This window comes from Salmo salar, chromosome ssa13 (genome assembly GCF_905237065.1).
Source record: "Salmo salar chromosome ssa13, Ssal_v3.1, whole genome shotgun sequence".
NCBI classification, from domain to species: Eukaryota; Metazoa; Chordata; class Actinopteri; order Salmoniformes; family Salmonidae; genus Salmo; species Salmo salar.
Window position 1 is genome coordinate 54,305,946 of NC_059454.1, and position 64,538 is coordinate 54,370,483.

At 42.6% G+C, this 64,538-nt stretch overlaps 3 protein-coding genes and 1 pseudogene across 8 annotated transcripts; all 4 read left to right on the forward strand.

Moving 5' to 3' along the window:
* Positions 1–3,744: 3,744 nt before the first annotated feature.
* Positions 3,745–14,615, forward strand: LOC106567421 (heterogeneous nuclear ribonucleoprotein H). 6 transcript variants are annotated; one of them, XM_014136653.2, is made up of 11 exons: positions 3,745–3,883; positions 4,996–5,103; positions 5,201–5,356; positions 5,480–5,623; positions 7,116–7,254; positions 8,208–8,404; positions 9,197–9,303; positions 9,415–9,550; positions 9,700–9,780; positions 9,928–10,023; positions 13,992–14,615. In XM_014136653.2, exons 2-11 carry the CDS (start codon positions 5,019–5,021, stop codon positions 13,997–13,999), a joined length of 1,149 nt encoding a protein of 382 aa, XP_013992128.1. In that variant the 5' UTR covers positions 3,745–3,883; positions 4,996–5,018; the 3' UTR covers positions 14,000–14,615. The 6 variants fall into 6 exon arrangements, with proteins under 6 accessions (XP_013992128.1, XP_013992123.1, XP_013992126.1 ...); XM_014136648.2 differs by having other exon boundaries at positions 13,996–14,615; XM_014136651.2 differs by having other exon boundaries at positions 9,197–9,279; positions 13,996–14,615.
* A 1,407-nt stretch (positions 14,616–16,022) lies between these two features.
* Positions 16,023–20,761, forward strand: LOC106567467 (proheparin-binding EGF-like growth factor; annotated as a pseudogene).
* Positions 20,762–23,875: 3,114 nt separating this feature from the next.
* pfdn1 (prefoldin subunit 1) lies at positions 23,876–40,744 on the forward strand. The gene is given in 4 exon segments (NM_001141510.2): positions 23,876–23,932; positions 24,579–24,745; positions 27,756–27,840; positions 40,336–40,744. Coding segments are annotated over 4 exon segments (369 nt in total). The 5' UTR covers positions 23,876–23,899; the 3' UTR covers positions 40,420–40,744.
* A 2,890-nt stretch (positions 40,745–43,634) lies between these two features.
* On the forward strand, positions 43,635–54,949 carry LOC106567422 (solute carrier family 23 member 1-like). Its single transcript, XM_014136655.2, has 14 exons — positions 43,635–43,920; positions 44,483–44,644; positions 44,802–44,959; positions 45,052–45,140; positions 45,237–45,304; positions 47,025–47,206; positions 48,737–48,857; positions 49,327–49,483; positions 51,305–51,452; positions 51,610–51,715; positions 52,077–52,206; positions 52,592–52,735; positions 52,945–53,040; positions 54,153–54,949. The coding sequence occupies exons 1-14, from the start codon at positions 43,888–43,890 to the stop codon at positions 54,428–54,430; spliced, it is 1,872 nt and encodes a 623-aa protein (XP_013992130.1). The 5' UTR covers positions 43,635–43,887; the 3' UTR covers positions 54,431–54,949.
* Positions 54,950–64,538: the final 9,589 nt, after the last annotated feature.

Sequence of the window (64,538 nt, forward strand, 5' to 3'; positions counted from 1 at the left end):
GTGATTTTTGTCAGAAAACATAGGCAGCAGCTCTATAGAGGTGAGATGATTACTTGGAATGAAATAAAAAAGTCATCAAATAAAACAAATGTAATATACACAACAACTGAAATATTTTATTAAAGTAATGTTAATAAATGTTTAATAAGTGATGAGCAGTAATGGGCAGTCATTACCATCATGGGACTTTCATTAATTTTTTAACTCTGTGTTACAGTATTCAACCGAAATAATTAAAACCGAAATCGAAGAAGCGATTAAAGAATATAACAATAACACATCATTAATACGACCCGCAGCTCATCAAGTGTCATCAGCTTCTTCCTCTTTAATCAAGCACACACACACACACACACACACACACACGTGTGACTCAAATCATTAGTACTGTAACCTTTCTGTCAACCCAGTAAACTGTGTGTGTGTGTGTGTGTGTGTGTGTGTGTGTGTTTGATTAAAGAGGAAGAAGCTGCTGACACTTGATGAGCTGCGGGTCGTATTAATGATGTGTTATTGTGTTATTGTGTGTGTGACTGGGTATCTCCTGTGGAAATGGCCCTCATGTTGAACTTCCTCCATGTTCCATCCTCCTTAAGCACACCTCTTCTTATGTTGTCAATCTCACATCGGATCACTGGATACTAATCTGGTGCTACACAACATAGATACAGACACAATACAATTAGTATTGTGTCTGGAAAGATGGAAATCAAGATTTGTACTGAATATCAGTAGGCTAAGCGTTGCAGTGAAATACTTACTCATGGGCTCTTCTCAACAGTACACATCCACCATTACATAAGGTGGTAATGTCCGTCATGATGATATAATGACAATGTCCCAGTGATGGGTATACCTGTCTGTTTAGGAAGGATGAGTCCAGAGGATGGTGGTCACTAGACCGGGCTGGGGAACACACTGTAATTTATGATGCAGAGGCATGTTGTAACCTTGTGTGTGTAAACTGACAAAAGCTAAAAGCTTCCCTGGAAGTCTGAAAGGAGTATGTCCCGTCCAGCTGGTCTGGAATCAGCTCAGGTATCTGCCACTATAAAGATATAACACAGAGACAGACACACAACTGTTAACTTAGCTATATCTCATTAGAAGAATATGTCATGAAATGTTGCCATGCATAAATTACAGTATTGTGATAATCAGATACCATGTGAGGCTAAGTTATTCCCCAGATTCATTCCTTCTCTCCCTCTCATTCTAGCAACTAGTATGAGAGGGAGAGGAGGGCACAATATTTAACTACAGTCCAGACTGCTATGGAAAACCTGGTCTCAGAGCATTTCAAATGATTCTGTAGGCAAATCCTAGACATTCCACTTAGTATATGTTACGTTTTGTACGGTATGTATTAATTTGTGGATGTCCATCACCCATTTCGTAAGATATGTTACAAATTACAATTCGTATTATATATTAAGAATTTGCCAAACGTACAATATGTTACGAATTTTCTAAACGTATGATATGTCACAGGGGATGACGCTGGAGAGGTGGAGCAGGTACGGAGAGTCAAACATTTAATATGGAACGGACATGGAACGAGACAGGAACAGAGTCAGAAGACAAGTAACAATTAATGCAGCAGCGGGGAACAGAGCTGGGGAACTGACAAATGTAGGGGAGGTAATAAACATGTGATTTGAGTGAGTCCAGGTGAGTCCAATATCGCTGATGCGAGTGACGAGGGAAGGCAGGTATGCGTAATTGATGGCAGGAGTGCGTGATGTAGAGCAGCCTGGTGCCCTCGAGCGCCATGGGGGGAAGAGGGAGCAGACGTGACATGATATGTTACTAATTCTAGCTAGGTGGCTAATGTTAGCTAGCTGACTATCGTTAACTAGGCTAGGGGTTAGGTTTAGTGGTTGGGGTTAAGTTTAGGAGTTAGGTTAAAGGGTTAAGGTCAGGGTTAGCAAAAATAGTTAAGGTCTGGGTTAGGGGAAGGGTTGGCTAACATGCTAAGTAGTTGCAAAGTAGCTAAAGAGTAGTAAGTAGTTAAACTGGATAATTAGCTAAAATGCTGAAGTTGTCCATGATGAGATTCGAACTCACAACCTTTGGGTTGCTAGACGTTCAGGTTATAAGCCAACCGTAACCATCTGGCTTATGTAACCATACTAAACTTAACATATCATACTAATTTCAGTGTCCCAGTTTAAAGTTGACTATGTTACATCTACTCTATGAGACCAGGCTGCTATGGAAGGTTGCGTGGATGGTGGTGCAACGAAGATTCTGATGGTTTGAGTTTGAAGTGGAGGGAGTACAGGGCTTAGCATGTCTCTCGAGGAGTCTAAAAGGAGATTTCGGCTTGGACAAGTTTAATATTTTCAGAAGGAGTCGGGTAATTGGTTAAGGGAGGATGATTGGAGAAAACAGGATGTTGAAAAGACTAAGGGAGGCAGAGGATGGCTTTGAATCTGTTAACAAGAGAGAGGGTAACAAGACAGGGTATGTTTGAGGAAAATTGGTGTCAATCTCAAACAGAGTGAGCCGGATGCTAGTTCGAGCTCTGGAGGTGAAATGGATTGGTAGACGGTGTTGTGAGGAGCTCGGAGCACAAGCCTTGCGTTGATGGACATGGTTCTGATAATGATACGTTTGGTCCAGTGGGAGTGAGAAGAAGGGGGTGGAAGCAGGCCGCTTGGCTGATCCATGGGTGGTTTCAGGTTGGGTGAAAAAGATGGTAGGTGCTTTTGAGTCGGTGAACGTAACCTGAAGTGGACTTGTGATTTTTGTTTGTTTCTTCAGATCAGAGGGAGCAGGCACTCCTTGTGACGCAACTTGGGGAAAGACCTGTATCTTGCTTTCCGCATACAGTGAGGGGGGAAAAGTATTTGATCCCCTGCTGATTTTGTACGTTTGCCCACAGACAAAGAAATGATCAGTCTATAATTTTAATGGTAGGTTTATTTGAACAGTGAGAGACAGACCTCTGTGATTGCCAACAAGGGTTTTGCCACCAAGTACTAAGTCATGTTTTGCAGAGGGGTCAAATACTTATTTCCCTCATTAAAATGTAAATCAATTTATAACATTTTGACATGCGTTTTTTGGGATTTTTTGTTGTTGTTATTCTGTCTCTCACTGTTCAAATAAACCTACCATTAAAATTATAGAGTGATCATTTCTTTGTCAGTGGGCAAACGTACAAAATCAGCAGGGGATCAAATACTTTCCCCCCTAACTGTAAGTAGTTGAAAAGTTGCTAATTATCTAAAATTCTATAGTTGTCAGTGATGAGATTTGAACTCGCAACCTTTGGGTTGCTAGACGTATGCGTTATACACCGACCAACCATCCTCCTTTAGTTTTTGCCTTCCATGTGAATAGATCTGTGCCAGCACAGAGGGATAGGCCAACAAGTGATATATACTTCAATAAGGTTGGCTTCTTAGCGTTCATGGCAATGGTTATCAACTGTACCGCAGAAATGGAACGTAGATCTCTGGCAGCTGCAGAGAAGTATTTTGGTTTTAGAGATTTGACTTCAGAAGAGTTACAGGGTGTGTTGAGTGGTGGTGTCCAGTCCTCCCAGGCCATTGGCATGGTGCAGGAGCAGATAAGGTCAAGGTAGTGGAATGGGGTAGTGGGTTTTAAATGAGTGTAGGGTTAGTTGGAAGGGTGTATTTTTGTGTAATTGTTATTTTTTTTCTCCTTTTCCCCTTTTGAATCACAAAGTATGATGGATTTATATTATAGTCCAGCTAGGGGCGGTAATGCAATATATTGGATGCCAACCCCCAAAAAGAAGAAGGCTTTGCATTTCCGGTGGTGCACGTCGCATGCGCTCTGGTGCATAAGTGGAACGCAAGGCCGGACAGGAGCTATCGCCGAACACCCACCTAATCAGAAAAGAGAAATCAAGGTATTTTCATTTTGGTTGCATTCTATTGAAGATGAAAGGTTAGCTAAGTTAATGCAGTTGTAAGAATTCATGATTCAAGTATTTATACTTGAGTTTTCTAATTGTAGACTGACGTCGATTACTGGATAAGCCTTGAGGCCTGCGACGTGTTTGTCTGCGTGCGGATAGCATGCTTTGTCTAACTAGCCAGTAACGTGTTTAAGACTAGTAAAAGGGTTACAAACTATTGTTGCTGGTTTCGTAAATTATGATTCAGGCACTTACATAATTGGTAGTTTAAATAACATACGTCCAAGAGAATATCAGAGCCTAACAACTGATCATATTAACTACGTAACTATACTCATTCATTAAAATGTTCGCGAGCCGCCTAGTTACTGTTTTTTTTTTTTAGGCCAGTCCATTAAAATAATGAAATGTTACTGTTTTAGTTAGCAACTCAAATGGCTATGCCATTGAGTGTTGAATACATTTTCATTTTCTTAACGTAAGTACCTAGTCTTTCCCAAATTAAATTGATTCAGATTCTGCGTTTCTCGAGTTCTGCTTTGAAGATAGTGATGCGCGCTTGCTTTACCTCTAAAAGCTAAATCCCGGCAGGTGGCGATATTGAGTCGTTTTATTTCTATAATCCAAAGGGAACGTATACAACCGGCTATTATCCCCGGTGGACCGGTTCGTACATAAAACATTATCCATTCAGGCTGCAAATACAAGCATTTCGAAACATCTGCTAAACGTGTATGTGACAAATAAAATGTCGTTTGAAATCCGTCGATTTTCTCTTAACTCTATATAAATGGTGAGAAAGGCGGGAAAACACAGGGGAAACAATGCATACTTTATTTTCCACCGCCATGCTACAGTGTCTAATGCTAGTTCGGGATGTTGTGTATCACCATCTGTGGCTAACCAGATGGTGCAGTCCTGACCCGTTTGCTGAACCACAGACTACCAAGGGGAACAAAGTCTGGCACTCTTGCCAGCTGGCCAATTTATATTTAGCTACAACCCTTAGCTACATGGTCACCTGGAATATGGTAATTTTCATAAAATATTAGCCCATCTAGATGTGACTGTATAGTATCTTACTTGTTGACTCTGTCTCAAAGGGCTGACCGACCATAAACCAACCATGGCAGACGGAGAGGGATTTGTGGTGCGTATTCGTGGCCTTCCCTGGTCTTGCGCTGTGGATGAAGTGTCAAGATTTTTCTCCGGTAAGAACCTAGCTACTTATATTGTTAAATGAAAATGAGCCTGTAAGGAAGTCTGACATATTTTCAGGTGACTAAATTGGTCAAAAAAATATTCCAGATTGTAAAGTTGCAAACAACGGCACAAGCATCCATTTCACCTACACTCGTGAGGGCAGGCCAAGCGGAGAGGCCTTCGTAGAGCTGGAGTCAGAGGACGACCTGAAGATTGCTGTCAAGAAAGACCGAGAGACCCTGGGTCACAGATATGTGGAAGGTATTAATAAGGTTTTATCTCCCTGTTCCAATAGTGACTTGTCTTTTTAAGGTGATTGTGCCAACATGTTCTGGGAGAGGATTAGATGCCCAAACAATCCCGCATTAATTTCTTTCTTCTCAGTATTCAAATCGAACAATGTGGAGATGGACTGGGTCATGAAGCACACCGGTCCAAACTGCCCAGAGACTGAGGGGGATGGGCTTGTGCGGCTGCGTGGCCTTCCCTTCGGCTGTAGCAAGGAGGAGATTGTCCAGTTCTTCTCAGGTGTGTTTGGTGTTCTTTTTCCCTCCACTCTGATTCATTCTTAAGCCTGTGTCACATTAAGCAAAACAAACGCAATTGAAATCGCATGCGACATCCAACCTTGTCATACATCATGGTTTCATAAATGATTTGTTTATCCAACTGTTTGGTCATTCGAACATTAGCGATATAGACAAAGCTTGCTGTTCAATTTAGCTAGCTAGCCAAAATGTAGCCTATTTGCTGACCATGTTTTACCACGCTAGCTAGCTAACCAAGCTAGAAACGAGATTAGCTAGCTAGTGCAGTTCATGTTGGACAATTACATTCGAAACTGGACAAAACAGTTTGGATTCACTATTAAAATTGCATTTATTGACTGCCAGACATCTACATGAACATTAACCATTTGGCAAGTCTCATTTGCGGATTGTAGCAGCACTGACAACTGGAACGATATGACAAGTCGTGTAAACGTGTTTCTGCTCACTGATTGGACATTAAGTACAATGGGATGGACTTTTATTTCATGCAATGCAACTAAGTTGCAGGCTGATACTGAGCAGCACATATGCAACTTGTTTTGCAAGCCACATATATTGCATCTGATTGCTTCATGTGACCTATGCTTTAAGATAATCACCCTTAGTTGATATCAACATGACTCTGAAAATACACTGCCTGTAGTTCAAGATTTGGCTGAAGGAAAATTCTTATCTCAAAGGTCTCTTTGACATTGAATTGGCATCTGAACTCTTTGATATAAACATACTTCACCATGATAGTCAAACAGAACTGAGACAGATTAGATTAAAGATGGATACTTCAGTTTTGGATTAATCTTAAAGTAACTGTCCAGTGAGAATCTCACCTTTTAATAGCTTGTGTTCATTTTTTTGTGTCCAAAGCATACATGAGTAAAGAAACACTTCCAAAACCCCCACTTCAGACTTGTGTATCAAACAGACCATTTTGTAAATGCTTGCGATTTCCTCATGTTTTTGGCCAAGACGTCGCATTGGCTCACTGGCTGTGCTGGCCAATCAGGTGTTTACTTATTTTTATTGACCAGTATACACCCACACAATTTTGCTGTTGGTATGCCCACACCATTCAACACAATGTATTTATTTTTACATAAAGGAAGGCTATTTCACTCATATTGTAGTTAATTATATATAACTGGAAACACTGGGCAGTTACTTTAAATTCAGACTGTCATGCATTCAGCTGTAGCATCACCTGAAACTGGTATATTAACTTAATATCTCCCGAATATTCTATGGATCCCTTTATTTCATTTATGTTCCCCGAATGAAGTACAAAAAAAGTAAGTTAATGATCAAAATGGTGACACCCATCTGGTTCGCTGTTCATAAGGCTTTTCTTTTCATAGGGTTCTCGTGTCTGATGTGTTTTCATTTTGTTGTTTTAGCAGAAAAAGAGCAACAACACTGAATGGGCATGTCATTTAATATGTCCCCCGCTGGGGTTATCTGTCCTTGGGTTGAAGGGTTGGAAATCGTGCCAAATGGGATAACATTGCCGGTGGACTTCCAGGGGAGGAGTACGGGGGAGGCCTTCGTGCAGTTTGCTTCACAGGATATAGCTGAAAAGGCTCTAAAGAAACACAAGGAAAGAATAGGGCACAGGTGGGGATGGATGGTTGGCTGGCTAAGCTGCTTTTCTTATGGTATTCATCTGTTGCCACAATCGTCTTCTGTCGTAATGACACATGTCAAGAACCTACACATTCAACAAGGACATTCATACATGTATCCATATGAGATCATCAACCATAGCCTCGTCGAATTCAGAGATTCACTTATTTTTTTGCCAAAAAATACTTTAGTGCTGAGTGATTGTCCTCGACTTGATTTTGAGTTTTCGATTTACTTCCACTCGTGGTCAGGAAACACCTTTGGTAAATAGAGTTCATAATGTCACTAAACTGGGTCGGATAAAAACACATGCTTTTGATCTACACACCAATCCAATATGCTAATTTTGGATGTAATTTAAATGTGATATTTCTTTAAAAAACAAAAAAAACAATGCGCCTTGATATCATGGTGTCGTCCCCCCCCCTAGAAGTTACCATTTTTCACTCAGCACTAATCCACAGACCCTCATGTCACACAATGTGTAACTGAGACCCAGTCTTCCTTGGACCATGGATCCTGCAGTCACAAGGAAAGCTTTGGTTGTCTGGGGTCAATGATGGCATTTCTACACTGACAAGTGTAATTCTCTGTGGTTCATTCTCTATGGTTTTTTTGTTGACTTCTCAGTGCTAGTTTATTTAAGACATCAACAGGAAAATAGCTTTATCGTTCCAGGGGCTATGTTTATCATTAACCTTAACAATTAAGAGACATCGATGTTCAGTCAGTAAAAATACATAGTTTCAGAGGCATCAATTAGCTTATAGATACTCTATGATTGACATGCATGGCTGTGAGCAACAGGACGAACATGCTACAGACCTATGTCCTTAGTACTGGCAGATTTTTTTTGTTTTGCTCCATGTACAGTATTCTCCTCAATGGACGTTAAACCTTTTGGGTCCAGGACCCTGGCCTAATGCTTGTCTGTGTGCCTGTAGGTATATTGAGATATTCAAGAGCAGCGATGCAGAGGTGCGGACAAATTACGATCCCCCACGCAAAACGATGGGTGGCATGCAGAGACCAGGCCCCTACGACAGGCCTGGTGGTGGTGGCGGCCGTGGCTACAATGGCATGAGCCGCGGAGGCTCCTTTGACAGGATGCGCCGTGGGGGCTACGGCGGAGGTGAGGCTGGTGAGAATAAAGGCTATGTGAGAATAAAGTACTTTGTCCCTTCCATCCTTCTACACTTTCTGGTTTCTTTGGAAATCTCAGGTGAGTGGTGATGGGACATAGCAGCAAGGGAAAACTGAATGTTTCTTGAAGAATGCATTGCATATTAGAATGCAAGGGTTTGAACCTGTTCAGGGAACAAGACCAGAATATTTTTAAAGGAGTAGAAACGTAACCAGGAACGGAAGTGATCCATATTGTTCTGAAACAGAACAATTATTCTTTTTAAAGCGTAGGAACCAGTTAAAAACTAAATGTTCCCTTCTAGACACCTTTTCTAGTCCCACAACAAAATGCACAAAGTGCCTATGCAAAGCCCTCACTCTCACTCAAACTTAGTCCAGTGTCTGCCTGCAAGCTGAAAATGTTTGCTTGTGCTGGCTAACTGCCCCTCCGAAGCATAGGCATAGCATAGGTACAAGCTTTATTCAGAAGATGGGAGATTTTTAATTAGTTTGAGATTAATGGACGAACTTCAATGCAAGTTAAGGATACAATGTTTTTAATTCTGGTACCGGTCTGCACACACAAGCTTGCTAGCTCAACCGGTTCAGGACTGTATTTTGCTGGTTGGGAACAGTGGGGGAAAACAATTATGGTTCTGTACAGAATGAAATTATTGAAAAATAATTTAGGTTCCAACCCCTGGTAGAAAGCACACTGGAGTTACTTTGAGTTGTGTATTTGTAATGTTTTCGTAGGTGGAACAATTTGTGAGCTTTCTACCTCTGTCGACTTTCCTAACGACTATAGGTTCAGATCGTTATGGCGATGGTGGTTCAAGTTTTCAGAGTACGACTGGACACTGTGTGCACATGAGGGGGCTTCCTTACCGGGTAACAGAGATTGACGTCTACAGTGTGAGCACCAGAACTAGTTACATAATATACAGTCATCTGTTGACGGTCACTGATGGGAAGGTGAACAATTACTGACTGGGAATGCTAATTGTCTCAATTTCTCCCATGTAGTTTTTCTCGCCATTGAACCCAGTGCGTGTGCACATCGAGGTTGGTCCAGATGGAAGGTTGACTGGAGAGGCTGATGTGGAGTTTGCCACACATGAGGATGCTGTGGCAGCTATGTCAAAGGATAAAGCCAACATGCGTGAGTCGGCAGTAATTTGATGCGTCATCGCCCTTTACACGATTTTACTTTATTTACCCTTCCTGTCTGGATAGTTGCATCCTAAATCCATAGTTTTTTAATCCAATTAAGAAGTTTGATGTAACTGCCCTCTCGCTCTTCCTTATCAGAGCACCGTTATGTTGAGTTGTTCCTCAACTCAACAGCAGGGGGCAGTAATGGAGGCTATGGTGGCCAGATGAGTGCTGTAGGTGAGTATTTTCAGTTAATGATATATTAAGGTATAAAAGTGGATATTCTGGGCCAACGGGGGTAGAGTTCTTTGTGCAGAATTTGGCATTAATTGGACGAACACCATATTGTTAAGTTATTTTATTTGAGAGTTCTATTTTCCACAGCCAACCAATCTTCCTATGGAGGCAGCCAGCAGATGAGCGCTGGTTACACGGGTGGTTACAGCAGCCAGTCCAGCATGGGGGGGTACAATGATTACAGTAAGTGTCAGCTCTCTGCTGCCTGTCACAGGAGGGTTGTTACTAGGGCTGTTACGGTGACCTTATTACTGCTACACCGGCGGTCACGAGTCATGACCGCAGTCAAATTCCATGTGACTGTTTAGTCACAGTAACTAGGCTTCTCCAAGCTCTGCTGCTGGTCATTAGTATCCTACCAAACTGGTTAACTGCCTGGTACTCGGCACTCTATTGTCCTGCTAATCACTCTGACATCAATGCAAATGTCTTCCATAACATGCGCAACATTTCTATAGGCTATGCAATTGCGTGAGTACAGTTTTGATAGCCTCTATGCTAGGCCTATTTCTCAACTTTCCTAATATTAAGCACATTGCTTTACGACAGGAGTATTAGCCTACCTGGCTGGTATGAAAATGAACCACGGGAAAGGCGTCCTCCATTCGCTATTAAAGTGCATAGATTACATGTATTTTTTCCCATGCCCCTGTACCTGACAGGTGCATGATAATGATCCATTCTAAATCAAAACTAATTTTACACATATCATTTAGCAGCATATGTAAAGACAACACAAAATTAAGAGTAGGCTTATGTCACCAATCAGACTATCACTTGTGAATGATGTATTATCACTTTTAAATGATGCCCACTGTGTGTACTAAGGAAAATTGCTTATGCCTTTTTGTGCTTTTTTTCAAATCGGTCACATGCATCATGTAGTCTAGTCCATAGGCCTATATGTTTAGAGAAGGTTTGTTTCAAAACTAAAGTGGCCAAATAACTTCTTTAAATGAAGCACATTAATCCGCTTTACAACCGGTGTAGAGCCCGACTGGCATACATACGCAGCACGTGAGTTTCAAGTTGGGGAAGAACATGTTCACCATAACCTTTACCTTTATAATAAAGCATTACATGCATAGTTGCATCCAGCAAATTGATTGCTTTTTGGAACATTCGTGCTTACAGCCTACTGCCGTGTGCGCATTGCTGGCTTACGTGAACAAATAGCCTAATAGTTTATCAACATTTTAAGCTAAACGTTCTGATCTGTTGCATTAGCGTCATTGCTTTTTAAAGTATTTTTTTATATGATTGGTTGTATTAAATTGGGATCTATTGCATCCCACAGCTGTCCCAGAGCATGTATGGAATATTTATTTTTTGCACAGAAGGATAAGTTGACCAGTGGAATACAGTGCATTCAGACCTCGTTACTTTTTCCACATTTTGTTGCGTTACAGCTTTATTCTGTGTTTTCCTCATCAGTCTACACACAATACCCCATAATGACAAACCATTAACATTTGTAGACATTTTTATAAATGTATGAAAGAAAGAAACAAATCACATTTACATAAGTATTCACACTTTACTCAGTACTTTGTTGAATCAGCTTTGGCAATGATTACAGCCTCGAGTCTTCTTGGGTTTGACGCTACAAGCTTGGCACACCTGTATTTGGGGAGTTTCTCCTATTCTTCTCTGCAGATCCTCAAGCTCTGTGAGGTTGGATGGGGAGTGTTGCTGCACAGCTATTTTCAGGTTTTTTGGTACCCATCCACAGATCTGTTCCTCGACACAAGTTGACCTACGGTGCATTTGAGAAGTATTCAGACCCCTTCCCCTTTTCCACATTTTGTTACGTTACAGCCTTATTCTCTAATTGATTAAATATTTTCCTCAATGACAAGGCGAAAACAGGTTTTTAGGAATTTTCGCAAATGTATTATAAACCTTTTTTACGTAAGTATTAAGACTTTTTGCTTTGAGACTTGAAATTGAACTCCATTAATCGTCCTTGACGGTTCAACTTATTTGGAGTCCATGTGTGGTAAATTCATTTGATTGGACGTGATTTTGAATCTCACACCTGTCTATATAAGGTCCACAGTTGATAGTGTATGTCTGAGCAAAAACCAAGTCATTAGGTTGAAGGAATAGTCCGTAGAGCTCCGAGACAAGATTTTGTTAAACAAGTCAACACATTTCTGTTGCATTGAGGGTCCCCAAGAACACAGTGGCCCCATCAACCACCGAAACCCTTAGAGCTGGTTGCCTGGCCAAACTGAGAAATCGAGGGAGACGGTCCTTGGTCAGAGAGGTGACAAAGAACCCAATGGTCCCTGACAGTGCTCCAGAGTTCCTTTGTGGAGATGGGACAACCTTCCACAAGGACAACCATCTCTGCAGCACTCCACCTATCAGGCCTTTATGGTGGAGTGGCCAGACAGAAGCCATTCTTCAGTAAAAGGCACATGACAGCCCGCTTGTAGTTTGCCAAAAGGCACCTAAAGGACTCTGACCATGAGAAACAAGATTCTCTGGCTGATGAAACCAAGATTGAACTCTTTGGCCTGGATGCCAAGCGTCGCATTTGGAGGAAACCTGGCTACATCCCTACGGTGAAGCGTAGTGGCAGCATCATGCTGTGGGGATGTTCTTCAGCAGCAGGGACTGGGAGACTAGTCAGGATCGAGGGAACGATGAACAGAGCAAAGTACAGAGATCCTTGATGAGAACCTGCTCCAGAGCACTCAGGACCTCAGACTGGGGCGATGTTTCAATTTCCAACAGGACAATGACCCTAAGCACACAGCCAAGACAACGCAGGAGTAGCTCCGGGACAAGTCCCGATGTCCTTGAGTGGCCCAGCCAGAGCCTGGACTTGAACCCGATTTGAACATCTCTGGAGAGACCGGAAAATAGCAGCAACGCTCCCCATCCAACCTGACAGAGCTTGAGAGGATCTGCAGAGAAGAATGGGAGAAACTCCCCAAACACAGGTGTGCCAAGCTTGTAGTGTCAAACCCAAGAAGACTTGAGGATGTAATTTCTGCCAAAGGTGCTTCAACAAAGTACTGAGTGAAGGGTCTGAATACTTTTGTAAATGTGATCAGTTTATTTTTTAAATTTGCACAGTTCTAAACCTGTTTTTGCTTAGTCATTTATGAGGTATTGTGTGTAGATTGAGGGAATACAATGTAATCAATTTTAGAATAAGGCTGTAATGTAACAATGTGGGAAAAGTTGAGGTCTGAACTTTTCTGAATGTAATGTAGGAAGACCTGTTAACTGCGCAACACAAAATGGACGCATGTGCGCACTTTCTTGGGAATTGTTTTTGAGAAAATATCCTATTTTATTCAGTGATGTTGATTTGTATTTTAAATACTATAAAATAATGCCACTGAATTCTAAGCAAATCTTGTCTGCTAAATTAGCTAGTGTAGCCCACAGCCATATCGGGCCTAACATAAGGACAACTCAAGAGTGTTATACTGTTCTACTAGATCACATCTTTAGACCTGTCAAAAATGTGTAGGCTATATTAAGTGGATTTGTTAGACTTTGAAACAAATTTTAAAATCTTAGCCCACATGCCAGTGACGCAGATCTATGCGTGAAAGCCAGGAGATGCGAAACGTTTTTGTTAATTAATGGTCAATTACTGTGAGACCAGCTATTAATGCTTGACAGTCTCTGGCTGACAAAATGTAATGACCGCCACAGCCCTAGTTAACATTATTAAGCCTTATTTTTTTTTCTTAAACTCCATATCAGATGATGATAACTCTTGGCCCTACACAGTTCACTATTTGCATCTCTTACCAAAATATATCGCTAGGAAAGTGGAGGCATCATCATAGAACATAAATGTAAACATTGACACCTTCCTGTTATTGAGACGGTGTCACGTTTGCTAGCAAAGAGTTTTGTGGTGACTAAATGTTAAATAACAATAGTTTCGCCCTATGTTTAACCAAGATTAGCTAGCCAGCTAAAATGGTTTACATTTTGTTAGCAAATGTCTTCTACACTATTTTGCGATCTACAGTAGCGCCGCTGTGTCAAAATGTCTCAATGCCGTGTCTGCTATCTTGTTTACATTTTACCGTTGATGTGCATCCATGCGTATTGTTGCATAGTTTGTTTTGGAGAAGGTAAACCTGCATCGGTCCTAATGTGGATATTTCTTTCTCCTGTTAGGTAATCAGAGCGGGATGAGCAGCAGTTACTATGGCAGCAGCCGTGGCTCCATGGGCATGAATGGCAGCATGAGCATGGGAGCCGGATGGGGCATGTAGGAGATCCAGGGGGTTCTACATTTTTTTTTTTTTTTTCGAGATGGTTACAGATTTTGTACAGATTGGAGTGGTATAGCTCTAATGTATGAAAGCTGAGGGCAAGACGTTTTTACCCCGGCCTTTCTTAACCTTATCATTGGAGCCAGTATGTTATGTTTTGTGAATGAGACGGCACAGGGTGAAGGATTTTGGTTCCACCCTAGTTATACTTGTAGTTCAACTCTGAATGACTGGATTCTGTTTGTGAAGCCACGTGTGCTTTTGTAAATATGGTAATCATGACTGCTTGTAATTACTCCTCGTGAGTCTGCAAAAATGTTCTGCTCCTTTTTCATGGTTCCTATAAACTTGGTTAGAGCCAGAGGGATTTTTATAATGTTAAAAGGGCATGTTGAATTTGCTTCTTTTTATAAACAGGATATTATTTTTGGTTGCTGTTTTAAACCTTGTAATAGATGTCTCATCCCCGCTCACTGTTTTGATTCTGCTAATGGGCATCATTAATAAACATTTATTCACTGATTTGGTGTGTGTGGCTCAGTTGGTAGAGCATGGTGTTTGCAACGCCAGGGTTGTGGGTTCGATTCCCACGGGGGACCAGTACGGGGGAAAATTATAATGTATGCATTCACTACTGTAAGTCGCTCTGGTTAAGAGCGTCTACTAAATGACTAAAATGTATATGTAAAATTTATTTATTTTTTGTCTCATCCTTATAAAGCAATCTATTTTGGGGCACGTTATAGTGGTGTAGGATTAAACTCCATGGAATGGTTTCCCAGGTGCAGCTAAAGGATAGTACTGTAATAAAAGGTATGCTCAATTGGCATCATACTGTTAAATGTTCAATTGGCAAAAAAAACTGCTGTCCCTATATCTGCCCCATTCTAGCACTGGGTGGCACTTTCCTCAGTTGTTGCGCTTTGTATGCTAATCCATTCCAGGGGCCCCTAGTGTCAAGTTATGGTGTTATCTTAAGCAATGTTGAAGGGTTTAGGAACTCCATTCAGTAGTGAAAAGTGCATACCACCTCACACCTGTCAGAACCTCGAGCTCAGAGCGTTGTAGAAAACCTAGCCACGGCCTACAGAACGCGCACCAGTATTTGTGCCAGCCTGTTGATGTGCTCGCCTTGCTTTTCAGTAAATACATTATCCTGGTCCATTTAAAAAAAAAATAATAATAATCAACTTCCATCCTCACACATTTAAAGTTTTCAGATGTAGAATGTTTTTTTTTTTACTCCATCACTATTAGGTCTACTGTAAAGGATTCCTTTATAGGATTATGCAGCGAATGTTATCATCACAGTGGAGGCCACATAATGTCCACTCATTGAATAGGCCTATATGATACAGTACATGACCAAAAGTATGTGGACAACTGCTCGTCGAACATCTCATTCCATATTCTTGGGCATTAATATGGAGTTGGTTCCCACTTTGCTTCTATAACAGCCTCCATTCTTCTGGAAGGCTTTCCACTAGATGTTCTAACATTGCTGCAGGGACTTGCTTCTATTCAACCACGAGCATTTGTGAGGTAGGCGATTCGGCCTGGCTAACAGATACACCTGTCAGCAACTGGTGTGGCTGAAATTGCAGAATCCACTAATTTCAAGGGCTGTCCACATACTTTTGTATATGTAGTGTATATGCCATGAAATTCATACTTTACAGTTTAGGCTCTGCCTCTGTTATTGAAAGGTGTGGCCATGAATCATTGGGCGGCAACATCCATAGGGTTATAGCGCCACTGGGGAATGAACAGTTATTTTCCCAAATTCTGTGCCAAGCACTGTGATAGAGAAGCAGCAAGAACTTTGCTGGAGATAGAAACATTTTACCGGACATACATGGTGCTGTGAAATTGAGTTAAAAAGGTTTATGGCGCATTGAGTTTATTTTCAGTAGTTCCAAAAAAACAGCAATGAACATTGTATATTGACGATTTGTGCTTTTTCTTTTCCAGAGATCATGTGAGTGAGTTGGGACTGTTACAATGTTGCAGCGGTCTGTTTATCTTGGGGGTAGGTTATATTATATAGCCCAGCCTAAAGTTATAACAACATATAGGCGAATCATGGGTGTACAGTCGTGTCCTAAAGTTTTGAGAATGACACAAATATTAATTTCCACAGAGTTTGCTGCTTCAGTGTCTAGATATTTTTGTCAGGTGTTACTTTGGAATACTGAAGTATAATTACAAGCATTTCATACGTGTCAAGGGCTTTTAATGACAATTACATGAAGTTGATGCAAAGAGTCAATATTTGCAGTGTTGACCCTTCTTTTTCAAGACCTCTGCAATCCGCCCTGGCATGCTGTCAATTAACTCTGGGCCACATCCTGACTGATGGCAGCCCATTCTTGCATAATCAATGCTTGGAGTTTGTCAGAATTTGTGGGTTTTTGTTTGTCCACCCGCCTCTTGAGGATTGACCACAAGTTCTCAATGGGATTAAGGTCTGTGGAGTTTCCTGGCCATGGACCCAAAATATCAATGTTTTGTTCACCGAGCCCCTTAGTTATCACTTTTGCCTTATGGCAAGGTGCTCCATCATGCTGGAAAAGGCATTGTTTGTCACCAAACTTCCTGGATGGTTGGGAGAGGTTGCTCTCGGAGGATGTGTTGGTATCATTCTTTATTCATGGCTGTGTTCTTAGGCAAAATTGTGAGTGAGCCCACATTCTTGGCTGAGAAGCAACTCCACACATGAATGGTCTGATGGTAGCGCTAACCTTGTCTTCTCCGGACAAGCTTTTTTCCGGATGCCTCAAACAATCGGAAAGGGGATTCATCACAGAAAGTGACTTTACCCCAGTCCTCAGCAGTCCAATCCCTGTACCTTTTGCATAATATCAGTCTGTCCCTGATGTTTTTCCTGGAGAGAAGTGGCTTCTTCGCTGCCCTTCTTGACACCAGGCCATCCTCCAAAAGTCTTCACCTCACTGTGCGTGCAGATGCACTCACACCTGCCTGCTGCCATTCCTGAGCAAGCTCTGTACTGGTGGTGCCCCGATCCCGCAGCTGAATCAACTTTAGGAGACGGTCCTGGCGCTTGCTGGACTTTCTTAGGCACCCTGAAGCCTTCTTCACAACAATTGAACCGCTCTCCTTGAAGTTCTTGATGATCTGATAAATGGTTGATTTAGGTGCAACCTTAGTGGCAGCAATATCCTTGCCTGTGAAGCCCTTTTTGTGCAAAGCAATAATGACGGCACGTGTTACCTTGCAGGTAACCATGGTTGACAGAGGAAGAACAATGATTCCAAGCACCACCCTCCTTTTGAAGCTTCCAGTCTGTTATTCGAACTCAATCAGCATGACAGAGTGATCTCCAGCCTTGTCTTTGTCAATACTCACACCTGTGTTAACGAGAGAATCACTGACATGATGTCAGCTGGTCTTTTTGTGGCAGGGCTGAAATGCATTGGAAAAGTTTTTGGGGGATTCAGTACATTTGCATGGCAAAGAGGGACTTTGCAATGAATTGCAATTCATCTGATCACTCTTCATAACATTCTGGAGTATATGCAAATTGCCATCATACAAACTGAGGCAGCAGACTTTGTGAAAAATGTTATCTGTGTCATTCTCAAAACTTTTGGCCACGACTGTATATTCTAGGAATATATGATAAATATAAACATAACATGATTGTAAAATAGGTGTATATTCTAGTATTAAAATGTCAATTAACTGGAGTCCTGACTATTTTTGCTGTCACTCGGGAGGGATTGCCTCGTGTGGCTGCGTTCAATCTTATTACCTAATAGTATTCAAATAAAAATCCCATGTGTGTCTCCAGTGTTTTTCAGGCTATCCAGTGGTGCCTCTGTCAATGCCACTGACGGGCACGAAGGTAAGTCCCTGCCCAGGTATCTGTGGACAGTCTCCTCCACAATGATAACAAAATAACAGACGAACAGGTGGAATATGACAAGGAGGAGGAATACTATTATGAACATGGTGAAGATGACCATCTGTCTGGGGATTATGAAATGCACTTTCCAAGAGGTACAGTACGTTACCACAGTTTATATATACTCTACGTATTCATCAGCCTCTCTGAAACCGGAAACTGTTTGCAAAGATTCACATAGTTTCGTAGTAAACCTATTTACAATGTAAATGTACCATATACATATACACATATACCAAGCAAAAAGAACACCTTTCTAATATTGAGTTGCACCCCTCCCCTTCTCTCAGAACAGCCTCAATTTTTCAGGGCATAGACTCTAGGTGTCGAAAGCTTTCCACAAGTTGGCTGGATGTCCTTTGGTTGGAGGACCATTCTTGATACACCTACTACCATACCCTCTTCAAAGGCACTTACATGTTTTGTCTTGCCCATTCACCCTCTGAATGGCATACATACATACACAATCCATGTCTCAATTGTCTCAAGGCTTAAAAATCCTTCTTTAGCCTGTCCTCCCACTCATCTACACTGAGTGAAGTGGATTTAACAAGTGACATCAATAAGGGATCATAGCTTTCACCTGGATTTACCTGGTCAGTCTATGTTATGGAAAGAGCAGGTGTTCTTAATGTTTTGTATACTCAGTGTATATTATATTGTATAAATACATTGTACATTATTTTACTTTCCTCTCTCCCGCTAATCTCCAGTGGCATTTTCCACCAAACTGAAAGATCTGCCCGTGGCTCCCTTCACAGACAGGAGAAGGGAGGGCAAGAGAAAGGGCAATGGTAAGAAGAGGAGCTACTGTCAGAGGAAATATAAAGACTACTGCATTCATGGGGTCTGCCAATACCTTAGAGAACTATGAGAGCCATCATGCATGTGAGCCCCATCCCCTCATTTAGCGCATTATCTGTATTTTGTTAGACACCCATCATTGCGTCTGTGTGCGCGCAGGGGTGTAGGAGTCTCTGACATTGGGGATGACACATTTTGCTGCTCGGGTCTGGGTGTATGCCCCCAAATTTTTAAATGCTCATTTCTAGTACCTTTCGAGAAAAGGATACAGATAAATATTAACTTAGAAATGGGCAGGGGCACTTGCTCTGATACAGTCCAATCAGTCTTAGGGCCATGGCCATTCATACTGTACTGAATACCAGTGTGACTGTTAATGTGGATATATTCAATTAAACAACCACTTTGTACTCTTTTTCTGCTACTGCATAATACATTTCCTAGTATTTTTCTCAATTCCCCTATGTCAGGTTCTTACTACTGCTGCTCTACATACTGTATGGTTTGAAACTTAACATAATATTTTCAACTTAGTTATTATACTGTAATAATAACCAGCAACATACATAGTTAACTGTTTTAATAAAAAAGTAGGCATGAAAGGTCAAACTGAAATTAATCAATCTCCCAGCTACACAATTATCAAAAATAAAATATCATCATGGCTGCCTCTCTCCTGCATGAAGTTAACACATGCAATAAACCCTCTAGACCAGGGATGGGCAACTTTGATGGGGTGGGGGCCACAAAAAAATCTCAACTCATCATGAGGGGCCGCAGTGGCTCTTGGGTCTGTGTAACGACATCCATACCTACTCATGCAGTCAGAGCAAAACATTTTAGCGGCCCCCCTCTTGACAGCAGAGTAAAAAAAAAAAAATACTGCAATATGTTACTTTTGGGGTTATTCTGATTGAAAGCAAGTCTAAAAAGCAGTAGATCTGTTCTATGTGTGCTATTTCTATGCTGCCTGTGCTTAAAGAAAAAATCCACCCAAAAATTATATTTTGTAATTTGTTTAATTTGTTTGTTGTTGGCATAGTCCCAAAATATTTTGCTTGTCAGCGATCAAGTTTTCAAGATATGTAATGTTCAAAATACAGAAATCATCCCCGTATGATGCAAAACGCAGCATAATATGATGCAAAATACATCATAAGGGTATCCTTTCTGTATTTTCAAAGTTACATATCTTGAAAACTTGATTGCTGACAAGCAAAACATTTTGTGACGATATCAACAATGGACTAATGAAACAAATACCAAAATATCGTTTTTGGGTGGAGTTTTCTACTTATTTTCCCATGGGGCAGAGAAAAATGTGCAGTTTTACAGCTAATTTCCTAAAATTCTACATATTTTTCCATAGGGCGAAGAGAATTTGTAGCAGTTTTGACTATGATATCTGAGTGAGAGTTACTAACAAAATCAATGGGGCTCCCCACAGTCGGTAATTCGACCATGATTACCACAAGTTTACATAGCTAGCTAGACTACGCCCCTGTGTGTGTGGTTATATCATGCATGTGTTATTTCTAGACTCAAGTCACTGTTTACTGTATTTCTGTGTAGATGTCTACTGGGATACTCTGGTATGCGCTGTCACATTTTCAGCCTGCCAGTGACAAAGGAGGCAAAAGGCTACAACAGGACAGTAGCAGTGACTGTGGTAGCAGTGGTTCTGTCCTTTCTGTTTCTGACAGTCATGACCATTGTAATGGCCATCGGGTCAGTGTGCCTCAGAGCCTGTTTCTATCTTTGAGGTTTGAGATGTTTCAGGATCACCAACTCTGTCCTGTCCACGAATGGCACCTGTCCTGTCCACGAATGGCACATATTTACAGTATTTATCCATTGTCATATCAGGTATCATAAGCAAGGTGAATACAACTTTGACAATGAGGAGAAGGTCAAACTGAAGGCGGATGCAGATCCCTGAGAATCTAGTGACAGGGTGTCTTTCAATTACACAATGATAAAGGCCTGATAGACTTTACGTCAGGGGTGTCAAACTCATTTTGCCCCGGGGGCTGTGAATCAAATCAAATCAAATGTTATGGATCACATACACATATTTAACAGATGCTATTGTGGGTGTAGCGAAATGATAATGCTCCTAGCTCCAACTGTGCAGTAATATCTAACAACACAAGCAAATCTAAAAAGTAAAATAATGGAATTAATGAAAAAATAAATATCAGGTTTTTAGATATTTTTGCGAACTTATCACAAATAAAAACTATCACGTTTACTTAAGTATTCAGACCCTTTACTCAGTACTTTGTTGAAGCACCTTTGGTAGCGATTACAGCCTCGAGTCTTCTTGGGTATGATGCTACAAGCTTGGCACATTTGTATTTGGGGAGTTTCTTCCATTCTTCTCTGCAGATCCTCTCCTACTGCAGCCCTCATCCTGCACATACAACACCTGTTCTGCCAGTCACATTCTGTTAAAGGTCCCCAAAGCACACACATCCCTGGGTCACTATTCTTTTCAGTTTGCTGCAGCTAGCGACTGGAACGAGCTGCAACAAACACTCAAATTGGACAGTTTTATCTCCATCTCTTCATTCAAAGACTCAATGATGGACACTCTTACTGACAGTTGTGGCTGTGAAGAGGGCACGACAATGCCTGTTCCCCCTCAGGAGACTGAAAAGATTTGGCATGGGTCCTCAGATCTACAGAGGGTAGTGCGTACGGCTCAGTACATCACTGGGGCCAAGCTTCCTGCCATCCAGGACCTCTATACCAGGCAGTGTCAGAGGAAGGCCCTAAAAATTGCCAAAGACTCCAGCCACCCTAGTCATAGAGTGTTCTCTTTACTACCGCATGGCAAGCGGTACCAGTGCACCAAGTCTAGGTCCAAAAGGCTTCTAAACAGCTTGAACCCCCAAGCCATAAGACTACTGAACAGTTTATCAAATGGCTACCCGGACTAGCTGCTGTAGCTGCTGCTACACTCTGTTTATTATCTATGCATAGTCACTTTACCTCTACCTACATGTACAGTACCAGTCAAAAGTTTTGGACACACCTACTATTTCAAAGGTTTTTCTTTATTTTTACTATTTTCTACACTGTAGAATAATAGTGAAGACAACAAAACTATGAAATAACACATATGGAAGAAGTAACCAAAAAAGTGTTAAATAAATCAGAATATAATTTATATTTGAGATTCTTCAAAGTAGCCACCCTTTGCCTTGATGACAGCTTTGCACACTCTTGGCATTCTCTCAACCAGCTTTACCTGGAATGCTTTTCCAATAATCTTGAAAGAGTTCCCACATATGCTGAGCACTTGTTGGCTGCCTTTCCTTCACTCTGCCATCTCTTTTTCTACAATGTAGAAAATAGTGAAAATAAAGAAAAACCCTTGAATGAGTAGGTGTGTCCAAACTTTTGACTGGTACTGTACATATTACCTCGACTAACCTGTGCCTCCACACATTGACTCTGTACTGGTACCCCCTGTATATAGCCTCGTTACTGTTATTTTATTGTTGCTCTTTAATTATTTGTTATTTTTCACACACATACGTCACTGTAAGGTCTACACCTATTGTATTTGGCGCATGTGACAAATAACATTTGAGGAGAACACAGTGGCATCCATCATTCTTAAATGGAAGCAGTTTGGATCAAGCAAGACTCTTCCTAGAGCTGTCCACCCAGCCAAACTGAGCAATCAGGGGAGAAGGGCCTTGGTCAGGGAGGTGACCAAGAACCTGATGGTCACTCTGACAGAGCTCCAGAGTTCCTCTGTGGAGATGGGAGAACCTTACAGAAGGACAACCATCTCTGCAGCACTCCACTAATCAAGCCTTTATGGAAAAGTGGACAGGCACATGACAGCCCGCTTGGAGTTTGCCAAAAGGCACCTAAAGGACTCTCAAACAATGAGAAACAAGATTCTTTGTTCTGGTGAAACCAGGATTGAACTCTTTAGCCTGAATGCCAAGTGTCACGTCTGTCTGGAGGAAACCTGGCACCATCCCTACGGTGAAGCATGGTGGTGGGGGTGTTTTTCAGCGGCAGGGACTGGGAGACTAGTCAGGATCGAGGGAAAGATGAATGGAGCAAAGTACAGAGAGATCCTTGATGAAACCTGCTCCAGAGCACTCAGGACCTCAGACTGGGGCAAACGTTCACATTCCAACAGGACAACAACCCTAAGCACACAGCCAAGACAATGCAGGAGTGTCTTCGGGACAAGTTTCTGAATGTCCTTGAGTGGCCCAGCCAGAGCCCGGACTTGAATCCGATTGAACATCTCTAGAGAGACCTGAAAATAGCTGCACAGCGACGCTCCCCATCCAACCTGACTTGAGCTTGAGAGGATCTGCAGAGAACAATGGGAGAAGCTCCCCAAATACAGGTGTGCCAAGCTTGTAGCGTCATACCCAAGAAGACTTCAGGCTGTAATCGCTGCCAAAGGTGCTTCAACAAAGTACTGAGTAAAGGATCTGAATACTTTTATTTTAATACATTTTTTATTTTATAAATTTGCTAATTTAAAAAATATATATTTTGCTTTGCCATTATGGGGTATTGTGTGTAGATTTTTTTTCAAACTATTTTAGAATAAGGCTGTAAATGTAACAAAATGTGGAAAAAGTGTTGCACTGTATTTATATTCTGGCTCATCCTAATATTTAAATTTGAATTAATTCCATTATTTTACTTTTTAGATTTGCTTGTATTGTTAGATATTACTTCATAGTTGGAGCAAGGAACATAATCATTTCGCTACACCCGCAATAACATCTGCTAAATATGTGTATGTGACCAATAACATTTTATTTGATTCACTACCATCTGTGCCATAAAGGTATAGACCTCAAGGCAAAGGCCATAGTACTCTCACATACAGAGAACATGTATTACAGCTTTGATGATGCTGGCAAAATATGACATTATACCAGCCATAATCATTAAACCAAATGCTTTTCAGCCATCCATCTGTCAAATAAAATGATGCATGGTAAAAGTACGTCTCTGGGCCGGCTGAACAAGCCCGGAACTGTAGGCTACTTTTATGGGCGTGGTTCGTTGTTACGTTCTCGTGTTCAACATGGCGGCCCCCATAGATTTAGAGCTGAAGAAGGTAAATCATTTAATCCTCTTTTCATTCTTTCTATCAAATACAATGGTCGATTAAGTTAAGTGTAACGGGGACATGATTCAACAGTTTTCAAAAATGATGTATGTGTTATTTATAACAAAGCGTTAAGAGGTGATTGAGTAATGCTGCATGGCTTGTGCGCTAACGTTAGCTTGCTAGCCAACGTCAGTTTCTGAATTCATGCGCTGTCAGTTAGCTAGCTAGCTCGTGGAAGTTGTTAGTTATCTAGCAACAGTGTGTAGATACTAGCTAGATGAAAGATTTGACACGATTAGTCATCACTTACATTTTCATCAGCCAATATTAGACCTAGTTAGTCAAACAAAACTAAAACAAGTCAAAGCACAAGGCTGTTATAGCTAGCCTGCTAACTAACGCTAGCTGTAATAAGCAGAGATGGTTCCTCAGTGATAGGACAATGGGATCATTTTGACCAGACCTAGGTTCACAATTTGCTATCATTTCAAATACTTACTAAAACTATGCTAGTCTTGAGCTTGCCTGTTGCAACAGAACAGTCCTAAAAGTGCAAACCACACCCAAATCAAGCGATTTCAAATATGTCTTGTATAGAACTCAGGTCAGATTATTGATGATTGAAATAATGCTGTCTTATTTGTTCATGCAGGCCTTTGCAGAGCTGCAATCGAAAATGATTGACACACAACAAAAGGCGAAACTGGCAGATCTTCAGATCGACCAGCTCACTCGCATGAAGAAACATGCCAACCTGACACATGCAGAAATAAAAACCCTACCAGACAACACCCGCATGTATGAAGGAGTAGGACGCATGTGAGTAGTATTCTCTGGCTGTTTACTGTTGGATTTCACTAATAGAACACTTCCCATGAAGAAACATAGGTAATCCTTATGTATGTATTCATGTAGCCTATATATGAATTATAACATATATATATATATAACATTTCTCATAAATAGTTATGCGTAACGACATTAAATCGTATTTATTTTTAATTGTTATAATGGGGGCCCCCCTTCCAGCATTGGGGAACATCCTGCCAACCCCTTGCATGCACTCACCATGTCTATTTCAATGGGGACAAGCACTGTTTGTCACAAACTGTTCAAATCACTCTTGATGGTGGAGAGAATTTTGCAGGTTAAATGCTGATTTCCTTAAATTCTACACATTTTGGGGTGCAAAGAACATTTTGCCGTTTTAAAACATATTTTCTTGCAATTTTAGAGGGCAAGCCCCACAGTTTGGGAACCACTGTTGTAGATGACTATTCATCTTGTCATATGCTCTAATGCAGGGGTTCCCAAACTTTTTTGCCCACGACCCAACTAGGGCTGTGGCGGGCATGACGTTGTCAGCTAGTTATTGTCATGCAAAAGACCGCCGTCATGCTAAATATACACCATCACCATAAATCCATTATTTATTTTAGTCAGTTCTAAAGAAACATGATATGAAGAAAATGTATTTCAGAAGAACAGAATGAGTTTTTTATATATATTTTTTTTTTTTTATTTAACTAGGCAAGTCAGTTATGAACAAAGTCGGATGACGCTGGGCCAATTGTGTGCCGCCCTATGGGACTCCCAATCACGGCCGGTTGTGATACAGCCTGGATTCGAACCAGGGTGTCTGTAGTGACACATCTAGTACTGAGGTGCAGTACCTTAGACCGCTGCGCCACTCGGGAGCCCAATGTTACGTTAGTTATCTGGCTATGCTCATTGGTTGTAGACTTGTTCATTTAGCTGGCAAGATATTCTTATAAGTCCCGTGCCATTATTTTATAGTAAGAAGAATATAATTGAACTTAGCTGAATGAAATAGAAAGGATATTTTTACCATTATGGAGCGAGTGCGCTTATGAAGTGAGCGTAAAAGGGATCATTTGAAACAGGTCCTATATGCTAGATTTTGTTATTTGGGAACTTTAGTTGTGAATGATACCAACCTTAGAATGTCTTAGAAATCAAAACATAGTTTTGGTCACGTAGTGTATGTGGACACCTGCTCGTCGAACATCTTATTCCAAAATCATGGGATTTAATATGGAGTTGGTCCCCCCTTTGCTGTTATAACAGCCTCCACTCTTCTGGGAAGGCTTTCTACTAGATGTTGGAACATTGCTGCGGGGACTTGCTTCCATTCAGCCACGAGCATTAGTGAGGTCGGGCACTGATGTTGGGTGATTAGGCTTGGCTCGCAGTCGGCATTCCAATCAATCCCAAAGGTATTCGTGGGGTTGAGGTCAGAGCTCTGTGCAGACCAGTCAAGTTCTTCCACACCGATCTGGACAAACCATTTCTCTATGGACCTCGTGTTGTGCACGGGGGCATTGTCATGCTGAAACAGGAAAGTTGGAAGCACAGAATCGTCTTGAATGTCATTGTATGCGTTGGATAATAATAGTTGATGCAAACTAGGCATCTAGGGTTTTTCCAGCAGGACAATGCACCATGCCACACAGCCAGGTCAATTAAGGTGTGGATGGAGGACCACCAGATCAAGACCCTGTCATGGCCGGCCCAATCTCCAGACCTGAACCCCATTGAAAACCTCTGGAATGTGATCAAGAGGAAGAAAGATGGTCACAAGCCATCAAACAAAGCCGAGCTGCTTGAATTTTTGCACCAGGAGTGGCATGATGTCATCCAACATCAATGTGAAAGACTGGTGGAGAGCATGCCAAGACGCATGAAAGCTGTGATTGGAAAATTAGGGTTATTCCACCAAATATTGATTTCTGAACTCTTCCAAAGTTCAAACATTAGTATTGTGTTTAAAAATGAATATGAACTTATTTTCTTTGCATTATTTGAGGTATGACAACACTGCATCATTTTTGTTATTTTGACCAGTTGTCATTTTCTGCAAATAAATGCTCTAAATGACCATATTTGTATTTGGGAGAAATGTTGCCAGTAGTTTATAGAATAAAACAGAAATGTAAATTTTACCCAAACACATAACTATAAATAGTAAAACTAGAGAAACTGATCATTTTGCAGAGGTCTCTTAATTTTTTCTGGAGCTGTATATTCTCAGTTATGCATGTCAATGCTTAAATCACATTAGATCACCAAAAAAATTTGGGGGGGGTCTTGAAGAAAACCAAAAATAAATGTGGGTGTGTAATTCCCCTCTAATTGTGCATCTGGGCCTTTTAATTGTGCATCTAGCGAATGAGAAATGTGCCGGTTTAACAATGGTTCTGTACGGCTGCTGCTCATTTCATGTCAGTTAGCAAATAACATAGTAGATACAAATGATTTCCTTCCTCATGATATACTTCTGCCAGGTAAGCCTACTTTGCACTTAACATTTAATTGAAAAGGTTTTGGGGAAAGTATTTCTGTTAATCCACAGACGGTTATCACATCAACTGGCTACACACAGAGTGATAGAGAAACACATGCACCACACACAGGCTATATTGCTGGAAATTAATTGGCAGATATTGTGTTATGTTTGGCTTTTTACGCCAATAGTGTTTAACCAGGTGTGGGATAATGTCAATGTTGCGTTGATTAGATACTACCTGGGAGCTTGTGGTGTCTGATACTTGTGAGATTTGTTTATGACAGTTTGCAGTAGAAAACATGAAATATTGCATGTACTTTCTGAGCGGTTTGGCGAGCTACTCCTATGTGGGCTGCGAGCTACTGGTAGCTTGAGATTGACCTGTTGGAGACCCCTGCTCTATGCTAAAAGAGTCCGTCATTGAAACACACCAGACCCTAGTCTCTGCAGTTGTCTAGGGTTGGGTTTTTGAGACACCTCACACACTGACTTCATGCTCTCCTCTCACTCTTGCTCTCTCAGGTTCATCTTGCAGTCTAAAGAAGATATCAACACACAGTTGACTTACAAACAGAAGACAGCAGATGAGAAAATTAAGGAGCTTGAGGTATGCAGTAATATTGACACATTTTTTTAATTTTTTTTTATTTAACTAGGCAAGTCAGTTAAGAACAAATTATTATTTACAATGACAGCCTAGGAACAGTGGGTTAACTGCCTTGTTCAGGGGCAGAACGACAGATTCTTACCTTGTCAGCTCGGTGATTTGATCCACGAACCTTTCCGTTACTGGCCCAACGCTCTAACCACTAGGCTACCTATGTGCACATAGATCCAGACACTTTTGAATATTTCAAAGGTTCAGTCCTCGATATCTCTCCCACTTAGCTTAAGACTTCCTGTAGATCAGTGTTGGGATCAATTCACTTTTACATTTCCTCGGTTAAAGAAGTGAATTGAAATGCAACTCTTGAATTTCCAGTCACTTTCTGAATTGACCCAAACCCTACTGTAGATGTTGTAGTCAATACACTGTGTGCATTCCTTCCTTGCATTCCTTCCACAGCCGCTCTTTAAAAAAAATCAGAAATGGATGTTTGTTTTCTCTTTGAACTCTCCAATATAGCCTGTAGCATTTTCTGTTCCATGTATGCTATTCATATTTGAGACCAAATGAATGATGGCTTAAGGGCATTTTTATATCGGGTTGAAACAGATATCTGAAAAAACAGGCATCTCATGCTTGCCAAATACAAATGGTGCAAATAACATATTATTCACTTCTAAAATATACAAATGTGTTCTTCCATTATGAAGTCGGTGGCTGTGTGAATGGCCCTGTGTCTATTTTAAGCAACTTGACAGTGACACTGGGTTACTAGGCCATGACGGAAGTGACTGAGATAACCACCTCTTTAGCGCAGCAAGCATGGAATTCTCTCCCCCTATGTGTTTAGATATAGAAAGTGACAGAGAGACATAAACACTCCCACAACCTTTCTGTAGCATCTTTAAGTGGAACTCCAAGAGCTGTTCCTTACTCAAGTTTTAGCAGACACAAAAAGCTTTTCCTGGGTGTTGAGTTGGGGTTTCACTCCTATTTCTCTACTTCTGAAGTACGTAGAAATGCAAATAACATGGAGTTTATTACCCCAACAACTAGTGTCAAAGACCTTTGATTGAACCTGTGGTGTGAGATGTATCATGTCAAAATGACATTCCAGCCTGACCTGTCAAGAACATGGCCTATGGGGACAACTCCCATACACCACCCTGTACCGTAGGAGATATTGGTCACAAAGAATGCCGCCCGCTGGATTATTTTATTTTTTAACTAATGTTTCTCACTGTGGTCTTCTGTCTGCAATTGATCAGAAGAGCAGTTCTTAGTTTCGTCCTTGTGGAAACAAGCATTGGGTTCAGTGGGATTTCCCTTTGTTATATCAATCAACAGTTGGTTTGACTCAATAGGCACCTTTCCACTCTTCAATGTAACATAAGTGCAAAGTTGAATATAACTGTATATTTCAGGGAAGGGATGTTGTCAGGTGCTCCATTGGGCCTTGTGTATCAAAGGGAGCTACTGCATTTGTGTTCTATGCAAACAAAGGGAAGTCTAACTTCTGTGGTGACCTGGGTGGTCCTGCTTGAAACAATTGAGCCTGTCTACCAAAACAGAAATGTTTTGGTATGCTTCCCCAGATTTGTGCTTCGACACAATCCTGTCTCGGAGCTATATGTACAATTACTTCGACCTCATGGCTTGGTTTTTGCTCTGACATGCACTGTCAATTGTGGGACCTTATATAGACAGGTGTGTGCCTTTCCAAATCATGTCCAATCAAGTTGTAGAAACATTGAGGATGATCAATGGAAACAGGATGCACCTGAGCTCAATTTTGCGTGTCATAGCGAAGTGTCTGAATACTTATGTAAATAAGGTATTTTTTACCTTTGCAAAAATTTCTAAAAATCTATTTTTGCTTTGCCATTATTGGATACTATGTGTAGATTGATGGGAAATTGTATATAATTTAATCCATTTTAGAATAAGGTTGTAATGCAACAAAATCGGAAAAAGACAACCGGTCTGAATACTTTCCGAATGCACTGTATTTAGGCTTGCCATAACAAAGGGGTTAAATACTTATTGACTCGAGACATTTCAGCTTTTCGTTTTTAATTCATTTGTAAGCATGTGAATACTTTCTGAAAGTATGGTTTCTGGCCCTGGGTCTTCGATTTTCTGGGTCTGAATGTGGCCTTGTCCAGTGGTGGGGTGTAATCCCAGACAAGCCCATGACATCACCCTGGTCAACTCTGTGGCTCTGGAGTGACGCCCAGGGTTTCCCTCTTACGGGACAGGATTGTGGTCATAGCCTCACTCACTCGCAATAGAACTGGCATTTCAAACAGATGATATTTTCCTTTTTTGCCAACTAACGCCTTCCAGCCATTTTCTGTTTCATTAGTCTGTGCTGTTTCCCATGGTTACTGTGTGGCTAGTGCTACAAAAACAAATTGCTTTGTTGTTAGCTGAAAGACTGCAAATAGCAGACCACATTTATGTTTTTGAACTTTTGGAGAATCTTCTTCGTTCTATATACGTGGTGGGTTTGTTGCCAAAAACAAGACTGCTCTCTGTTTGTGAAGGCTAACTGCTTCCCACCGTCAGTGAATGACCCCTAACTCAGACCCTGAGTCACTTTACTCTTTGGATTGTCATTTCATTTTTTTCACACCTGTGTACAGAGAGACCAATTTTAATCATTTAAATGTTTTATTTTAACCTTGTATTTAACTAGGCAAGTCAGTTAAGAACAAATTCTTATTTACGATGACGGCCTACACCGGCCAACGCTGGGCCAATTGTTCGCTGCCCTATGGGACTCCCAATCACGGCCGGTTGTGATACAGCCTGGATTTGAACCACTATCTTAGTGCCTAGCACTAAGATGCAGTGCCTTAGACCGCTGCGCCACTCAGGAGCCCAGGATTGCCACCAATGGACCCACTCACACTGTATTTAGATCCAGCCTGGAAGTTATCTCGTGTCCGTGCATGAATTCATCTCGGAGGGGTTCCACTGGTAAGTTATGAGGTTACATGATTCATCAGTATCCCAGTGGGCCTGCTTCCCCTCGTGATACCCAGGTATGTGTGATGATGCAGAAACAATGACGTTAATGAGGCACTGCTTTGGCCACTGTACAGACTGTCATTGTACTTAGTCTGTGATGACATGTCTTTTAAACAACTGTCAGCGCCCTGTGTTATAGTTCTTCTCTATTTCAACGGGTTATTAAGGGGTGATATATATTATTATTACCCCTGGGGTTTCGGAGGATGGGGAGATGTTGGTTGCATAGCCATTTAACACTTCAACCAAGCAGCAACCTCATGTTGTTCAAAGAACCAATGTGATTTGCATCCACATGTGAAATGGAAACGTTTGTTTTGGGGTCGTTCCATTTGATTTCAATCACTTTTTGACCGCACCCATTTTGATTTGAACGATAATGTCCATACATATTTGCACATGGTAGAAGTGGTCAGAAAGTAACTTTTTAGACCTGAATGCCAAAACATTTAGGAGATAGAGGGGCTCAAAGTTGACACGTTTTGCATACCCTACCATCCATTTCTTCATCACTGGAAAAGACAAACTGTTGAGTTTTATATAATTTAAAAGCTTACAGTGTTGGCAAACTATTGTATAGTTTCTTGAAAACAATTAGTTAATAAAATAGTCTTTAAAAAAAAAATGTTTTAAACCTTCAACGTAATTTATTTTCATTTACGCATATGTTGTAGCTTAGACCCTATTTTACATCATCTGAGGTGTTTGTGTTGTGCCCGCCACCGGTTGAGACACAACATGCTCTTGAATACTGGGTGGGTGTCATGTTTTGGCTGATAAATGTATTAAAATGTGAATGAAATAGAAATTAACTGGCAACACGTAGATGGTTGGAGGTCCACACATCAGAGAATGTTGACTTGAACGAGAATATCAGTTTTAAATAATACTGTCAATCATCCATAGGAAACCTATTGAAATCATAAAAACATCGATTGTAGAACAGACATTCAATGGTGGGTGGACCAGTGGCAATCTTTGTGGAACTAATTGGAAGTTTCGATTTCAATGATGTGCCAGCTAAATTGCAGTGGTCTGAATTGTATGAATTCTATTTCTACGATTTGAAATGACACCCAGTCTCTATTCAGTCTGTACTCAACCAATGGCAGGCACAACACAAACACCTCAGATGATGTAAAATAGGGTCTAATTAAAGGTAAAAAAAAAGACTGTTTTTACACCCATGTTTGTAAGCTTTTAAATTATATAAAACTACTTTTACCATTTTTTTTATTTTACCTTTTATTTAACTAGGCAAGTCAGTTAAGAACAAATTCTTATTTTCAACGACGGCCTAGGAACAGTGGGTTAACTGCCAGTTCAGGGGCAGAACGACAGACCTTGTCAGCTCGGGGATTTGAACTTGCAACTTTTCGGTTACTAGTCCAACACTCTAACCACTAGGCTACGCTGCCACCCACTAGGCTACACTGCCATGAGCAAATATGCATGACATTTTTGTTCAAATCAAAAGGGGTGCCATCAAAAAGTGATTGAAATCAAATAGAAAGACCTTTAGGTGTTTACAGCGCCTTCGGAAAGTATTCATACCCTTTGACATATTCCACATTTTGTTGTTAATAGCCTGAATTAAAAAATTTATCAAAAAAAAAAAAATTGGGTCTATTTATTTTTACCCCTTTTTCTCCCCAATTTCATGGTATCCAATTGGTAGTTAGTCTTGTCTCATCGCTGCAACTCCCGTACGGACTCGGGAGAGGCGAATTCCGAGAGCCGTGCGTCCTCCGAAACAAAACCCCACCAAGCCGCACTGCTTCTTGACACAATGCCCGCTTAACCCGGAAGTCAGCTGCACCAATGTGTCGGAGGAAACATCGTACACCTGGCGACCGTGTCACACCTTTGGTGGCGATTACAGCTTTGAGTCAACTTGGGTATGTCTTTATCAGCTTTGCACATCTGGATTTGGGGATTTTCTCCCATTCTTCCTTGCAGATTTTCTCAAGCTCTGTTAAGCAATCAAGTCTTTCCACAGATTTTCAGTAAACCTAAGGAGAAATAGTACTGCCAATAAAATAACAATAACGAGACTGCATACAAGGGGTACCGGTACCGAGTCAATGTGCAGGGATACGGGTCAGTTGATGTAATTGAGGTAATATGTACATGTAGGTATAGTGACTGCATAGATAATAAACAGAGTAGAAACGTGTGTGAAGGAACCTGTGTGGCAACAATATGTGTGTGTGTTGGAGTGTCAGTATGTGTGAGTGTGTGGTTAGAGTCCAGTGAGTGTCCATCGAGTAAGTAAAATACATAATAATACAATTAGGGGTACTTGGGAATGTAAAACTTCACCCCAGCATGTCATTTGCACTCTGTAGCAGGTTCTCATCAAGGATTTGCCTGTGTTTGGCTCCGTTCATTGTTCCCTCAATCCTTATTAGTCTCCCAGTCCCTACCGATGAAAAGCATATTTATATTCTTCCTCAGCTTTATGCCTCATCACAATTATATCTCGGAGATCTACAGACAGTTCCTTGGCAAAGTTTCTGCTCTGACATGCTCTGTCAACTGTGGGACCTTATAGACAGGTGTATTTCTTTCTAAATAATTTCCAAACAATTTAATTGGCCACAGGTGGACTCCAAGTTGTAGTGACATTTCAAGGATGATCAAAGGAAATTGGATGCGCCTGAGCTCAATTTTGAGTTTCATAGAAAAGGGGTGTGAATACTTATGTAAATGATATCAAATAAAAATGTATTTGTCACATGCGCCGAATACAACAACCTTACTGAGAAATGCTTACTTACAAGCCCTTAACCAGATCAAGAAATGGAGTTAAGAAATAACGAGGGTATGTACAGTGGGTACCGGTACCGAGTCAATGTGCAAGGGTACAGGTTACTCAAGGAAATTTGTACATGTAGGTAGGGGTGAAGTGACTATGCATAGATAATAAACAGTGAATAGCAGCAGTGTAAAAAATGGGGGGGGGGGAGCAGCAATGTGAATAGTCCAAGTGGCCATTTGATTGTTCATCAGTCTTATGGCTTGAAAATGAAGGAGCCTTTTGGAGCTGGACTTGGCGCTCTGGTACCGCTTGCCGTGCGGGAGTATAGAGAACAGTCTATGACTTGAGTGACTGGAGTCTTTGACAACTTTTTGGGCCTTCCTCAGACATCGCCTAGGATAGGGTCCTTGATGGCAGGAAGCTTGGTCCCAGTGATGTACTGGGCTGTACGCAGTACCTTCTGTTGCGCCTTGCGGTCGGATGCCATGCAGTTGCCATACCAGTCGGTGATGCAATCGGTCAGGATGCTCTCGATGGTGCAGCTGTGGAACTTTTTGAGGATCTGGGGACCCATGCCAAATCTTTTCAGTCTCCTGAGGGGGAAAAGGTGTTGTCGTGCCCTCTTCACGACTAAATTGGTGTGTTTGGACTCTGATAGTTTGTTGGTGATGTGGACACCAAGAAACTTAACTCTTGACCCGCTCCACTTCAGCCCCATTGATGTTAATGGGGACCTGTTTGGCCCTCCTTTTCCTGTAGTCTGCGATCAGCTCCTTTTGTCTTGCTCATATTGAGGGAGAGGTTGTTGTCCTGGCCTCTGACCACCTCCCTATGGGCTGTATCATCATTGTTGGTGATCTGACCTACCACCGTTGTCGTCAGCAAACTTAATGATGGTGTTGGAGTCATGCTTGGCAAGGCAGTCGTGGGTGAACAGGGAGTATAGAAGGGGACTAAGCACGCACCCCTGAGGGGCCCCCGTGTTGAGGATCAGCATGTCAGATGTGTTGCTGCCTACCCTTACCACCTCTGTCAGGAAGCCCAGGATCCAGTTGCAGAGGGTGTTTTAGTCCCAGGGTCCTAAGCTTAGTGATGAGCTTTGAGGGCACTATGGTGTTGAGCGCTGATCTGTAGTCAATGAACAGCATTCTCACATAGGTGTTCCTTTTGTCCAGGTATGAAAGGGCAGAGTGGAGTGCGATTTGACATTGCGTCATCTGTGGATATGTTGGGGCTGTATGCAAATTGAAGTGGGTCTAGGGTTTCCGGGATGATGATGTTGATTGATTTGAGCCATGACCAGCCTTTGAAAGCACTTCATGGCTACCGACGTGAGTGCTACGAGGCGGTAGTCATTTAGGCAGGTTACCTTCACTTTCTTGGGCACAGGGACTATGGTGTTCTGCTTGAAACATGTAGGTATTACAGACTTGGCCAGGGACAGGTTGAAAATGTCCGTGAAGACACTTCCCAGTTGGTCCGTGCGTGCTTTGAGTACACGTCCTGGTAATAAGTCTGGCCCCGCAGCGTTGTGAATGTGGACCTGTTTAAAGGTCTTGCTCACATCGGCCATGGTGAGCGTTATCACATCAGTCGTCCGGAACAGCTGGTCCTCTCATTCATGCTTCAGTGTTGCTTGCCTCGAGCTTGCATAAAAGGCATTAGCTCGGCTGGTAGGCTTACGTCGCTGGGCAGCTCTCGGCTGTGTTTCCCTTGTAGTCTGTAATAGTTTGCAATCCCTGCCACTTCCGACGAGCGTCAGTACCAGTGTAGTAGGATTCAATCTTAGTCCTGTATTGATGCTTTGCCTGTTTTTATGATTCGTCTGAGGGCATAGCGGGATTTCCTATAAACGTCCGGATTAGTGTCCAGCTCCTTGAAGCGCCAGCTCTAGCCTTTAGCTCGGTTCGGATGTTGCCTGTAGTCCATGGCTTCTGGTTGGGATATGTACGTATGGTCACTGTGGGGACGACGTCGTCGATGCACTCATTGATGAAGCCGGTGATTGAGGTGGTATACTCCTCAATGCCATTGGATGAATCCCGGAAACATTCCAGTCCTGTAGCGTAGCATCCCCGTCATCTGACCACTTCCGTATTGAGTGAGTTACTGGTACTTCCTTCTTTAGTTTTGTTATGGTCAGATTTGCCAAATGAAGGGCAAGGGAGAGCTTTGTACGCGTCTGTGTGTGGAGTAAAGCTGGTGTAAAAATGTTTTGCCCCCTCTGGTTGCACATTTAACATGCTGGTAGAAATTAGGTTAAATGGATTTAAGTTTGCCTGCATTAAAGTCCCTGGCCACCAGGAGCGCCTCTTTTGCATGAGCATTTTCTTGTTTGCTTTTGGCCTTATACAGCTCGTTGAGAGCGGTCCTAGTGCCAGCATCGGTTTGTTGTGTTAAATAGACGACTACGAATAATATAGATGAGAATATAGATGGTCAGTTTATCATGAGGCACTCAGCCTCAGGCGAGCAATACCTCGAGACTTCTTTAATATTAGACATTGCACACCAGTTGTTATTGACAAATAGACACGCACCCCTGCCCCTCGTCTTACCAGACGTAGCTGCTCTGTCCTGCTAATGCACGGAAAACCCAGCCAGCTCTATATTATCCGTGTCGTCGTTCAGCCACGACTCGGTGAAACATAAAATATTACAGTTTTTAATTTCCCGTTGGTAGGATAGTCTTGATCGTAGATCATCCAGTTCAGTTTCCAGCGATTGCACGTTGGCCAATAGGATGAATGGTAGTGGCAGTTTACCCAATCGCCAACAAATTCTCATAAGGCACCCCGATCTCCGCCCCCTGTATCTCCGTCTTTTCTTTAGGCGAATTGTAGGGATTTGGGCGTGGTCTCATGAAAGAAAAATATATTACATGTATTTCATTTTTTATCAATTTGCAACAATTTCTAAAAATGTTTTTACTTTGTCATTATGTGGAATTGGGTGAGAGAACAAGTCTATTTAATCCAGTTTGAATTCAGGCTGAAACACAACCAAATGTTAAATAGGTCAAGGGGTATGAATACTTTCTTAAGGCACAGTAAATAGGACTATGAGTCATCAGTAAATGTCAAGTAATCATTGGCAGAATTGTTCTGTTGACATTTGTTAGAAACTTCGATGACATCAAGCGTGCATCATTATTAGTTCAGAATAGGCTTCCTCTGCATCTGATGCAGGAACTCAACATGACAACGGGTCTATTTGTTGTTCTGTCTGTGTGCAGTCTTTCTACCTCGTCGTTGTTGCCCTGGCTGAAGTCCTCAGAGCTGGTCATCGCATACATGAGAGCATCCATGCACTGTACAACAAGACTCACTGACCTGACAGCCACCCACCCACATAAATGCAAGAGGACCAGCATTGATTCCATAAGCTCAACATTAGATGAGGGTATATTGACTCCATGACACTGCCTGTTTGAGGTCAATAGGGCATCCCTAACGATTCTTGTTTAATGGGATGGCCCCTTGGGCTTCGTCACTCGGCTACGTTCGTTTTTGACCGTAACATAAATATGTGAATAAACAAAAGGCTCAACATTTCTTGCATTCCACACTGGTGAGAGGGCACATATTTTGCCTTAGATATGGGTCTTAACATGTTTTGACAAGGAAAATTATACACACTACAGTGCATTCGGAAAGTATTCAGACCCCTCAACATTTTCCATATTTTGTTACAGCCTTATTCTAAAATTGATTAAATATTTTTTTTTTCATCATCAATCTACAAAATACCCCATAATGACAAAGCAAAAATGTTGGAGTGTCCCCCATTCTTCTCTGCAGATGCTCTCAAGCTCTGTCAGGTTGGATGGGGAGCATCTCTGCACAGTTATTTTCAGGTCTCTCCAGAGATGTTTGATACACAAGCCTAAGATTACCATGCACAATGCCAAGCGTCGGCTGGAGTGGCGTAAAGCTCGCTGCCATTGGACTCTGGAACAGTGGAAACGTCCTCTGGAGTGATGAATCACGCTTCATCATCTGGTAGTCCGACAGACAAATCTGGGTTTGGCGGATGCCAGGAGACACTACATGCCCCAATGCATAGTGCCAACTGTAAAGTTTGGTGGAGGAGGGTTAATGGTCTAGGGCTGTTTTTCATGGTTCAGGCACCTTAGTTCGGGTGAAGGGAATTACCTGGATGTCTGCATAAATTGGTCATCAAATTTTATCTGATCTTCATCTAAGTCACAACAATAGACAAACAGTGTGCTTAAACTAATAACACACATTGTTGTATTTTTCTTGTCTATATTGAATAAATAATTTAAACACTCACAGTATAGGTTGGAAAAGGCTAATGGCTAATCCAAAAGTTGATTGGAGTAAGGAGTCAGCTAACCTGGAGTCCAATCAATGAGACAAGATTAGAGATGTTGGTTAGAGCTGCCTTGCCCTATAAAAAACACTCACAAAATTTGAGTTTGCTAATCACAAGAAGCATTGCTTGATGTGAACCATGCCTCGAACAAAAGAGATCTCAGAAGACCTAAGATTAAGAATTGTTGACTTGCATAAAGCTGGAAAGAGTTACAAAAGTATTTCTAAAAGCCTTGATGTTCATGAGTCCACGGTAAGACACATTTTCAATAAATGGAGAAAGTTCAGCACTGTTGCTACTCTCCCTAGGGGTGGCCGTCCTGAAAAGATGACTGCAAGAGCACAGTGCAGAATGCTCAATGAGGTTAAGAAGAATCCTAGAGTGTCAGCTGAAGACTTACCGAAATCTCTGGAACATGCTAAACATCTGTCTACGATACGTAAAACACAAAACAAGAATGGTGTTCATGGGAGGACACCACGGAAGAAGCCACTGCTTTCCAAAAAAAACATTGCTGCACGTCTGAAGTGTGCATAAGTGCACGTGGATGTTCCACAGCACTACTGGCAAAATATTCTGTGGACAGATTTAACTGAAGTTGAGTTGTTTGGAAGGAACACTGTGTGGAGAAAAAAAAAAGGCACAGCACATCATCAAAACCTCATCCCAACTGTAAAGTATGGTGGAGTGAGCATCATGGTTTGGGGCTGCTTCAGGGCCTGGACAGCTTGCTATCATCGACGGAAAAAATGAATTCCCAAGTTTATCAAAACATTTGCAGGAGAATGTAAGGCTATCTGTCTGCCAATTGAAGCTCAACCGAAGTTGGGTGATGCAACAGGACAACGACCGAAAACACAGAAGTAAATCAACAACAGAATGGCTTCAACAGAAGAAAATATGCCTTCTGGAGTGGCCCAGTCAGAGTCCTGTCCTCAACCCGATTTGAGATGCTGTGGCATGACCTCAAAGAGAGCAGTTCACACCAGACATCCCAAGAATATTGCTAAACTGAAACAGTTTTGTAAAGAGGAATGGTCCAAAATTCCTCCTGACTGTTGTGCAGGTCTGATCCGCAACTACAGGAAACATTTGGTTGAGGTTCTTGCTGCCAAACGAGGGTCACCCAGTTATTAAATCCAAGGGTTCACATACTTTTTCCAACCTGTGCTGTGAATGTTCACATGGTGTGTTCATTAAAGACATGAAAATGTATAATTGTTTGTGTTTTATTAGTTTAATCAGACCATGTTTATCTTGTTGTGACCTAGCTGAAGATCAGATCAAATTTTCTGACCAATTTATGCAGAAATCCAGGTATTTCCAACAGGTTAACATACTTTTTCTTGCCACTGTACAATTACATTCTAGATGATTCTGTGCTTCCAACTTTGTAGCAACAGTTTGGGGAAGGCCCTTTCCTATTTCAGCATGACAATGCCCCCGTGCACAAAGTGAAGTCCATACAGAAATGGTTTATCAAGATCGGTGTGGAAGAATTTGACTGGCCTGCACAGAGCCCCCACTTCAACCCCATCGAACACCTTTGGGATGAATTTGAACTCCCGACTGCGAGCCAGGCCTAATCGCCCAACGTCAGTGCCCGACCTCACTAATGCTCTTGTGGCTGAATGGAAGCAAGTCCCCGCAGCAATTTTCCAACATTTAGTGGAAAGCCTTCCCAGAAGAGTGGAGGCTGTTATAGCACCAAAGGGTGGACCAACTCCACATCAATACACATGATTTTGGAATGAGATGTTTGACGAGCATGTGTCCATATACTTTTGGTCATGTAGTGTACACCCCCCCCCTATTCTCTGTTATAGGCCCATATATTCTGTGGAGCAAGACTGACTGGGTAGTAATAGCACTCTTTTTATTATTACTTGACTGACTGTAGGCCTATAAATTCATATTAACAGAAATGATGTGCCTGGTCTATAGCATTGAAGTGATCCTAAACTATCTGTGAAAGGTGCTGTAAGTCCCTTTTATAGGCCACATTCTCCGACTCACTCACCAGGTGTCCGTGGCCTTTTCCCTACAGCATTTAGAACTTCATGTAGAGTAACTTTTCATTGAAACTGGCTCCGGGAGTGGATATTTGGATAGTTCTTTGTACAGAAAGGTTTAAATGGTATGCCCATCGATTTCACTTACATTTCAGGAAATCCTATTTAGGTTATGTGTCTCTCTGTATGTAGGTATCTTTGTGTAGACATGTACATGTATCAATTTCTTGTGTTCCCCAGTATTGTGAAGACATCTGCCATCTCCAGAAATGGAAAAAGGGAAAATATCCCTCTGAGGTCATGATGGGTAAGTGAGTGGTTGACTGAATCTGTCCTTTGTCCTCTCCACAGCAAAAGAAGACGTACCTGGAGCGCACTGTGAAGGATGCTGAGGACAACATCAGAGAAATGCTCATGTCCAGGAGGGCCCAGTGAGATAGAAACACCAATACAAATGCACACTTTCGCTAATTTGTGACTTCCCTCTGATATAATTTGTGTATGTTATAATCGGCTACAGTAACCCTTAATAACTGACCAAGCAGGTGCTGTTGTCCACATGGAGTCTGAGGTTTTCTTGCTTCTGTGCCAGTACTCATCTGCCCTGTTACTTAAGTTATACAATCTGAAGTGACTGTATCTTCACATTTAAATGATCCACTTGGAAAGTGTCTTGCAATGTCATTTTAACTTCAGAATTTTTTTGTTTGTTACTGCTGCAGTTTGTTGATATGATAATTAAAATGGTTATTGAAACGAGAGGATTGTGCCTTGTGTTTATTTTAGAGGCTTATTGCACTTATTGGCTGCTGGTGTGACTGTTTAATCAGTCAAGGGTAGACTTATTTGATTCCTGTATTCGCATGTGCACGATTGTTTGTTCCTTCCTATACGTCACTGGTTTCCTGTCAGGAGGTTTTGGGCTTCCTGATATCCTGTCTGCTCTCTCTCCATCTCTCTCTCTCTCTCTCTCTCCCTTGAATTGTCCTCTTGCCCTCCCCTCCCTGTCTTTGACTTCACCACCCCACTCTGAATCACTGATTGTGTGTCCGTCTGTCTGTTGGCGATGTTCTATAACAGAGTAAGAAGTCTCCACCCATAAAATACAGTTGAGGGCTTAATCATACTGCACTTTGCTGTATGCATCGTCTTGCTGTGTCTTAACTTAGTTATTCTAAAAGGTAAAATATCCCGTGATCTTGATTGGAATGTACAGTCGTGGCCAAAAGTTTTGAGAATGACAAATATGAATTTTCACAAAGTCTGCTGCCTCAGTTTGTATGATGTCAATTTGCATATACTCCAGAATGTTATGAAGAGTGCTCAGATTAATTGCAAAGTCCGTCTTTGCCATGCAAATGAACTGAATCCCCCAAAAAACATTTCCAATGCATTTCAGCCCTGCCACAGAAGGACCAGCTGACATAATGTCAGTGATTCTCTCGTTAACACAGGTGTGAGTGTTGACGAAGACAAGGCTGGAGATCACTCTGTCATGCTGATTGAGTTCGAATAACAGACTGGAAGCTTCAAAAGGAGGGTGGTGCTTGGAATCATTGTTCTTGCTCTGTCAACCATTGTTACCTGCAAGGAAACACGTGCCGTCATCATTGCTTTGCACAAAAAGGGCTTCAAAGGCAAGGATATTGCTGCCAGTAAGATTGCACCTAAATCAACCATTTATCGGATCATCAAGAACTTCAAGGAGAGCGGTTCAATTGTTCTAAAGTTGATTCAGCTGCGGGATCGGGGCACCACCAGTACAGAGCTTGCTCAGGAATGGCAGCAGGCAGGTGTGAGTGCATCTGCACGAACAGTGAGGTGAAGACTTTTGGAGGATGGCCTGGTGTCAAGAAGGGCAGCAAAGAAGCCACTTCTCTCCAGGAAAAACATCAGGGACAGACTGATATTATGCAAAAGGTACAGGGATTGGACTGCTGAGGACTGGGGTAAAGTCACTTTCTGTGATGAATCCCCTTTCCGATTGTTTGAGGCATCCGGAAGAAAGCTTGTCCGGAGAAGACGAGGTGAGCGCTACCATCAGTCCCGTGTCATGCCAACAGTAAAGCATCCTGAGACCATTCATGTGTGGGGTTGCTTCTCAGCCAAGAGAGTGGGCTCACTCACAATTTTTCCTAAGAACACAGCCATGAATAAAGAATGGTACCAACACATCCTCCGAGAGCAACTTCTCCCAACCATCCAGGAACAGTTTGGTGACGAACAATGCCTTTTCCAGCATGATGGAGCACCTTGCCATAAGGCAAAAGTGATAACTAAGGGGCTCGGGGAACAAAACATCGATATTTTGGGTCCATGGCCAGGAAACTCCCCAGACCTTAATCCCATTTGAGAACTTGTGGTCAATCCTCAAGAGGGTGGACAAACAAAAACCCACAAATTCTGACAAACTCCAAGCATTGATTATGCAAGAATGGGCTGCCATCAGTCAGGATGTGGCCCAGAAGTTAATTGACAGCATGCCAGGGCGAATTGCAGAGGTCTTGAAAAAGAAGGGTCAACACTGCAAATATTGACTTTTTGCATCAACTTCACCTAATTGTCAATAAAAGCCTTTGACACTTATGAAATGCTTGTAATTATACTTCAGTATTCCATAGTAACATCTGACAAAAATATCTAAAGACACTGAAGCAGCAAACTTTGTGGAAACAGGAAGGACTGTCTGGAGGAAGTCAAGGGGGAAGTCTGGAGCAGAGCTTGCCAATACGGAGGTCATGACCCTTAATAGAATATGGAGTCATGGCTTGGTGTGTCGACCTCTTGTGGTTGGTATCAGTCATGAAAGTTTGTGTAATAAAAAATAAAAGTCCATTCATCCATTTGTCAGGTGGTTATTTTTAACCCCCCCTCTTCACTCACATACTGGATTTGATACATCACTGTCTTCCTTGTAAGATCTCATGTTCAGTAGTGGGAGAAGTACCCAATTGTCATACTTCAGTAAAAGTAAAGATACCTTTAAAAGAAAATTACTGAAGTAAAAGTGAAAGTCACCCAGTAAAATGCTACTTGAGTAAAACTTAAACTTAAAAAGCATTTGGTTTTGAATATACTAAAGTGTAAATGTAAGTTCAAAAAAATAGTTAAGTATCAAAAGTAAAAGTATAAAGCATTTCAAATGTTTTATATTAAGCAAACCAGACGGCATCATTTTCTTTTTGTAAAGTTATTATTTACAGATAGGCAGGGGCATGCTCCAACACTTGCAAAGGTCCTAATGGATATTGGCAATTTATCACCGTAACCCCAAACTTTTGTTGGTGGAGAGAACATTTTGCTCTTTTAAAGAAAATGTTCTGCAATTCAACACATTTTGCCCGGTCTTTTGTGTGTTCACGATACCTTGGGTGTCGTAGACTGTAAAAAAACAGGTATTTTTTTTATGTCCGTATTGACCCTGTTCTGGGTCCAGATCCGGACCGCTGTCCGTATTGACCCTGTTCTGGGTCCAGATCCGGACCACTGTCTGCCTATTGAGTATGGCTGGCCTAGATGCTATCACAACCTCTTCCGATAAAATGAAATGCACAATCGGTCACAAATCTAGAACTACAAATGTAACCCTTCCGATGTAGTTCTTTGATAGCTATTCTGATTCTAGCCCACTATCTCTCATTCCAAGAAGTGTCTTCTTGAACCCTGGGTCCTTTACCTTTAGGTTTACAGTCAGCCTCTTGTTCAGCACCAGTGGGTAAAGTCCGCCTCTGGGGAAGATTATTAACCTGGCTAATCTGGTCCCCTCAACCCCCGTACAATGTGCTGTTCTACTCCTGTATCGGGCTGAGGTCACAAGTGTTGAGTTGAGAGAGCACAGAGAAAAGCAGCCTTACCCAATACCCAACAATCCATCACAAGGACTTGACAGCCCAGAGGAAGCAGATGCAGCACACACAGACACAACCAGACCACAAGGTAAACTCTTCATTTACTACCGTTTCAATACGTTGATGAGTTTAGTTGTTAATGTTTGTAAGTGTACATTATCTGGCCTGACAAGATCATGATTATGAGATGTTCATATGTGGTGTAATATGTTTTTATTTCTATCAAGTGTAAAGTTGAGCTTATTAAGTTATCCTATTACTTCATTCCCACAGTGTTTCTGTTGTCTTTTTTGGTGAAATGACCCTGTGGGGAAAAACTGTTTACCCTGCTCAGACTAGGGTCCTTATCGCCATGATGTCTGACTGACTAACTGGACTGAACTTGTGGAGGATGGTTCTAGCTGAAACAATGCTTTTTCAGGGCATTTGTGGCTTTTGACATGGGGCAGACACAATACCTGGTGGACACAAACAAACAAACGTGGAAACACTGAATTGTGTTTTACTTCCAGGGTGTATGAGAGCCTTTTTCATCGATTAGTCCCAGTGGTTGAACGCGTGTCTCTGCTTCCAAGATTTGTGTATGCCAAGTTGCCAACCCAATCCAAAATCCGTTTAGATGTGTGAATGTCTCTGGTCCTCCCTCTCAGAGTGATGTCGTCCAGAGTCAGACAGAGGAACAGGAGCAGAGTGCTGAGGGGGGGAAACTGGCTGCCGAGCAGCAGCAGCAGAAGCAGCAGCCAGGCTTTGACATGATCTACACCATAGAGGATGTCCCGCCGTGGTACCTCTGCATTCTACTGGGCCTCCAGGTGCACAAATACACACACACACTCTTTCACACACACACCTCGTTTTCATGGATGGTTTCATCAGTAGACTCCACCTTTCTCTTGCTCTTTTGTGTGCTCTCGTTTCCCCCCTCTCTTTCTCGCTCCACGGTGATTAACACTGCGTCCTTGATCACAGCACTACCTGACGTGTTTTAGCGGGACCATCGCTGTGCCCTTCCTGCTAGCGGAGGCCATGTGTGTGGGAAAGGACCAGAACACCGTCAGTCAGCTGGTGGGAACCATCTTCACCTGCGTGGGAATCACCACACTCATACAAACCACCTTTGGAGTCAGGTGTGTGTGTGTGTGCTTGGTTTGTGTGCATGTGCGCACGTGTATGTATGCTAATGCTTATCATGCACCTGTGTTTCATCTTCGATTTGTAGGTTACCTCTTTTCCAGGCCAGTGCTTTTGCTTTCCTCATCCCTGCTCAAGCTATCCTAGGGCTGGATAGATGGAAATGTCCCTCTGAAGGTGCGTCCCTCAATCCCAACCTGTGTGAAAAGAATAGGGCCCAGTCACAGACAGAACCTCACTAATGGGCTGTTGTTTCTGTCCGTCTTTCCACAGAGGAGATTTATGGGGACTGGAGTCTTCCTATGAACACCTCCCACATCTGGCACCCAAGGATGAGAGAGGTACTTCCTGCTTCTTTTCAGTGGGCCTCCATCTTGTGGTCCATCCTTCTGAACTGTAGCATCTCTCACTTTAATTGACATTATCTGAGACATCATGTAGACATAACTAGGATCCATAGATTTTCCTGGTCAGGTCACATGGTGGTTCTCCACATAGGCTGCTGCTACTGTATATTATTTATTCTGTTGCCTAGTCACTTTACCCCTACCTGTACATAGCTACCTCAATTACCTCAAACTCCTACACATCAACTCGGTCCTTGTACTCCCAGTATATACAGTTCATTCGGAAAGTATTCAGACCCCTTGACTTTTTCCACATTTTGTTACGTTACAGCCTTATTCTAAAATTGATAAAACTAAACATTTTCCTCATCAATCTACACACAATACCCCATAATGGCAAGGCAATAACAGGTTTTTAGAAATCTTTGCAAATTTATAAAAAAAAATAAAAAAAAATATCTTGTAAGTATTCAAACCCTTTGCTATGAGATTCGAAATTGAGCTCAGGTGCATCCTGTTTCTATTGATCATCCTTGAGATGTTTCTACAACTTGATTGGAGTCCACCTATGGTAAATTCAATTGATTGAATATGATTTGGAAAGGCACACAACTATTTATATAAGGTCCCACAGTTGAAATTGCATGTCAGAGCAAAAACCAAGCCATGAGGCAGGATTGTGTCGAGGCACAGATCTGGGGAAGGGTACCAAAAAATGTCTATGTCATTGAAGGTCCCCAAGAACACACTGGCCTCCATCATTCTTAAATGGAAGAAGTTTGGAACTACCAAGACACTTCCTAGAGCTGGCCGCCCGGCCAAACTGAGCAATCGGGGGAGAAGGGCCTTGGTCAGGGAGGTGACCAAGAACCCGATGGTCACTCTGACAGAGCTCCGGAGTTCTTCTGTGGAAATGGGAGAACCTTCCAGAAGGACAACCATCTCTGCAGCACTCCACCAATCTAAGTACAGAGAGATCCTTGATGAAAACCTGCTCTAGAGCGCTCAGGATATCAGACTGGGGTGAAGATTTACCTTCAAACAGGACAACAACCCTACGCACACAGTCAAGACAACGCAGAAGTGGTTTCGGGACAAGTCTCTGAATGTCCTTGAGTGGCCCAGCCAGAGCCCGGACATGAATGAACCCGATCGAACATCTCTGGAGAGACCTGAAAATAGCTGTGTAGCAATGCTCCCCATCCAACCTGACAGAGCTTGAAAGGATCTGCAGAGAAGAATGGGAGAAACTCCCAAAATACAGGTGTGCCAAGCTTGTAGTGTCATACCCAAGAAGACTTAAGGCTGTAATTGCTGTTTTTTGTTGTAAACATTTCAAAAAAGCTGCTTGCTTTGTTGTTATGAGGTATTGTGTGTAGATTGATGAGGGGAAAAAAACAATTTAATCCATTTTAGAATAAGGCTGTAACGTAACAAAATGTGGAAAAAGTCAAGGGGTCTGAATACTTTCTGAATGCGCTGTAGCCATGTTACTTTTACTCATTATTGTTATTCATTATTCACTGTGTTTATTCCTTGTGTCACTATTTCTATTTTTTATTTTATTTTTTATCTTAACTCTGCGTTATTGGAAAATGACCCGTATGTTAGCATTTCACTGTTAGTCTACACTTGTTGTTTATGAAGCATGTGACAAATAACATTTGATTTGGCATATCTAATGATAATAACAGTCGGTTTCTCTCCCATGTAGATCCAGGGTGCCATCATAGCATCCAGTACGGTGGAGGTGGTCATCGGGCTGGTGGGTCTCCCTGGTATCCTGCTGGACTACATCGGGCCCCTGACCGTCACCCCCACCGTGTCCCTCATCGGCCTGTCTGTCTTCCAGACAGCTGGGGACAGAGCCGGCTCTCACTGGGGCCTCTCAGCACTGTAAGAGCACAATCCATCCTTTGTTTATTGAATCCACCCCTTCCCTATAATGCATCCTCTCTGTGGACTCTTTCCATCTGATCCTCTCCACTTATGCTTACACTTGAGATCCAACAATGTTTTCTGAGTTTGATAACCCTCTAGGCCGAGGGCATGTTTTTCTTACTTCTGTTCCTCGCTTCTATAGTAGAAATGGATTACTTTGACAAGGGATTGAGACTCTTTATTGTGTTCAATCCAAGGTCATTGAAGCTATTGAATCTAATCACATACTATTAACGTAGCCCTTCACACTCGTATCCATATACGGGTTGAAAATGGCAGATTTGGGCACTGATAATCGGCTGAATTGGAACGCAGTGGCTGTACAGTAACATGCTACACATGATGTCAGAGCTCTGGCTCTGCGTTTCACAGCTGTGTAGGAGTTTGGACTGACAGACGCTCTGAACTTGAGCACCTTGTGCGACAAGAGGTTCCCCCATCCCTCCTGCTAATTGGGAAACTTTTGCAAATGTTTTGTTGTCCGAGTGAGAGAACTGCTGTACATTAAGATGACTCTATGTATTTTGAAAGATGAGACGTGGAGGATTATAATAAATACCGCTTTGAAGTCATAAAAGCAAGCCTAATACCTGCGGGGTCCAAATGTGCACTTCACATTTCCAAATCATAAAACTCATGTCATATACAGTACAGTGTCAACGTGTGCATGATCACTGTGCTTGACGTACAGTTCCAAGATGACATGGCGTCATACCCTGGGTTGTTCTGAACAGAATGAGCCCATGTTTGTTCATTGTGAAGAAAATTTGCCGCAGCACACACACCTGAATGCACTCATGACTCCTTTCTCTGCACATCATAATTACGACGTTTTTTCTGAATTGCCTTGTGAAAGCCTAACACTGTAAGATCGTATTTTATAACTTAGCTAGTCATGTTGGCAATAGAACAAGCTTTGAAAACATGCCCACCTTACCCAGATTGCCATTTATAATGGACCGTTTTTGGATTGCGTAAACAACAACAGTAATTGTGTGATGGCGGGGGGGTTCCAAACGACTGTGGTTGTGTCAGGTGAACTGTTGTGTCCTCACCTTTGCTCTAATTTTTTTCCCATTATCTCCAATGTGTTCCCTTTCAATTGCTACCATGGTTATGGTTATGGTAGCAATTGTAGTCCCGTGTGGCTCAGTTGGTAGAGCATGGTGTTTGCAACGCCAGGGTTGTGGGTTCGATTCCCACGGGGGACCAGTACGCGGAAGAAAAAAAAATGTATGAAATGTATGCATTCACTACTGTAAGTCGCTCTGGATAAGAGCGTCTGCTAAATGGCTAAAATGTAATGTCAAATGTTTTGCATTTGATTTTCATATTTCTTCTGTAAGAAACATTTCAATTTAGCCCTATCCACACAAGCAAATCCCACAAGTGTAAATGGTTCATTGCTTTTCCCCTGTTTGATGTCTTTGTTTGGGTTATGTTGTAGCTATATCACTGCCTTACTTTTCCTCTGCGTCTCCCCAGGTGCATCTTCCTCATCGTGCTATTTGCTCAGTACCTGAGGAACTGGTCCTTCCCTTTCCTCACCTACAACAGGAAGAAAGGCTTCGGCATCGCCAGGTTCCAGATCTTTAAGATGTTCCCGGTTAGAACCAACAAACCACATATTTGTCTCACAGGGATGTTAAAAAGTCCTCCGATCCATGCTAATCAGATGTTCTCATGTGGGGCACGAACTAATATTCATCAAATACACCAAGCTATTCATTCACAGCACTTACCATGCCACTCCAATCTTGAGAGGTATAATAAAGTCTCATCTCAGGCAGACTTTATTGCATTTTCCTCTGTGTTACTGCCTTAATCAGTGCTGCCAGCCAGGTCATGGGGACATTGTCAAGGCCAGGCTATATAAATGACTCACTATGATAGATAGACACAGACCACAGGGGTAATTTCACAATTACGTTAATTCAAAGTATTAGCTTCCTGATGAAAAGGGCTGTAAGAATGGGCACAGAATAGGCCTACATAATAAGCTCTATGATTAGATTGTATGATATGTCATGCTGTTCCCCTTCTCTCTCTGTGTGTGTGTGTGGTGCTGGGTTTAGATTATCATGGCCATCATGTTGGTGTGGCTGCTGTGTTACATCCTGACCCTGACTGACGCGCTGCCTAGTGACCCCAGCAAGTACGGACAGAAGGCACGCACCGACGCGCGCGGTGACATCATGACCCTCTCCCCCTGGTTCCGGGTCCCCTACCCCTGTAAGAGGCCAGCCTTACAGCCATTGTCTCTCACACTGGGGCAGTTTGGACACCTGAGCTAGAGCAAGGGTCAAGTTAAGAAAGTGGATGACACTGGCCATTTATGATCACCTTTAGAATGACCTTTGTATACTGCTCAAAAAAATAAAGGGAACACTTAAACAACACAATGTAACTCCAAGTCAATCACACTTCTGTGAAATCAAACTGTCCACTTAGGAAGCAACACTGATTGACAATAAATGTCACATGCTGTTGTGCAAATGGAATAGACAACAGGTGGAAATTATAGGCAATAAGCAAGACACCCCCAATAAAGGACTGGTTGTGCAGGTGGAGACCACAGACCACTTCTCAGTTCCTATGCTTCCTGGCTGATGTTTTGGTCACTTTTGAATGCTGGCGGTGCTTTCACTCTAGTCGTAGCATGAGACGGAGTCTACAACCCACACAAGTGGCTCAGGTAGTGCAGCTCATCCAGGATGGCACATCAATGCGAGCTGTGGCAAGAAGGTTTGCTGTGTCTGTCAGCGTAGTGTCCAGAGCATGGAGGCGCTACCAGGAGACAGGCCAGTACATCAGGAGACGTGGAGGAGGCCGTAGGAGGGCAACAACCCAGCAGCGGGACCGCTACCTCCGCCTTTGTGCAAGGAGGAGCAGGAGGAGCACTGCCAGAGCCCTGCAAAATGACCTCCAGCAGGCCACAAATGTGCAAGTGTCTGCTCAAACTGTCAGAAACAGACTCCATGAGGGTGGTATGAGGGCCCGACGTCCACAGGTGGGGGTTGTGCTTACAGCCCAACACCGTGCAGGACATTTGGCATTTGCCAGAGAACACCAAGATTGGCAAATTCGCCACTGGCGCCCTGTGCTCTTCACAGATGAAAGCAGGTTCACACTGAGCACGTGACAGACGTGACAGAGTCTGGAGACGCCGTGGAGAACGTTCTGCTGCCTGCAACATCCTCCAGCATGACCGGTTCGGCGGTGCGTCAGTCATGGTGTGGGGTGGCATTTCTTTGGGGGGCTGCACAGCCCTCCATGTGCTCGCCAGAGGTAGCCTGACTGCCATTAGGTACCGAGATGAGATTCTCAGACCCCTTGTGAGACCATATGCTGGTGCGGTTGGCCCTGGGTTCCTCCTAATGCAAGACAATGCTAGACCTCATGTGGCTGGAGTGTGTCAGCAGTTCCTACAAGAGGAAGGCATTGATGCTATGGACTGGCCCGCCCGTTCCCCAGACCTGAATCCAATTGAGCACATCTGGGACATCATGTCTCGCTCCATCCACCAACACCACGTTGCACCACAGACTGTCCAGGAGTTGGCAGATGCTTTAGTCCAGGTCTGGGAGGAGATCCCTCAGGAGATCATCCGCCACCTCATCAGGAGCATACCCAGGCGTTGTAGGGAGGTCATACAGGCACGTGGAGGCCACACACACTACTGAGCCTCATTTTGACTTGTTTTAAGGACATTACATCAAAGTTGGATCAGCCTGTAGTGTGGTTTTCCACTTTAATTTTGAGTGTGACTCCAAATCCAGACCTCCATGGGTTGATAAATTGGATTTCCATTGATTATTTTTGTGTGATTTTGTTGTCAGCACATTCAACTATGTAAAGAAAAAAGTATTTAATAAGATTATTTATTTCATTCAGATCTAGGATGTGTTGTTTAAGTGTTCCCTTTATTTTTTGGAGCAGTGTATAACATTTTGAATGGTTTAAATGATCTGAGTTGTCATCCGTTGCCATTGCCTCCTGTCTGGCTGCATAGGGGAATGATTCCGACTTGTGGTGTGTGTGTGTCCCTGAAAGGTCAGTGGGGGTTGCCCACGGTGACCATCGCCGGAGTGCTGGGCATGTTCAGTGCCACACTAGCTGGCATTGTAGAGTCTATCGGGGACTATTACGCCTGTGCCCGCCTCTCAGGGGCACCTCCGCCACCTGTCCATGCCATCAACAGGTGAGCATCGGTCTCCTACACCAGAGTTAGATTTCGAACCTGGACCTAAGGCTCTGACATGAACCTATGTTTGAGATAGTCCTCTATGGTCAAGCATGTATGTGTGTATGTGTCTGCATCATTCCTTATCCTTCGTGTCTTGTCTTTCCCATACTAGGGGTATCTTCACAGAGGGGGTGTGCTGTGTTATAGCAGGACTGCTGGGTACAGGAAATGGCTCCACCTCCTCCAGTCCCAACATTGGAGTCCTGGGAATCACTAAGGTTAGGAAGCTTAGCCCCTCCCCAGTTTTCCAGACACGTTGTCTTCAGTCTATTTACTTAAAACACATGAGTGTACATGTGGAATCTCAGATGTTGTATTTATGTCTTGTTCAAGTTGGAATCGGCAATAATATCTGTTTGAAACGGATAAACGCTTCTTAACATGGTCTCTAGTGCAAGCCCTTTGCCGCAATGGAAATCAATTGTTATTATTTCCACATAATTATTGACTAAGAGTCTACTCATCTTTACATATACTGGTATGTTACTCTGGTGTGGATTAATAATCAATGAACTGCAACTGATACTAAAGGTTGCACAGTTCACATTGAGTCATGTTGTACTATGTCCCTAAACACAGGTGGGCAGCAGGAGAGTGGTGCAATACGGTGCAGCCATAATGTTCCTGTTAGGAACAGTGGGGAAATTCACTGCCCTCTTCGCATCGCTGCCTGACCCCATTCTAGGTGGCATGTTCTGCACCTTGTTCGGTGAGTCATTGGGAGAATCTCAATTGTATACTTCTCGCGTCCTCTCCCCTCGCGTCCTTCTCAAAACCCATTGGAGGCGAAGGTCAGAGGGGAGTGACCTCTGGATTTCTTATCCAATGGGTTTTGAGAAGGATGCGAGGAGAGAGGAAGCAAGGAGTATGCAATTGAGATTCTCCCACTGTGTTCTGTGACTTCCTAATACAGATTCCACACACTGCATCATCTCAGTCTCGGCCACCAGGGGGCAGTATGATCATAAAAAACTCACTATTTCAGAAGGGGGATCATATTATGTTTGTAGCTAGAAACACAGATAACCAGTTAAAAATATGACAATAATAACCTTTTCCACCCCTCTGTTGTTTGTGTTGTCTATGCCCTGCAGGTATGATCACGGCTGTGGGCTTGTCCAACCTGCAGAGCGTAGACCTCAACTCCTCTAGGAATCTCTTTGTCCTCGGCTTCTCCATGTTCTTCGGTCTCATGCTGCCCAGTTACCTAGACTTGCACCCTGGCTGCATCAAAACAGGTGGGCTGCACATTTAAAAGGGTTTTATTGATCAGAAAAGGCATCATCATCTGCTGAGGAAATGTAGGAGTGGCTTTAGAAAGTTCAGAGTATGTGTACAGTTAGACTGGTATGCGGATTTAGTATGGTTTTGCTGCTGGATATTATGTTGATGTTATGAATAATGGTTAGGATAATTCATTTGGTGGTAAATGTTTCATTGCCCTCAGGAGTTGCAGAGGTGGATCAAATCCTCACAGTGCTCCTAACCACTGAGATGTTTGTTGGAGGCTTTCTGGCGTTTGCTCTGGATAACACTATCCCAGGTATGCATGCTCTATAAGAGTGCAACCTCATCTCGTTAACAGATGTCAAATGCACAGCACCTCCTAGTCACCTCATCACACACGGATCGAAGGGATCCGTTGCTTTGTGTTTGTTTACAGTATGTGTCACCACGATATCACTATGGGACACATCAATCCTTCAAACTGTTGCCTGTAACTACCAATGTTTGTTTATCAAATCAAATTGCATTTGTCACATGCGCCGAATACAACAGGTGTAGACCTTACAGTGAAATGCTTACTTACAAGCCCTTAACCAACAATGCAGTCTTAAGAAAATACCCCCCAAAAAAGTAAGAGATAAATAATAAATAATTAAAGAGCAGCAGTAAAATAACAATAGCGAGGCTATATACAGGGGGTACTGGTATAGAGTCAATGTGCGGGGGCACTGGTATTGAGGTAATATGTACATGTAGGTAGAGTTATTAAAGTGACTATGCATAGATAATAACAGAGAGTAGCAGCAGCGTAGAAAAGGGGGGGGCGGGCAATGCAAATAGTCTGGGTAGCCATTTGATTAGCTGTTCAGGAGTCTTACGGCTTGGGGGTAGAAGCTGTTTAGAAGCCTCTAGGACCTAAACTTGGCGCTCCGGTTCTGCTTGCCGTGCGGTAGCAGAGAGAACAATCTATGACAAGAGTGGCTGGAGTCTTTGACAATTTTTATGGCCTTCCCCTGACACCGCCTGGTATAGAGGTCCTGGATGGCAGGAAGCTTGGTCCCGGTGATGTACTGGGCTGTACGCTCTACCTTCTGTAGTGCCTTGCGGTCGGAGGCTGAGCAATTGCCATACCAGGCAGTGATGCAAACCGTCAGGATGCTCTCAATAGTGAAGCTGTAAAACCTTTTGAGGATCTGAGGACCCATGCCAAATATTTTCAGTCTCCTGATGGGAATAGGTTTTGTCATGCCCTCTTCATGACTGTCACACCATGATTGGCATGCTTGGACCATGTTAGTTTGTTGGTGATGTGGACGCCAAGGAACTTGAAGCTCTCAACCTGCTCCACTACAGCCCCGTCGATGAGATGTGTCATTGAGTGTGAATGTGTGTTTTGTTCATGTATACTTGTGTGTGTGGTCTAAACAGGCACAAGGAAGGAGAGAGGGCTGTTGGACTGGAAGGCTGATGAGGGCAGTGGAGGAAGCTCAGCCAACATACATACTACTTATGACTTCCCCATTGGAATGAGCTGCGTTAGGAAGACCAGCTGCCTGCGCTATCTCCCCATCTGCCCCAGCTTCCAAGGCTTCAGGCAGCGCAGACGGAAGGACAGCATGCAGGAAAACAACGAGGATGAATTAAGAGAGAGGACTGAGAGTATACGCATGGACACAACAATTACCTTGGCCTGCACCAAAGTATAGTAAAAGTTCAATGATTCATCTTTTAGATTATTTTTATTCTGAGGTGTGATTTTCACAGCTATTTATTGTTTTGGACACTTACAAATGCACGATGTTGCATTGTTGTGACTGGAATATTATTTACTAGAGCACATAACTCACCATTTATCTTGGAGGTTTGGTCTACCATCGCCGTTTTCTTACTCACCACCACGTTTTTATAGCATCTGTTATTGGTCTACGCTGAAGAACGAAGAGCCATATATTCAGACACATACTGACCTAATGCTTGTATGTAGACTGTATCTGAAGAAGCAGAGACAACATTAGCAGTGTTTTTTGTATTTTATTAAGTCTTTCTTGTGTACAAAATGAACAAGTAATGATAGTGTCTCTCTTCTAATGATCTGAACTCAATCTGAGGCAAAGCAAAACAGTTATGATATAAAATGAAAGTGTAATATATTGAAACATTCCTATTTTTGACTACGTTAAATGTTTGTTTACATTATTAAGTGTTACAATAAAATGTTAAACAGATTAGTGAGAGGAGAGCCGTCGATGAACATATTTACAATCTGACCAAAAAGTGCTGTAAGAAAGAAAACCCACATGCTTCTAAGTCAAGTCAACATGGTAATTGTACTGTATTAGCTGAGAGAGACTGAACAACAACACTGCACAGTTTGGAAGACAAAATGTGCAGGCCAAGAGGCTAGGGTCTATTGATCTATCAAGGAAGTACAGGATCAGAATCTTTATGGCTGTTCAGTATTGATTTCACTGTGACATGATGAAAGATGTTGAATTGAATTTCCCATCCACATTACACCAAGAACCTTTGTCTGCCAGGGCCTCTGTCAATAGTGGCCATTGCAGTCTGCCCTGGTGATGAGTTTGTAATCTGACGACAGCTGCCCTCTCGGCTTGTTCAGGCCACTCTCCTCAAGTAAACAATGGTGAGATGTAAAAGACAACAAAAGCTTACAAAATAATTCACTCGGTGTAAAAAAAAATAGCACCCACTCAAAATCGAATTTCTCCTTTGAAAATAGCAAAAGAAAATCTGTGTTTTAAGAAAGTGTTGTTTTATCTATATTACACAACTAGACATGGCAAACATCATCACAAAAAAATGTTTATGTTAGAAAATGAGATGACATGCCATTTTAGTTACAGTAAAAGATCATCAAGCATCTGCCCAGGAAGACACAGTTTCAAAAGGGAGGGAAGAGGAGGGTTCAGAGAACCACAGGTAAATACACTGTATGCATTTTAGTTATGGAAAACATTGCATACCTTAGCAGCCCTCTGTTCTCTCACACAAATATCTGACAACGTGAAGTCCCGGTCGTCATCATCTTTATGGGTATTGTGTCAGGAATTTTCGGATTCAGGTGAATCAGAGATGAGACACTGATTTTCCTTACTATTATTGATACCCAAGTTTTACTCAACCTGACAGTATGTGAGACACTCTGATCCATCTCTGGGTACCCTTGTGCGGCCTACCCTCAGTCCTTACCCCCTGGAGAGTGCAGTGTACAGTCCTGTCGGAGTGTTAAGTGTTCTGCTGTTGCAGTCCGGTAGGCAGCAGTCTTACAGCCAGGTGTGAGGCATCTCCTGTGGATGAGCCTGAACAGAGAAGCACTTGGGAGGGTACATGGCTGGGAATTGCAGTGACTGGTAGGGCATGGCACATGCTGGTGGCAGGACTGCTGTAGGCACCGTCTGCTGTGGCAGCAGCACTTCCACGTACTGGCAGGTCTCTGGATCAAACAGCATCTTGCGCTGAGGTGGAAGTTGGGGAACGTCGACATAGAAACATCGCCCCGTCTCCGGGTCCATCAGCATGTGTCGGGGACCCTGTCCGTAAACCTGACCTCCAGCTATCTCAGGATATGCTGAGCCTGCACTGCCCTGCCTGTACTCTGTGCTGAATGGAGCCATGAAACCCTGTGTGCTGCACAGGTACTGCTGCTGTTGTGTGTCTGGGGAGGGCATTTTGTTTTCTCCATTCCCTGCTGGCTGTGGGGGTGAGAATTTTTCTCCCCTTAGCAGTTGGACTGGCTGGTTTTGAGGGGGAGGCTGCATCAGGACAGGGGCCTGTATGAAAGTCATCTTTCCAACGTGGGTTTGAATTGTCTGGTAGTTCATGGGGTTTGGTGTATGGAAGAAGGGAGACATCAGTGGCTGTGGAGTCCCAGTGGTGGTGAGCTGTACACAGGCAGGGGAAGGAGTGCAAGTGAGCGTAGTTTGACCCTGGGATCTGGGAGGAGGGCCCTGGTTTTGGCTGCTATCCTTGGCACTGGAACACGTTGTAACTGAGGGCTGATACTGTTCTGGCTGGTACATGTGTGCTGCTGATGAGTAATATGTTGGAACTAAAGTGAAACTATTTGTGGCAGTTGCTTGTGGGGATTTCTGTTTCTCATTGGTGGTGCCTGTTCTTTCACACCATTGCTGATTAGACTTACTGGGGAGCTCCACTGAAGACCAGGTCTGCCGAAGCATCTCTGCTCTGTTTGGGTATTTTGAACTTATATTGGCATTACTACCCAGGTTATCAGACTGGTTGATATTGGGTCGGTTGCCTCTTTTCTCAATAGATTTTGCAAGGCTTTGGGGTGTGATATTTGTAAATCCAATGTTAGGAATTCTGTCTTGTGATTCATGGAGAGCTGTGGCTTTGGTTACATATCCCTTGGGGGTGGTGTAAAGTGAAGCTGTATCTGTGACCTTCAGAGGTGCCGATGGGGACACTTTCTTCACAAACAGCTTTTCATTAGGCCCGGGTGCTCTGACCCCGCAGGCCTCTCTGTGGCTGACCTGGTCATACGCAGACTGCTGATAGAAGGACAGGAGACTGTCCTCTTGTCCCAAAACGGTGTTTTTGAAAGACAGGTTGTAGGTATTTTTCACCAGCCTCCTCACATCCCTCACCACATGTACTGGGGCCTTGGCTTTAAATATCCCCTGTGTCCCTATGTTCCCAGACTGTCCCACAAACTTGACTTCTCCCCTGTCCCCCGTCTCTATCGCCTTTCCTGATACACCTTCAGAAATTAGTGGCTGCTGACTGACCTGACTGCCCCAGAGTGTATCAGTCCTCTGTAGCGTCTTAGGCAGGGGGTTCTGTTGTTTATGGACCCCTTGCCCCCTGTTGCATTCCTCTGGTGTGTTTTTCACCGGAGCCTGTTTGCCTCCAGATCTGCTTGAACCAGCACATGTGCTCCGCGTTTTGCCCTTTGCTGAGTCACAAGATAGTCTGTCCCCTGGGCTCCGGTTAGCGTACGGCAGAGCCCCATCCCTGGGGTTTTGCCTTTCTATTTCCTCACTCTCCAGAGTGGTGGCTATTTCAGCCCTCTTAGTGCTGGTGCTCTGAAACTCAGACCCTCCAAAGCTGCTCACGAGTGAAATGGAGTTCTGTTTGTAAAGCGGCTTTATGTGTGTTTTAGCGCTCGCAACCTGATGGTATTGGATAGAGTGACTCTGTCTATGTGAATCAACAGAGCTCATATCAGTTGTGTTGCTCTCTTTGGCTGCCAGAGGGCTCTGGTGACAGTTCTTACCGTTATTCTGGACCTCTAGAGGTGCGAAGGCTCCTTCGTTCACTTCAGAGTTTTGTAGATTCAGCTCACACTGCATCTTCTTTGACAGGACACTCTTGATGATACATGAGGCCATTTTGGTTTTTGTGGAGGTCTCGTCCAGGGACATCGACTTCTGGAGCCTCTGCTTTCGCTCGGCCTGAGCTGTCCTGTTCTCCGACTCCATCCCATGTGACTCCTGGTGGAAAGTTGCCGGGGTGCTGTGCTGACGCATGAACACGTCCCTGCGGTGGCTGGCTGTACTGGGTGTACATTGGGCTTCATTTGTCACCTCTCCCTTATCGCTGTCTTGTGATTCCGCCGTGTTACGTCTCTTCAGTTGGATTTGCCTCTTGGGAACAGTTTTTGTTCCCCCTCTGTACACCTCACCCTGGTTTTCCATAGCCACATCAATGCATTCGAAGCTGCCAGTTTCTGAGCATGCTGTTGTGCTTTGGATGTTAGCTGAGACAACTGAGGACTGCTGGAGGGAGATATCATCTTCTGACCAGTCGCTGACTGTAGACGGCTGGGTCAAGGACCTACAGCTGGAGTTGTAGACATCCAAATAGTCTGCCTGGGGGCAGTAGTGTTTGCTGAAGGCCAGGTCTCTGTCTGCCTTATAGAACTTGGTGGACATGGTGGATGGCTCACCGCTGTGTTGTAGAACCCCTTGGAGCCGCCAGGTGCTTCTACAGCGTTTCTGAGGGAGCGGACTGAATCTCCAGGTGTCTTGATGGCTGTCCGTTGGCAAGCTCTGGGATCCGGGAGGTCTCTGCCGTTGGTGTTGCTGCCCGGTTGCGAGGGAACACTCTGAATAACAACACGCCGGGATTCCTGACTGCAGCTCGCCGACTGTGAGTGTCGAGATGCAGCTTGCAGGCGCTTTTCTATTCCTGGCTCTGAGTGACAGCTCAGTCTGCTCCTCTCTCTTGCTGGCCCCCATGCAGTCCAGCCCCAGCCCCTCCCCCTCATCCTCCTGACCACCATCCAAGGGGGGGCTGCTAAGGAGTTTACTTTCAGTACCACAGATACTGGGACCCTTTTCCTGCTTTCTACCATATGTTGTGGAATCCTCATTTGGCTTTCTGCCAAAGTGTTCTCGTCCCCTGTCCTGGTTGTATTGGTTTACTTTTGGTCTGATCAAAATAGTCTTGGAGGTGAATCTGGGTTGAGAGGATCGCAGCCCCTCATTGGTGTCAGTATCAGTGAGGGCGCCAGCGACAGTGCCACTTAAGGTATCCCGTTTTTTTGGATGCAGAAGTTTTATCTGATGTTTCACCTGACCCGTCTGTACTCTTTCCCTCCTCTGTCAGGTTGGTTATACAAGCAGTAGAGCAGCATCGCTAACTTCAGGTAAAGGTGCTGTTAGCGGGGCTGAGACTAGAGGTTGGGGCTCAGGACACGGTTTGTCATTTGGTTCTTCCACCTCGCCAAAATCACTTAGTGAACATAGGGCAGTGCAGTAGGAACTACCGGTAGTCGAATCACTGACGTCATAAGTTGGTGCCAACGTCCTATCCTCCTCCTCCTCGTCAATGATATCAAATCAAATGTATTTGTCACATACACATGGTTAGCAGGTGTTAATGCAAGTGTAGCGAAATGCTTGTGCTTCTAGTTCTGACCATGCAGTAATATCTAACAAGTAATCTACCAATTCCACAACAATTACCTTGTACACACAAGTGTAAAGGAATGAATACGAATATGTACATGAAAATATATAATATGAATACCTGTCTTTTTACGCAACAATGAGTGATGGCCGAACGGCATAGGCAAGATGTAATAGATGGTATGGAGTACAGTATATACATATGAGATGAGTATTGTAGGGTATGAAAACATATAAAGCAGCATTGTTTAAGGTGGCTAGTGATACATTACATCAGGATGGCAAGATGCATTAGATGGTATGGTGTACAGTATATACATATGAGATGAATAATGTAGGTTATATAAACATGGAGAGGTTTTTCTGACATCTCTCTACTGCCACAGTGCTCTATTTTAAATTCAGTGTAGGATGCTGTCTTACTTTCTAAGTCAAACTCTTAATTGTTCTTCAGGATTCAAAGCCTGATTCAGTCAACATTTATTTGTATCCTGCACCTAAATCAGAATTACAGAAAGAAAAAACATTATTAGTTGAATGTACATGTTGATGCCTTTGAATGAGATGTAATTACATCCTAACATGCAACTACACCGTTTTTTAATCAAGTTTTGTTTATGGGCAATTCAATGCTAACAGAGTGATGCTGAGACTAAGATTTTTCAAATGTATATCAAACAAAGTTGCAAAGTTAAACAAACCATACAACCATACAAACGACTACTTTTAACTATTTCTACTTTTTTTTACAAAAACACATTTACTTGAAGAACATTGCAAGAACAGTTGGTAACAACAATTTTTTAAGTAGTTCTTATGAATGTCAGTATATACAGTACCAGTCAAAGGTTTGGACACACCAACTCATTCAAGGGTTTTTCTTCATTTTTACTATTTTCTACATTGTAGAATAATAGTGAAGACATCACAACTATGTAATAACACATATGGAATCATGAAGTAACCAAAAAAGTGTTAAACAAATCAAATTCTATAAATTCTTCAAAGTAGCCACCCTTTTCCTTGATGACAGCTTTGCACACTCTTGGCATTCTCTCAATCAGCTTCATGAGGTAGTCACCTGGAATGCATTTCAATTAACAGGTGTGCCTTGTTAATTTGTGGAATTTCTTTCTTTCTTAATGCGTTTGAGCCAATCATTTGTGTTGTGACAAGGTAGGGGTGGTATACAGAAGATAGCCCTATTTGGTAAAAGACCAAGTCCATATTATGGCAAGAACAGCTCAAATAAGCGAAGAGAAACGACAGTCATTCATTACTTTAAGACACGAAGGTCAGTCAATGAGGAACATTTCAAGAACTTTTAAAGTTTCTTCAAGTGTAGTTGCAAAAACCATAAAGCGCTATGATGAAACTGGCTCTCATGAGGACCGCCACAGGAAAAGAAGACCCAGAGTTATCTCTGCTGCAGAGGATATGTTCATTAGAGTTACCAGCCTCAGATTGCAGCCCAAATAAATGCTTCTCGGAGTTCAAGTAACAGACAAATCTCAACATCAGCTGTTCAGAGGAGACTGCGTGAATCAGGCCTTCATGGTCTAAATTGCTGCAAAGAAACCACTACTAAAGGACACCAATAAGAAGAAGAGACTTGCTTGGGCCAAGAAACACAAGCAATGGACTTTACACTGGTGGAAATCTGTCCTTTGGTCCGATGAGTCCAAATTTTGATTTTTGGTTCCAACCGCCATGTCTTTGTGAGACGCAGAGTAGGTGAACGGATGATCTCTGCATATGTGGTTCCCACCGTGAAACATGGAGGAGGAGGTGGGATGGTGTGGGAATGCTTTGCTGGTGACACTGTCAGTGATTTATTTAGAATTCAAGGCACACTTAACAAGCATGGCTACCACAGCATTCTATAGGGATACGCCATCCCATCTGATTTGCGCTTAGTGGGACTATCATTTGTTTTTCAACAGGACAATGACCCAAACTCCACCCCCAGGCTGCGTAAGGGCTATTTTACCAGGAAGGAGAGTGATGGAGTGCTGCATCAAATGACCTGGCCTCCACAATCACCCGACCTCAACCCAATTGAGATGGTTTGGGATGAGTTGGACCGCAGAGTGAAGGAAAGGCAGCCAACAAGTGCTCAGCATATGTGGGAACTCCTTCAAGACTTCTGGAAAAGCATTCCTCATGAAGCTGGTTGAGAGAATGCCAAGAGTGTGCAAAGCTGTCATCAAGGCAAAGGGTGGCTACTTTGAAGAATCTCAAATAAATGTGGCTTTGTTTAACTCTTTTTTTGGTTACTACATGATTCCATATGTGTTACTTCATAGTTTTGATGTCTTCCTTATTATTCTACAATGTAGAAAATAGCAAAAATAAATTAAAACCCTTGAATGAATAGGTGTGTCAAAAGTTTTGACTGGAACTGTGGTTGTATGGTTTGTTTAACTTTGCAATCATTGGTTTTTGTTTGACATACATTTTAAATAGAAAAATCTGAGTCTCAGCATCACTCTATCACCGCCTAATTGCCCTTATCTTACTTTCCTAATCTATTTTTGTATATCAAAATGTAAAAGTATCAAATAAAATGTATCTGGGTATTTTAACAGTAAATGTGTATTGTCTACATTATCTGTGAAACCTCTATCAGGGTTGTGAAGTTTTGTGAAAATGCAGTTATTAGGTAAGTGAGATTCTGAAGGTATCTGATCTGACTTGTAGGAATTCTCCAGTGGAACGTGTGTTTGTAGAAGATAGTGCTTGTTGAAAGTGTCTGCAAAAGTGAGACCATCTGACACTTCCATTAAGACATCTATGATCTACAGTTACCTTCATGTGAACTAGAAGGAGGCCCCTATCATGTCATGTCAGCCTGAGCCCTCTACCCAGATCCTAAAGCCCAGCCTGGAGAAAACTCTTCACACATCAACCACCACTCCAGTCAAATCCTCCTCCAACAAAACCTGAAACAAAAGAACCATACGCCTTTAAATGTCAAGAGATCTCAAATGTAACAAAAAATAGAAAGACAAAACAAATCACCAGGCCAACCAAAATAAATGGATGACTGGGTGACTGTCTGACCTTCTTTTCTCTCCTCCTGAGGTTTGGCCTGGGGCTATGTGGTCCAGGCCCAGTGGGAGCTGAAACGACGGCGTGGCAGTTAGCTCTAGCAGCAGGTGCTGGTTGGGTTGTACTGGAGCTGAGCATACCACTGGAATCCACCTAGCATGGCCAGCGTACTCACAGTCACAGGGCTGGCTATAAATAGCCCCTGCAGCCCCATAACACTATCATCAGTGAGATAGGCCTGAGGTTCTGTGGATGCGTTGCGCGGGGAAGTGCTGGGCCACTAAATGGCTCCTGTACATTGAATCTGTGTTATTTGATGGTGGGGATACTGTAAGTACAGGAGGAACCTATAAGTTTCCTTAATAGGGTCATTCCACAAAATGAGTTCCTTTTGCATTCCTTTGATATTTTAGGTAGAAATTGTTCACCAATATTGAATTTGAAAAGGCTGTTATATTAAATGTACTTCCCATTTATACAGTCCACATGGGGAAGGGGGTTCAGGTACTAAGTTGTAAATATAGAAAAAAGGAGTTGCCTGGTAATGTGTATGTATCTTTAAAATCTTGGAATGTTATAAAAGCGTTACTGTCCATGATATCAGCAAGGGTATGGATTCCACATTTGGACCGTCATTGTAAATAGGAATTTGTTCTTAACTGACATGCCTAGTTAATTAAAGGTTAAATAATAAATATTGTTTTTAATTAGGGGGATGCAAAAGGACGCCCCAAAAAAATCTGATTTTTAATATGAATAAAGACTTGCTAAAGTGCCAAAATTCTGTCAACCCTGAGTCACTTCTGGGATTTTTTTTTTTAACCCACTTAATCACTAAATTTCTCCAAGTTCCACCATCATTGTAAAGCCATAGTTATTTTGTTGCTTTGACAAAGTCATTTCTGAAGATTATTATTTATTTCTCTCCCTTGTTTTAATGTCACCCTGTTACGTGAACTGCACTCTCATTTTAATATGGTGAAAACTATTCCTTTATAAATATATATTTTAAAAAAAGAAACATTGACATCTAATAGTCAAATCATAGAATAATAGCAGGTGAGCTGGTTCTACGCTTTTTTTGCAATTTTCTGGTATTTTGTGGTGGAAAACTGAGCGAGTCGAGCGTAACACATCAAACCTGTTACCCATAGATGGACAGGCTAGAAATGTTTTAACAATTCATTTTTGGGGGTGAAGCTTGCATTCAATTGCTACTCCTTGTTGTACACAGCAAGCTTCCATTCTCCCTGTCATGAGTACATTTATGGCTGATTTAAGAAGAAATCGTCAGCCCTGTTATGGTCAACCCTGTTACTTTATTTGGCACTTAATAGGAACTTACCATAGTCATACTTTTTTATTTAACCTCTTGAGATGGGAATACCTTTTTTTATGAAGTTGAACAGGTGCTCTTTATGACAGAATGTTAGCATTTTGTGAAATCAACATTTTTTTTTTTTACCAAGTTCCACTTCTCAAAAGGCACTGAATTGGTAAAACAGCCCAGAACTTCGATTTTAAGTTGATGTAATAATGAATAAATATATACGTAAGGACACACAGTGGACACATTATAGATATATTAACTTTGATAGCTATAGTATAAGTGTTTATTTTTTGCATGTTTTGTCTTATTGACTGTTGTTGTAGCAGTGCTGCTGTGGGATCATGAATCAGCAGTTGAGAAATCCCCCTGTGTTAAATGTGTCATGGTGCTGTGCCAAAAGTCCCTGCTGGGCCATGCGCCTGATGGGACACAACCATACCAACCATACCAAGAAGACAGGGAATGGACATTTGGTCCAATTTACCATGGCAGCGCCAAATAGTTTGGTGGCATGACATTCACAGCATTTCAATGAGCTAT

Bases quoted from the DNA above. Each gene is read 5' to 3' on its own strand.
- LOC106567421 (XM_014136648.2), top strand. From the start codon at position 5,019: ATGGCAGACGGAGAGGGATTTGTGGTGCGTATTCGTGGCCTTCCCTGG. The intron at 5,104-5,200 runs GTAAGAACCTAG...AAAATATTCCAG, and splicing joins AGTGTCAAGATTTTTCTCCG to ATTGTAAAGTTGCAAACAAC. The intron at 7,255-8,207 runs GTGGGGATGGAT...GTGTGCCTGTAG, and splicing joins AAGGAAAGAATAGGGCACAG to GTATATTGAGATATTCAAGA.
- LOC106567422 (XM_014136655.2), top strand. From the start codon at position 43,888: ATGCAGCACACACAGACACAACCAGACCACAAG. The intron at 47,207-48,736 runs GTAAGAGCACAA...GCGTCTCCCCAG, and splicing joins CACTGGGGCCTCTCAGCACT to GTGCATCTTCCTCATCGTGC. The intron at 53,041-54,152 runs GTATGCATGCTC...TGGTCTAAACAG, and splicing joins TCTGGATAACACTATCCCAG to GCACAAGGAAGGAGAGAGGG.